Genomic DNA, 72,089 nt, shown 5'->3' on the forward strand with positions numbered 1-72,089 from the left:
AGTCACTTAAATGGGAGAAAAGTTTTTCAATCTACCCATCTGACAAAAGTCTAATGTCCAGAATCTACAAGGAACTTAAACAAATATACAAGAAAAAGACAAATAATCCCATTAAAAAGTGGGCAAAGGATATGAACAGACATTTCTCAAAAGAAGACATTTATGTGGCCAACAAACATATGAAAAAATCTCAACATCACTGACCATTAGAGAAATGCAAATCAATACCACAATGAGATAGCATCTCACTCCAGTAAGAATGGTGATTATTAAAAAGTCAAGAAACAATTGATGCTGGCAAGACTGTGGAGAAACAGGTACACTTTTACATTATTGGTGGGAATATAAAAAAATCTACAACAACCAGAGATAACATTTGACCCAGTAATCCCATTACTGGGCATATACCCAAAGAACTATAAATCATTATACTGTAAAGACACATGCACACGTATGTTTACTGCAGCACTCTTTACCAACCCAAATGCCCATCAACCCAAATGCCTATCAATAATAGACTGGATAAAGAAAATGTGGTACATATACACCATGGAACACTATACAGCCATAAAAAGGAATGAGATCATGTCCTTTGCAGGGACATGGATGAAACTGGAAGTAATCATCCCCAGCAAACTAACACAGGAACAGAAAACCAAACACCACATGTTCTCACTTATAAGTGGGAGCTGAACAACGAGAAGACATGGACACAGTATGGGGAAAACACATACCAGGGTCTGTCAGGGGTTGGGAGACAAGGGGAGGGAGAGCATTAGGACAAATACCTAATGTATGCATGGCTTTAACCTTAGATGACAGGTTGATAGGTGCAGCAAACCACCATGGCACGTGTATATCTATGCAACAAATCTGCATATTCTGCACATGTATCCTGGAACTGAAAATAAAATAAAAATAAAAATAATAAAATAAAATAAAGTAAAATTCATCTGATATGGTTTGGCTGTGTCCCCATTGAAACCTCAACTTGAATTGTATCTCCCAGAATTCTCCCATGTTGTGGGAGGGAGCCAGGGGTAATTGAATCATGGGAGCTGGACTTTCCCATGCTATTCTCATAATAGTGAATAAGTCTCATGAGATCTGATGGGTTCATTAGGAGTTTCCACTTTTGCTTCTTCCTCATTTTCTCTTGCTGTTTCAATGTAAGAAATGCCTTTTGCCTTCTGCCATGATTCCGAGGCCTCCCTAGCCATATGGAACTGTAAGTCCAATTAAAACTCTTTTTCTTCCCAGTCTCACATACATCTTTATCAGCAGCATGAAAATGGACTAATGAGGTAAATTGGTACCAGGAGTAAGGTGTTGCTGAAAAGATACCTGAAAATGTGGAAGTGACTTTGGAACAGGGTAACAGGCAGAAGTTGGAACAGTTGGAGGGCTCAGAGGAAGACAGGAAAATGTGGGAAACTTTGGAACTTCCTAGAGATTTGTTGAATGGCTTTACAAAAATGCTGATAATAATATGAACAATAAGGTCCAGGCTGAGGTGTTCTCAGATGGAGACGAGGAACTTGTTGGGAACTAGAACAAAGGTGACTTTTTTTTTTTTGAGATGGAGTCTCACCCTTGTTATGTTTTAGCAAAGAGACTAGTGGCATTTTTGCCCTTGCCCCAGAGATTTGTGGAACTTTGAACATGAGAAAGATGCTTTAGTGTATCTAGTGGAAGAAATTTCCAAGCAGAAAAGCATTCAAGTGGTGTCTTGGCTACTGTTAAAAATATACTGTTTTAAAAGGGAAACAGAGCATAAAATTTCAGAAAATTTGCAGCCTGATGATGCAGTGGAAAAGAAAAACCCATTTTTTTTGAGGAGAAATTCAAGCCAGTGGCAGAAATTTGCATAAGTAGCAAGGAGCTTAATGTTACTCCCCAAAACCATGGTGAAAATATCTGCAGGCAATGTCAGAGACCTTCATGGCAGTGCCTCCCATCACAAGCCCAAAGGCCCAGGAGGAAATAGTGGTTTCTTGGGCTAGGCCCAGGGTCCCTGTGCTGTGTGCAACCTAGGGACTTGGTGCCCTACATCTCAGCTGCTCCAGCAGCGGCTGAAATGAGCCAATACAGAGCTCAGGCCATGGCTTCAGAGGGTGCAAACCTCAAGCCTTGGCAGCTTCCATGTGGTGTTGGGCCTGTAGGTACACAGAAATCAAGAACTGAGGTTTGGGAACCTCTGCCTAGATTTCAGAAGATGTACAGAAATACCTGGATGCCCAAGCAAAAGTTTGTTGCAGGGGCAAGGCCCTCATGGAGAACATCTGCTAGGGCAGTGTGGAAGGGAAATGTGGGATGGGAGCCCCCACACAGAGTCCCTACTAGGGCACTGCCTAGTGGAGATGTGAGAAGAGGGCCACTGTCCTCCAGACTCTAGGATGGTAGATCCACTGATGGCTTGCACCCTGCACCTGGAAAAGTCACAGACACTCAACACCAGCTGGTGAAAGCAGCTGAGAGGGAGCCTGTACCCTGTGAAGCCACAGGGGCGGAGCTGCCCAAGACCATGGGAACACACTTCTTGCATCAGCGTTACCTGGATCTGAGACCTGGAGTCAAAGGAGATCATTTTAGAGTTTAAAATTTGACAGCCCTCTGGATTTCGGACTTGCATACACCCTGTAACCCCTTTATTTTGGCCATCTTTTCCCATTTATAATGACTGTATTTATGCAATGCCTGTACCTCCATTGTATCTGGAAAGTAACTGACTCGCTTTTGATTTTACAGGCTCATAGGCGGAAGGGATTTGCCTTGTCTCAGATGAGACTTTGGACTGTGGACTTTTGAGTTAATGCTGAAACAAATTAAAACTTTGGGGGATTGTTGGGAAGGCATGATTGGTTTTGAAATGTGAGGACATGAGATTTGGAGGGGCCAGGGGTGGAATGATATGGTTTGGCCGTGTCCCCATTCAAATCTCAACTTGAATTGTATCTCTCAGAATTCCCATATGTTGTGGGAGGGACCTAGGAGGAGGTAACTGAATCATGAGGTCAGGTCTTTCCCGTGCTGTTCTCATGACAGTGAATAAGTCTCGTGAGATCTGATGGGCTTATCAGGGGTTTCTGCTTTTGCTTCTTCCTCATTTTCTCTTGCTGCCATGATATAAGAAGTTCTTTTCACCCCCTGCCGTGATTCTGAAGCCTCCCCAGCCATGTGGAAACATAAGTCCAATTAAACCTCTTTTTCCTCCCAGTCTCGGGTATGTCTTTATCAGTAGTGTGAAAACGGACTGATACAATTCTCCTATATCATTCAAAAAATTTATAGAGATTTTTCCCATATAAATTCTACATGTTTTTTGTGAAGGTTAAGTTTTACATGCATATTTATAAGAGTAATTAATAAATATATTAACAGTCAGATTTTAGTATCAGTGTTATATAATAAACCTAGTAATTACTTGATTGGCAGCTGATATTTTTGTAAATGGAATTACCTGCTTCTTGAGAGTTTAATGCAATTTATAGTTAAAACAATCTGGCTCTGAAGCCTCTTAAACAGGAAGTATTTTGATTTTTTTAAAGATATGTAGTAACTATTTGTCTTTTAATTTTGCCTGTTTCTAAATATTTTTACAGAAGTAGCCAATTTTTAATTACCAAATTTATTAACACAGAAATATAGTGTGTACTATATAAAACCTATATTTACTTTTCCCCCCTTAGTCTAATTTTGCTTATTTGTGTTTTTTCTCTCATTTTTCTTGATTCAATTTGTATTGATTTGCTAGCGGTGCCATAACATAGATACCACAAACTAGGTGGTTTAAGCAACATAAATATATTGTCTCACAGTTTTGTAGGGAAATAATCTGAAGGGAAAGTGCTGACTCCTTCTGAGGGCTGTGAAGGAAGGATTTGTTCCATACCTCTCTCCTTGGTTTGGAGATGGCCATATTCATGTTCCTATAGAGTTTTTCTATATATGTATCTGTATCCAAATTTTCACTTTGTATAAGCACACCAGCCAAATTGAATTAGAGCCCACCCTACTCCAGTGTGACTTCAACTTAACTAATTACATCTGCCACAACCCTATTTTCAAATAAGGTCACATTCTGAGGTCCTGGGAAATAGGACATCAATATAAAAAATCTGCAGGGGGGAAGCAGACACAATTTAAGCCATAACACAATTTATCATTTCATTTTTTTTTTAATTCAGAAAAGTATGCCTGGGTTTTATCATTTTTAGAGATTTCCCACTTTATAATTTCATCATTTTCTTTCTTCCATATTCTTCCATATTTTTTTCTAACTTCATTTTGTTTGCTTTTGAAATGTTTATTTTCTCTTATTTAATAATAAGGAAATACATTGCCTTCAAGTGGTCTTTTCTCTATGTACACCTCTTGCTGTATCATATATTTTGATCTGTTTTTGTTAAATAATTTATTATTGCATGTTTGCTTTTGACTTTGAAAAATCATTACTAAAGAAAAATATTTTTAAATTTCCAAGTGTAGAATTTTTTAAAAAACGAGACAGAAAATCAGTATCAGGAGACAGTTTAGCAAGCTGATTTCCAGTTATCTAAGTGAGTGATAATCATTACATTGACCACTTACCATGGTGCATGTTTTGGTTATCAACCTCACAGAGAGAAAATACATTTTAAGTTTTATACTCAATTGTGCATTCATGTCTAAGACGTGAATCCACATTAAACTCATTAGGATATTTTGTTAACAAAACCAGACATCCAAGATGTGAATTAATAAGGAACATACCTGTTGTGGGAAAACTTCCATATTAGTGACCAGTTCATTCTTTTCAAAGGTACACCTATAAGAGGTATTAATCAACTTCAGAAGTTAGCTCTTTGAACAAATAGAGTGAGTTAAATAGATTACAAATCTTGGGCACAAGGATAATATCAGTGCAAAACTATAACAGAAGGAGGTTGTTTCTAGTAAAAAGGGATGTTCTGGTGATCTCTGGTTAAGTTTCCTACTCCTCTTGAAGGGCACTACCAGCTGCTTTAGCTCAGTGCTTGGGCAATCAGCACTGAGGAATGTACTGTTATTGACTTGTGATATCCTTAGCTACACTAACGTTTTCATTTAGGTTATAAGGAGAACTTGCTGATTTAGGCAGACTGGACCTCTTTAAGGTGAGTTTTCCTACATATGCAGACGCTCTTAAAAACGAGGCTAGTCCAAAAAAACACCCAACTATTCTATCAAAAAGACATGTGCACTCTCAAGTTCATCACAGTACTGTTCATAACAGCAAAGATATAGAATCAACCTAAGTGCCCATCAGTGGTGGATTGGATAAAGAAAATGTGGTACATATACGCCATGGAATACTATGCAGCCATAAAAAGGAATGAAAACTATTGTTGGGTACTATGCTCAGTACATGGGTGATGGGATCATTTGTGCCCCAAACCTCAGTGTCAAGCAATATACCCAGGTAAGAAACCTGCACATGTATCCCCTGAATCTAAAATTAAAGTTGAAAAAAAATGAGCATAGCAACATTCTTTTCACTTATTCAAGAAATAATGATTGAATGCTAATGTAAGCTTGCCTCTGTGCTCTGTCCTGAAAATATAGTTGTAAACCTAGCAATAGGGTCTCTACCCACCTGAGGCTTTCAAAGTAGAAGAGGAGATAGCATATGATCATATAAACAAATTTATAAATAAAGAAATGTTTGATTTACCATTGTAATATCTGCTAGAATGGAGAAATATATAAGTAACTTGTGAACTAACAAAGTTCACTCTTCGGAAGTGATATATAAGATGACTGTCTTAGAATAAGAATTTCAATAATGAAAGATAGATGGGTTGAGCATTCCAGAGAAAGGAAATTGCAATGGAGAAGAACAGAAGTCTGGACCTCCAAGCTGGCGCATGGAGAAAATAAAGTAAAATAGGAAACAAATAAACAAAAACAGAATGACTACAACACAAAAAGCAAAGGGAAGAATTGCAGAAAAGGAGATTCCTAGAGACTCTGCAGAATCTTGTAGATCATGTGAAGGATTTATCCTTTTCTTAAGATAGGGTGGCCATTGAAGTGTCAAGAAGAGAAATATTTTAAGATTAATTTGACTGCTGTGCTGAGAGTGATGGGAGCTAAGAGAAGATGTGGGAAGCTCCGTTACTATAGTGATTTAGGCCAAAAGTTGGAAGGCTTGATGTAGGGTGGCAGCAATGACAATGTTGAGAAGTAAGTGGATTGGAGATATGTTTAGTATTATTGGTAGAATTCACAGGACTTGGTACTTGTTTAGATATTCAGTGTAAATGAGAGCGCTATTAAAGATAACTCACAGATGTTTGACTTGAGAAATCTAATGGATGGCCTTGCCATCTCCTGACACTTAGTAGAAGCTCAATAAATCTTATCTATTTTTAGCTACTTGTGTAATAGTCACAAGAAAAATATGGACACGTGACAAGTTTACCCCATCCCCAATGTATCACACCATACACACATGCATATAGAAAAGCCACTTGAAAGAAGAAACTTAAACCAAACATACAAGCAAACAAAAAGTAGGCATACACCAAACTAAGCTACAAATTGCCTTTTAGTCTAAATCATTAAATAATTCATAGTTTGAAGGCTATTTAGTTGAAGACCTGGGTTACAGTCTCACACTGCCTCTGACTCTGGGGTGAATTTAGACAAGGTGAAGTGGCTTTGGTTCACTGAACTTTAGTTTTCTCAACTGTAAGAAAAAAAGGCAAGGACCGTTGGCTATTTATTATTACAAAACCTATAATCCTCTAGTAGAGAGTCAGATCCATAGAACACTATGCAAATATCTGCAGTGGTCATAACTGTGGTTATGTAGTAGTCACTATCTTTGCTTCATTATTCACACATTTATAATATGTTTTATTGCCTAGAAGGAGATAAGAGTAGGATGGTGGTAGAAAAGCAAGCCTAATTTTGGAACATGTTTGAACTATTCTTTTCAGATAGCCTTTTACATTTTCTATGGAAAACACAATGCTAAGTTGTTTCTTTTTAGTATAACTTTCTATATTTTTACTGTAGCATCCCATTTGCTTTTGGCCCTCAGTTAAATGTCCATTTGTTTACTGGTATTAATTTGCAACAGCTATTTATTAAGCAGAGAAATAATTATAGCTAGTAGGTCGTCAACTTTAATATTTTTTCTTCAAAATTCATCAATGGTTTCCAGTCCCTTTAGAATAAAATATCAACTTGCTACTAGGGCTTAATGGAAAATACTATGAGCTGGCCTTGACTGACATCTCTATTATCATCTGATATCCTCCTTTCCTTTGCTTACCATTTGTGAAAATACCTTTGCTCCAGCTTTGTATGCCTTTTTTTTTTTTTTTTTTTTTTTTTTTCAGTTCTTAAAACATTGCAAGCTGTCTCCTGGCTCAAGACTGTATATAAGCCAGTCTCCCATTCTGGTAAAGCTCTACCCCTAGTCTTTTCTTGCCTGCTTCATCCATGATATCTCAGCCTGAATGACATGTCCTCCAGGAAGCTCTTTGATTTTTCCGCCTGTCTTGTTCTCTCTTGTTAACTTCTTTTACATAATCCTGTTTGTTTATTGCATTCATCTTTTCTAATTGTTTAGGAATGTTTGCTTTTTCAATTTTTTCTTCCAGGAATCATAGCTGTCTATTAATTATTATGCTCCTAGTGCCTACCATGTTGCCTGACACAATATTTGGTGTCTTTTAGACACTCAAAAATATTTGTTGAATGAATTAACAAATAATAGAGTTACAATATCTGGAATATAAACTACAGAATCTGAGTTCTGAACTTTTTCTACCTATACAGAATATGGTATTTGAATTCCATCAGCTTACCTTCAACTGATCTCTTGAGTCTCACAATGAGATAATTCAAAAGCATTTTTTAAAACTGAGAAATAGTACAATGAAGATAGTGTCCCTGAGGCAAAGTTAAGAATAAACACAAACCTCTTCTTCAAGTAACTCCTCCCTTTTTAAACATTTTCTCATTTTTTCAAGTGATGAAGAAAATATCACCATGTTATTCACACATATGCCTGAAGCATGTTTAAGCTACATTTTTTCAAAGTGTAAATTTAATTTAAAAGTCAGAAATAGCCAACAGAGTCATTGTTTTTATAGATTTAATCTGAACAAAGAATGTAAAAGTTTGATTTATTTTCCACATTAATTTAAGTTCAAATTGAAGGTAGTTTTTAAGTCCAAAGCCTGTCTCATATCACAAAGTAGTGTGCAGTTATCATCATTTCATTAGTTGGAATCTACTCAGAATTTCAAAGAAAAAAGAGAGTGCAATGGGTGCATAGATTGAGGATTAGAAATCATTGTAAGTGATGTATCCATGCTTTAATTATACAATAAAAGTCATGTAATAATATATCTTGGACAGGAAGGATTAAATGATGTGGTATTTCTCAGTTGGGGGAGTTCACAATAGTCTTTCAGATAACTCACTTGACAATCTTTGGTAGGGTGAGAGAAACTATATTTTGAGCCTAAGGGAAATTTGTATGGCTTCGCATATAATTCTTTTCATGATGTCCACTATTCTATAATTTTCCTTTTGCCATACTGGTACAGTAACAGAGGAAAATTTTTCTTATTATTTTTTTCATTCTATATCCATTTAATCAAGTGTTTCCTAAGCAATTGGCTAAAAATATCCATTTCTCCTTCCTTTCTGTTTTCTCTAACAATGGACTTAGTTTGAGAAAATTTTGTATACTTTGTAGGTATTAATCATTATGTAGTACAAATAAAAAGTCCTAGGATTTTTTATACAATGATTCTAAATGTACATTATTTTCTCAATCCGATTTTGGGAATTGAACCCCTGCATTTCCATTTAGAGGGGAGAAAGATGCAATGCATTGTATTCACCATAGACAACATCAAGCATACAATTTATGCTCTGCCAACTTATTCTCAGGTTATACAGAATGGCTTGCATATTTTTCACATTTTTATAATTTATTCTAAAGTACCTATGAAAACAGTACTATAACCTTTGAAGTAGGAAATTTATCTCTAGGTAATATTCCCATCCTGTCAGAGCCATCCAGCTAAGTGATATTGATGGGACTTTAATGATATAAATTCATTACAGGGTTGAGTTGTTTCTCACCATTGTGTGCCACCATGTTGTCACACTGCTTTCAGCTTCAGTGCTCCCTGCTACTTGTCTCTAAAGAAAGTTTTGCGTGTAACTGAAGCATGAGCATGTTTATCTCAGTTTGAACATATGTGTGAGTGTGGGAGAGGATTTCATTTTGCTGATCCAACTTGTGATGACTGTTTAGTTCTTCAAATCATTTTTATTTTTCTTTGTCTATTTATTCCTTCCAGGACATCTTTCATTAAAAAGGACATTAAAATCTCCAAAAACAGCCACTCTAGAGCTGTTGCTGGCCATTCGTTAAACACAATAAAGATGACATCAAATATGTTAACTTTTAAAATATTATATTTAGAGTATAATACATGCAAGTTAATCTACATTCAAGTAAAAAATATTACAATTAATCTGTGATCAGAAAAGAAATATTAGTATAACATGGTGATCATATAAAATCACAGAATTTTGAAGTTTTTATGAGCAGGGATGGGTGGGGGTGGGGGTTAAGAATGAAAAAGAAAAAAATAAGGAAATAGAATATGTATCAAGAGCTTATGGAAATGTTTTAAGCTAATAGACAAAGTATGGAAATGCTTTTTATGCTAGGTGATGCTTTTTAAATTCTAAAACCAGATAAGGTTTAATAAAATCAATGGAGAAGAAGAGTTAGGAAGAATCTTAGAAGACACCTAAAAAAGAAAGAAAAAAGAAAGGGAAAAGAAGGGAAAGGGAAGAATCAGGGAAGGGAAAGGGAAGGGAAAAGAAAGTGGCTTTGACTAGGAACCATGACTATGAAATGTAAGAAGTACATTTTACCTTGTGACCCAATATGTACATGTAAACATACACATATAGTACTGAACATTTCAAGAAGAGATAATTATAGTTACTATATGCTATGTAGTCTTACCTATTTTGTAATTAGTAAAGTTTAATTTTATAACAGTTTTAGGTTCCAGAAAAATTGAACAGAAAGAATAGAGAGTTTCTACATACTCCCTCCCTTCACACAGGCATGACCTCTCCCACTATCAACATTCTGCACATTTCTTACAACTGATGAGTGGCACATTTCTTACAACTGATGAACTCACATTGACATATCATTATCACACAAAGTCCACAGTTTCCATTAGCATTCGCTCTTGGTGTTGTACATTCTATAGGTTTTAGTAAACATATAAATGACATGAATCCACCATTGTAGTATTGCACAGAATAGTTTCATTAGCCTAAAAATCCTCAGTGCTCTGCCTATGCATCCCTCTTTCACCACTAACTCCTGACAAGCACTAGTATATTTACTTCAGTTTTTGCCTTTGCTGGAATGTTATATAGTAGAAATCACACAGAATGCAATATTTTTTGATTGACTTCTTTTTCTTAGTAAAATGCATTTAAGTTTCCTCCATGTCTTCTTGTGACTTGATGGCTCGTTTCTTTTTAGCATTAAATAATATTCCATTTTCTAGAAGTACTAGTTTATCCACTCACCTACAAAGGACATCTTGGTTGCCTCTAGGAACTGGCAATTATGAAGAAAGATGCTACAAATATCTATGTGCAGGGTTTCGTGTGGACATAAGTTTTCAGTTTATTCGGGTAAATACTAAGGAGCACAATTGCTCGATCATAAGGAAAAAATATCTTTAGTTTTGTAAGAAACTGTCGAAGTATCTTCCAAAGTAGCGACACCATTTTGTATTCCTGTGATGAATGAATCAGAGTTCCTGTTGCTCTATATCCTTACCAGAATTTGGTGGTGTCAACATTTAGAATTTTTGTCATTCTAATAGATGTCTAGTAGTATCTTATTGCTGTTGTAACATGGAATTTCCTAATAACATATGATACTGAACATATTTTCATATACTTATTTGCAATCTGTGTATCTTCTTTGGTGAGGTGTCTGCTCAGGTCTTTTTTCCATTTTTAAATTGAATTGTTCACTTTGCTGTTTTTGAATTTCAAGAGTTCTTTGTATATTTGGGACAACAGTCCTTTATCAGATATTTCTGTTGCAAACATTCTCCCCCAGTCTGTGGCCTGTCTTCTCATTCACTTGACATTATCTTTCATAGAGCAGAAGTTTTTAATTTTAACAAAGTCCAGCTTATCAATTCTGTCTTTCACCAACTCTGCCTTTGGTATTATATCTCAAAGGTCTTTACCATATGTATTGGTACATTCTTGGAGTGCTATAAAGAACTACCTGAGACTGAATAATTTATAAAGAAAAGGGGTTTAATTGGCTCATGGTTCTGCAGGACATACAGAAAGCAAGACTGAAGAGGAAAGCAGACACATTCTACATGGTTGAAGCAGGACAAAGAGAGAGTGAAGGGGGAAGTGCTATACACTTTTATAAACAACCAAATCTCATGAGAATTCATTCACTATTATGAGAACAGCAAGGGGGAAGTCCACCTCCGTGATCCAATCACTTCCTACAATGCCCCTCCTCCAACAATGGGATTGAGTTGAATATATAGATCAAATTGGAGGAGTTGACATCTTGACAATATTGAATCTTCCTATTTGTCTCTCCATTTGTTTAGTATTTCTTTGATATCTTTTATCAGTTTTATAGTTTTTCTTATATAGATCTTATACATATTTTGTTAGATTATATCTAAATATTTCATTTTCAAAAGTAAATGGTAATGTGTTCTTAATTATACACTGCTGATATATCAAAAGGTGATTGTTTTTTGTATTTAACCTTCTATCCCACAACCTTACTCTAATCACTTAATAGTTTCAGGAATCTTTTTGTTTATTCTTTTAAATTTTCAACATAGATAATCATGTCATCTTTGAAAAAAGACAGTTTCATTTCTTCCTTCCCAATCTGTATATCTTTTATTTCATTTTCTTGTTTTATTGCATTAGCTAGAACTTCCTAAATAATGGTGAAAATGAACAGTGAGAAGAAACATCCTTGCCTTGCTCTTGATCGTAGCAGAAAAGTTCTTATTTTCTTATCACTAAGTATGATGTTAATTGTAGGGTTTTATGGTAGGCATTTTTAAACAAATTAAGGAAGTTCCCCTCTATTTCTAGTTTGCTGACAGTTCTTAGTATTAATAAGTGTGGGATTTTGTCAAATGCTTTTTCTGCATCTATTGGTAGAATCATGTGATTTTTTTCTTTAGCCTGTTGGTGTGATGAATTACATTAACTGGTTTCCTAAGGTTGAACCAGCCTTGCATATCCCATCTGGTCATGGTATAAAATTTTCTTTATATATTGTCAGATTTGATTTGCTACTATTTTGTCGAGAATTTTTGCATCTATGTCTAACAGAGGTATATGTCTGTAGCTATTTTGTTTGTGTGTTTTGTAATGTCTTTGGTTTGGGCTTTACGGTAATGCTAGCCTCATATAACTAATTAGGAAGAAGTCACTGTTTCTGTCTTCTGAAAGAGACTAGAGAATTTGTATAATTTATTTCTTTAATGCTTGGTAGAATTCACCAGTGAAGCCAGCTGGGCCTGTTGCATTCTGTTTTTGAAGGTTATTCAATATTGATTCAACGAGGTTTATTCAAACTGTCTATTTCTTCCTGTGTGACTTTTCATATAGGTTATCAAATTTGTGGGCATAGAGATGTTCTTAATCCTTTACTATCTTTTAATGTCCATGAGATCTGAGGAGCTATTCCTTCTTTCACTTTTAATGTTAGTAATTGGTGTCTTCTCACTTTTTTTTTTAGTTAGCCTGACCAAAGACTTATTAATTCTATTGATGTTCACAAAAGGTCAGCTTTTGGTTTTGTTTTCTCTGTTGGTTTCCTGTTTTCAATTCTCTTAGTTTTCCTTCTAATTTTTACTTTTTCTCTTTTTTCCGCTTACTTTGTATTTAACAGGCTTTTCCTTTTGTGGTATCCTAAGGTCGAAACTTAGAACACTGGTTATTTTATCTTTCTTCTTTTCTAATATATGCTTTTAACACTATAACTTTCCATTTGACATTTAAGATTATTGAAATGAGTGGATGAATATCCACAATATTTGTTATCATTTTCTATTTATTCCTCTTGTTCTTTATTCCTATTTTTGTCTTCTACACTTTTTCTATCTTTTATGGCTTTAATTTAGCATATATATATACACACACACACATATATACATATATATACACATATACATATATATTTTTTGCTTTATTAGTGGTTGCCCTAGGGTTTGCAAAATATAGTTATGACTAATCCCAGTCCATTTTAAAACAACATTATACTACCTAATGGGTCATGCAAGGTATCTTACAATAACAATATATTTCTAATTCCTTCCTTCTGTCCCATGTATCATTGCTGTTATTCGTTTCACTGATACATAATTATACATAATTATATAGTCACATCTATATATATAAGCACACATAAACAAATACACTTTTACTATTATTTTTGACAAAATGTCTTCAAGATCAATTAAGAATGAGAAAAAGAACAATTTTTATTTTATCTTTGTTTATTAATTCTCTGATGCTATTCCTTTATGTACTTACAAGTTTCTGACCGATACCATTTTACTTCCCTCTGAACTTGTTTTAAAACTTTAAAGGCAGGTCTACTGGCAATAAATTCCCTCTGTTTTTCCTTTATCTGAGAAGTATTTATTTCTCCTTTACTTTTGAATAAAATTTTGCAGGATACAGAATCCCAGTTCAGTGGGATTTTTTTTTTCTCAAATCTTTACATATTTCACTCGTCTCTTTTCTTGCTTGCATGGTTTCTGAGAATTATGATGTAATTCTTATCTTTGCTCCTCTATAGATAAGGCTCCCCTTCTTCACGCCCAGCTTCTTTCCATTTTTTCTTTATCATTAATTTTATGAAGTTTGAATATGATATACTTAAGTGTAGGATTATTTTTGTTTGTTTGTTTCTTGGTATTTATCCAACTTGCTGTTCTCCAAGCTTCCTGGATCTGTGGTTTCATGTTTGATGTTAATTTGAATAAATTCTCATTCATTTGTGCTTTAAATATTGCTTCTGTTTCCTTTTCTCTTTATCCTTATTCTGGTGTCTATTTCATGTATGTCACACCATTTATAGTTGTTCGGCAGTTCTTGGATACTCTGTGTTTTTTTTTTTGGAAGTATTTTTTCTCTTTGCTTTTCAGTTTTGGAAGTTTCTATTGTCATATCCTCAAGCTCAGAGATTCTTTTCTCTGCTTTGTTCAATCTACTGAGAGCATCAAAAGCATTCTTCATCTATGTTACAGTGTCTTTTTTTTTCTTAGAATATTCTAAGAATTTTTAAGAATATTCTTTTTTATTAAGCATTTCTTTTTTATTCTTTCTTAGAATATTCACCTGTCTACTCTCTGCTTCCATTACCTATTTGCTCTTGCAGAGACTACATTCTCTGTTAAAGTCTGTAGCATATCAATCATAGTTATTACAAATTCCTTGTCTGATAATTCCAATATTCCTGCTGTATCTGACCCTGATTAGATGTTTATTTAATCTCTTCAAACTGTACTTTTTTGCCTTTTAATATACCTTATAATTTGTTGTTGAGTAGGCATGATATACTGGGTAAAACAAAGGGCAGTAAACAGGCCCTTAATGTAATAGTTAAATTTCAGTGGGAAGAGGAAGCATCCTATAGTCCTATAATTAGGTCTTTTGGTGAGTCTTTGCCCGTGGACTTTGAATTTCCCCAGTGCTTCTCAATTTGTCCCTTTTTAGATGGTTGGAGGGGGCTGGAGTTGTTTATATCCTTTCCTTCAAGTGGAAGGATAGAAGGGGCTGGAGCTAGGTTTTCCCTTTCTCCGGGAGGAAGGTTACAGCTGCTTAGAAGTCGGACATTTCTTTACCCTGATAGTGAAGCTGATAAAATAGTTTCTTCTGCAGACAGGCCATGTTAAGAAGAATAGTATGCTTTGATGTATTTCAAAACGGATTATTTCCCCCTCACATTGCTGGAAGCATGAGGGGACTTTCCTCAAATATTTACTGTGAAGACCTGGTAGAGGCCCTGGAGACAAAACTTACAAAAGTGTGAGGGTCTCCCTATGACTGGGTTTTCCTGGAGTTTTTATCCCTCAAACTTGTGCACATTGAGCCTCTAGTTCAAGTTTTTCTGCCTTAGCATTGATTCCTACAGTGGTTTATGCTTAGGAGTTTCTGCCCCAATAAGTTGTGAATCTCTGTATCTATCTGTCACTCCAATTTCTGGGGCAGTAATTTGCCCTGTGATCTTCCTTCTCTGATAGATCTTAGAGGAGGACTTGGTTTCCAGTCTGTTCAGCTCTTTAGTTGTAGCCATGGAGTGGTGACATCTAAGTTCCTTGTGTATTGGACTGGTCTATTTTTTTTTTCTAATTTATTCTGCTTCACCTAATAGTTTAAAAAATACAAACTAACACTCATCTTCTTTTTTTCCAAATGAGGACACTTTCCCAGACAGGTTGTGTGATTTTCCCAAGGACAAGCAGGCTGCTACTTGCAGATCTCTGAGCTCCCATGACAGAATATTTTCTATTATGATTCAAGGAAAAGAACCCAGGGTTAAATTTTTAACTACCAGGTTCAGGGCTGGCTCTTCTACATTCAGTTTGGAAAGATATTTTACATTTTTACTGCAAATAAGCAAGTACTCAGATTTTTATAAAGATAATTCTGTACAGCCTTGAACAAATTATTTAACCTGCTTCCTACTTTACAGGTTTCCACACGCCCACTTTTCAGTGCTTCAACCACCGATGACTACTTTATTTAGTGGTTCTAAGTTTTATGATGCCATAGTTTATGCTTTTGCTAACATAAAGTGCTATGAATTCAAGGCATCTGCCACACTAATATCTTTGGTTGCTATAATTCATTTTTTCTATCAATAGATTAATGCCCCATCATTAAATTTGATAGGAAGAACTACTATTGTTACCAAATAGACTATTTTATATGTGTGAGAAAACTTTTCAAGGTCATTATCTCATTGATTCAACAAGTCATGTAAACTGTGCAGGTTAGTTCTTATTGCTCTTTGTTTACTGGTTACCTTTGAAATGTTTTGTCATTGTCCAAATTCTCATATCTAATAAACAACAGAGCTAGGATGGAACCAGGACTTCTACGTTCTAAAATAGTGCTCTTTTCATAATATAGATAAAACATAGCAGAATAGCAGAGTCAGAAGCTTGGAGCTTAGTTCCATACTACAGTGAATCTCTCCTGACTGGTGCTATAGTATAGCTGATTCTTCCCTTACAGCGTTATGGTACCTTCTCAATGAATAAAACTATTCACCCATCTGTGATGTAAACTGAAAAACAAGCAAATAGCTTTGCTGTGGCCTTCAAATATCAAGTATCAAATTATTCTTTGCAGAACAGCATATCATTTCTTATAAATTAGAATGTATTTTCAATAAAATTTGCTTATTTATTATAGGATGACACATAAATATGTGTTGATTTTCAGAGGCTCATTACCTTATGGTTTAGGTTGCATTGTCAATTTGAGTGAATTATCCCAAGTAAGCATCCAAGGTAGGTAGTCAAAATTCCCAATTTCCAGGGGAGCTGGGGCTGTACTTACTGCCCACGTCCCCACCATCAGAGCCAGCATTTCCACTACCTTGACAGCTGCTGTGCAAAGCTCTGCAGCTTTAAAAAAAAACAGAAGTAGAAGGAGGAGATGAGCTGGGACAACTTAAGAGACCTGAGCCCAGGGACACATTCCCAGGCTGGAAACTTTGCCCATATGTTGAGGTAATTTTACAGTGAACAACTGTCTCAGTTTGCCTGGGACTGAGAAGTTTTCCCATATGTGGGACTTTTGGGGCTAAAATGAAGACATTCTTAGGCAAACTGTGATAAGCTGGTTATGCTAGGTTCTGTCCCCAAAGGTAGATTGCTAAAAGTGTCCAGAAAATTTCATTTGACTGTGTTACACTCCTAATATTTCAAAAATTCAAGGTTAGTTTGAATTAAGAAAAATAAATAGGCTAACAGAGCCTGAAGTTAAGGGGTTAAAATAAATTTGCTTAAAATTATGGCTTGATTCCTAAAAGTTATCTACTATAAGCTCAAAAGGAATGGTAGTTTGGGATAAGATGTCGGGAAGGATCAAAATAGAAGTAATTGGGATCATGGGGAACTTTGTATTCTAAAAGAGAGGAAAGAGAGGAGACTTTCCTTATTTACCTTTCTAAAGTAGAAGTATGGGGATTCTACAGAGGAATGGGGTGGGGAAAATCACTCGGAGTGTAGGGGGAGAACAAGCAAGGGCTTAGAAAAACATAGAAGAATTAAAGTAAAAAATAAACCTAGACTATTTTGATCAAATTTCCTTTGATCAATAATCCTCCCCGAATCAGTAAGCAAACCTTCTATGGAGAGCACATGTACATACCTATTGTGTTTCTAGCCTACTTTCCTGCTCTCTTATTCATTCCATGAATTCTAGCTGCTAGGATGCTGATCCAAGGTTAGTAGCTCATATACTAGTCCGTTTAAGCCTCTGGGGATTTAAATGTGGACAAAACAGACACAAAGTCCTTCCCACATGGAGATTATAATGTGGAGTGAGAGAGAGACAGGCAATCCGTAAAGCAAACTGGCAGTTTACAGTACATTAGACAGTTGTAAATGCTTTAGAGGAAGATAAAGTCAGGGGAGAGGGTAGGAAATAAGAGTATTGCATGTTCATAAAGATCTCACCAACAAGGTAAAATTTAGAAGCAAACACATAAAATAAAATGCTTTAGAAATCAGAAATTCCAGCTGGCTATTATTCTGGAGATTTACTTTTCGTAGAGCCAGTAGACATGTGCAAAGGAAAGCTTTGCCTCTTAATAAATAAATAATAAAGGCAGAACACTGAACACAGTTGGAAAAAGTTAAAGAGGCTGACAGAAGAATCAAGCTTCTCTATGCGTATAAGACAATACTACTGCCATTTTATTTCATTTTCATTTGTTTGCCTGGAATTGACCAGAGAAATACTAGAATCTGCACCTTACCTGCAGCCTCAGGCACTGTATGCTACAAAGAAACCTCTAAAAGTGAACCGGAGCACAGCACATAAACCAGGGTTTCTCTTGACACAATTTGTCTCATACTTTTGTTTCAACAGAAACTAGACATTCTTCAAGCCAAGTTATAGGAGCTTACAGCCTGAGGCATTGAATTGCATTGAACATAAAAGCCCTTATTCAAAAATAACTTATTTAAACATTCTGTTATAGCTGCATGGTATTTATCTATCAGAGTGGTGAGTAAGTCTTACATCAGTAACTCTTGGTTTTTCTACACACTCCATAAATCACTGACAAATACATTATTTTGAAAGCAAAAGCTAGCATCTTTTGTTTTTCAGCAATGTGATACTATAATAATACCATTCTTACAGATTATAAAAGTGCTCTTTTTGAGTACGAAAGACACTCCAAATACTTCTTGGCACTTAAGCTAGATGTTTATCTCATTAAATTTAATAGATATTGATATTTGCACAGTTACTATAAAATAGAACAATTGCTTTTCTTGAATTATTTTGACTATTGATCCCCTTGAGTGGATGACAAAGGTAAGAAAACAAATCTGGTCTTGCATCACAGATATTCATGTGCTATAAATGACCAGAAAAATTTAAATTATCTTGTTATATTTGATAACATCAATAATTAATTATTTTGTAATCACCAATTGAAGTACACAGACTATGGAATTTTCTAATTTCTATAAACCAACTGTGGTCTCTCAAGGAACAGATAATTATGCCTTCTCCTTCATGGGTATGAATCCAGAGGTTCTGTCTATTGGAGTCGCTACATCAGAGTTTACTATAAATTTGAAAGCTAAAAAGTACTTTGGGGCAAAAGTCTGCAGGTTGACTGTTTTGCATTAATTTATTTGGCAGTTCTATTGTCATTCAGGGGTGACTGAATTGTGGCAGTTGAAGGGACTCCTCTGGGGTTGCCTAGTTTATGTTTTCATTGCCAAACTCAGCTAGTTGATGTAACTATTATATTGGCATGATGATTAATTCTCTTTATAAAGTGTTGACCTGGTGGGCTTGCCTTGCCCAGTTTTCAATCTCAACCGTCAGTCAATAAGATAACAAAAAGAAAAAGTCTAAGCTCTACGAAGCTAAATAACTGAAATTAAGTTAATTTATACTAGATAGTTTCATTTAGTGAACACTTGATTTCTTAATGCCTTTTTTTTTCATTCAAAAACAGGGAAGGGGCACTTAGTTAAAATTCATGAATACTGATTGTTTTCAACTACTGGTAGCACTTTACCATTTATTATTAAAACAAAAAATAAATTTACCATGTTTATTTCAAAGTGGATACATATCCCTAAAAATAGTGCCATGAACTCATATGGCAAAGGGTATATTTAACTTTATATGTCAATGTAGATCATGTAGTTGTGTACTTTTTTTTTCCGGAGTGAAAATGGGGTTTCTGTGAACTACTAGCTTTTCACTTACCCGGAATAATTTTAAAAACTAAGAAGAGAAACAACAAAAAACAGAAATAGGAAAAAAAAAAAATAGAACATCTTTGACTGGAAGGCAGGAACTCTTCAACAGGAAGTTGTAATTAAACACACAAGCCAAGCCAAAGTTTTAAATATGATATCTGCTTCACTGTGAGATCTTGGTTTGAGGTCAGTAAGAGAAGAAACAGTTCAATGTTCATCACCCATTCATCCTTCAAATACTTATTGATTGCCTAGCATGTGCCTACAAATTGTATAAAACTCAGACTTTTTCTTAAAGAGTTCATAATCAAGTGAGAAACTATTATAAAAATGTCTGTATGTGTATGTGTATAGATGTACATGTATATACACACATACAAATATACATTGTATATAGGTAAATATATAATTATATACTATGCAGCCATAAGAAAGAATGAGATCATGTCTTTTACAGGAACATGGATAGAGCTGGAGGTGATTATCTTTAGCAAACTGATGCAGAAACAGAAAACCAAATATCACATGTTCTCACTTATAAGTGGGAGTCAAATGATAAGAACTTATGAACACAAAGAAGGAAACAACATACACTGGGGTCTACTTGACGGGGGAGGGTGGGAGGAGGGAGAGGAGCAGAAAAGATAACTATTGGGTACTGGGCTTAATACCTGGGTGATAAAATAATATGTATAATAAACCCCTGTGACATGACATGTGTTTACCTATGTAACAAACCTCCACTTGTACCCTCAAACCTAAAACTTAAAAAAAGAAAAATTAAAATTAAAAGGAAGAAAAAAAACAACCAAACAAAAAATATATTAAATGTTACAATAGAAAATAATAGACACCACATATAAATACCACAAAGGCAATTATATTCGATATGATTTGTGACACAAATTACACAAATTCAGAATATGAATACAATTAGAGTACAGTGTATGCTACAACAGATATATCTATATAATAAGATATTTGTAATTTCTCAGTATATGGGTTGTAGGAAAGGTTTGAAAAGAAGGGTTTCTTCAAAAAGGTTTCTGAAAGCTTTTCAAGAGAAATTCAAGAAAAGGGGAGCAATTAGAGAGATAAAAGATTAAAAATCAAAACAGGGGGAGAAGACAAAAGTGGAGTTGAGAAGTGACGGTAGCCCACAGGGCAGCATCCGCATGGTGAGAGCCTTTTGCATTAACAATGGACGCTAAAATTTGGCTTTGGGTGAGAAAGCACATGGATAGTTGGGAGAGCTCATGATAAAGAGATAATAAGTGGGACCCCCCACCCGTCGACCAGAACTCTTGGTATATAGAAACCTTTACCTAAGTCTCCTTAGAAAGCACAGGTATTTGATTATTTCTGTGTTTGTACATGCGTGTGTGTGTGTGTGTGTGTGTGTGTGTGTGAGATTTGTTATGTCCCCATTTACGGATGGAATAAAAGTAAAGAGTAAAGATGTTAAAGAGCATACCATTCGTTATAAATTAGCTTTTAAAGTGTGGCTTTTTTGTTGTTGTTGTTGTTGTTGATTTTTGTTTTTGTTTTTGTTTTTTTGTTTTTTTTTTTAATGGAGTCTCACTCTGTTGCCCAGGCTGGAATGCAGTGGCATGATCTCAGCTCACTGCCACCTTCACCTCCTGGGTTCAAGCAATTCTCCTGCCTCAGCCTCCCAAGTAGCTGGGACTCCAGGCATGTGCCATGACACCTGACTAATTTTTATATTTTTAGTAGAAATGGTGTTCCACCATATTGGCCAGGATGGTCTAGAACTCCTGACTTCGAGGAATCCACCCACCTCAGCCTCCCAAACTGCTGGGATTACAGGCATGAGCCGCTAGGTCCAGCATAAAGTTTTAATGTTTAAAGTAATCTTTGCTTCTGTAGAGAACCTTCTTGCCAGAGTACACAACCCTCCTGGTGGTAATGCTAGCTGATATTCGATGAAATTATGTCAACATTTCTTTTCATGGTGGCTAGTGTGATTAAACATCTTTCATCTCACAGCTTTATATGATATATGCATTAAATTGCTCTGCTTCTTTTTGCTATTCATAACTTTTACTTGGTGAAATAAATTGTAGACATACTGTTGCAGCTTTTTAACTCCTGTTGTTGGTACATGGGCAGGGGTGTTACAGCTTTTTTACTACTGCTGCCTGCAGCTCAGAGAGCATTACAGCTTTTTCACTCCCACTGTTTGGTGAGTTCTGGGTTCTTGTCCCATGACCAAGCAAAACAATGTACATGGACTCCTGAGAGAGGGTAAGTCAGAGTAGAATTTATTTTTTATTATTTTTTATTTTTTGAGACGGAATCTCGCCCTGTTGCCCAGGCTGGAGTACAGTGGTGCAATCTCGGCCCACTGCAACCACCACCTTCCAGGTTCAAGCGATTCTCTCGCCTCAGCCTCCCAGGTAGCTGGGATTATAGGCACTTGCCACCACACCCGGCTAATTTTTGTATTTTTAGTAGAGACGAGGTTTTGTCATGTTGGCCAGGCTGGTCTCAATCTCCTGACCTCAGGTGATCCGCCCGCCTTGGCCTCCCAAAGTGCTGGGATTACAGGCATGAGCCACCGTGCCTGGCCAGCAGAGTAGAATTTATTGAGTGAAAGTAAAGCTCTCGACAGTGAGCAGGGACCAGAAAATGGGTAGCCATCTGTGAGACTGAGTCTGGGGTGTTTATGGACTTAGAATGGGGGAATACATGTTGATTGGTTTATGGGTGGGCTTGGAAAAGGCACTCTGAAATTAGTCAAAAGGCACCATTCAGAAAGGACCAATTGAGACAGAGTGGGTAAGACAGGGATGGAAGTTGTCTCTCTGGTCCATGGATCCTATCTGGAAATGGTAGCTCAGTTTTCAGGCTTTAGACTGACTGTGGCTTGAAGGTCAAGTATCACTGGGGATCCATCCCTGTCTTCCTGGGAATTTGTCTATCTTCTGTTACTAGCAATACATTTTGTGAATTGCTGTTATCCCAATTGATTGATCTGTATTTTTGTTAAACTTGTATGCTATAAAAACAGGTATCAAAATCAAAGTCAGTCTCTACAGGTAAAATTGATGAACTCTAGTAATGGTTTTAAAATGTGAAGGAATAACCATTGTTAAAATAGAAAACCTAATTGGCACCTGGCTTACTTTCCTTTTTTCCATGTTATTTATTTATCCACACAAATCTCTGCTTTATTTTTACTAACCTCCTCGGTTTTTAGAAATTTCAGCAATACTTATACTTTTACAAGGCCTTATTTATTATACATTAAAAGGTTTTCTTCTTATTTCTTTAGTTTGTATAACATCTTTGTGAGATAGTCAGGCATTTGTCTTAACTGTTCTACAGAATGAAACGTTATGTGATGCATTTGTCTAGAGTTCAAGTTCAAGATAAATCATAGTAGAGCTAAGTTTTAATCAAATGCTTTTCTAAACTAGTTCTCTTCTCTCTTTTTCTTGGTTTCTCTCTCTCTCTGTTTCTGGCTCTCTTTTCTTCTTTTTATTTATCAAATACTGGTGTTCTATATTACATCAAAATCACTTTTCATAATTTTTATTTGCACATGACAATTTTTTGTTTAAGTCTTCAACATGGTTGGCAATTGGTTGTACATGCGATTCTTTTAAAAGTGGGTAAGGGATCAGCTCACCCACTGATCAACCCAGTGGGTGATCAGCTTACCCACTGGGTATGGGAAGTGGTGAGGAAAGGATTTTGGTTATGGACTATTCGTATACAAGGAATATTTACAAATGGTTAGCAGAAACTTCATGACTCCCATTGCAGTTACAAGAATAAATATTTTTCTTTTGTGTAGCCTGACAGCTCAATATTCTGAGATAAATTTTTGAGAGTCTTCTTTCAGCACTTCCACTCAAATTGTCCATATACCTGTTCTTTTCTCTCATTGTACATTTTCCCTTTTGCTAAACACTCAAGTAAAATGACATTAATAATTCTGATCTAGTTTTGGAATTTTCTTACAAAGGCAGACTACTGAAGTAGCAATAAAATATATAAATTGGACATTATTTGTTTCATAAAAATAGTAACTAGATGTGAGTTCTTGGCCAAATTGATATCTTTGTCCCACTAGCTATGTATTATTACTATCTCAAATTTTTGGAGGATGAATTTATAATTATAACTTTTTACAAATCACAAGTGAATATTTATACAAAAGTAATTACCATCTATAACTATTAAATCCTACTTAAACCAAATTCAAAACCTGTCATTGACTAGTAGAGATAACTTGAGTAAGTCAGTTAATCAGTTTTTGTTTCTCCAACTACTGAATGAAGGTGTTAATGAAAAGGTTGAGTACAATTCTAACATTATAAAACCCTATTTGGAACTTCTAGAAAAAATGCTTTAAGCATGAATGTATTGTATTCATGCAGTGTATTGTTCAATGTTAGATTGGAATGCCATATTTTTTTCATGTAAGCCCTGACTTATCCCCACAGTTCAGCTGAACTGTATTTAGTAAAAAATAAATAATGATGTGTGTGGTATTTTTAGTTAGAGGATGTTATAGGAGTGGTTACAGTCTCTAATTCTGTGAGCTATGAACAACGAAATTTCTAAAGAATAAGGTAGAGGTAAACCAGAGATGGAAGAAACGCATCAAAAATGGGTTGAAAGAGACAACAAAAAAGGAAGTCCAATGTGTGATATAAAATAAATAAGGAACACAAACAGGGGCTCATGGATGGAGGGCAAACAAGTTTAGTAATAGGTTTGGGATATGACATATTGTGACATTTGGCTCCCCATAAGCAATATAATAACATCTGACAGCTATAATCTCTAGAAAATTCATATCAATGATGTTCTTTCCAATAATGAAAAATAAATGAAAAGCTGACTTATTTCTTTCTTTCTTTATGTCTATTTGAGCTCCTGAAATATAGTTTTTAAATCTAAGGAAAGGAAAACATCCTGAGAAAATATACAGTAAAAAATATTTGATGAATTTTTTTTCCTGTAAGTTATTGGGGTACAGGTGGTATTTGGTTACATGAGTAAGTTCCTTCCTTATTTATTTTTCTCCTTGTGCAGTTTTACCCCCTGCTTCTCTCCCGTTGGATCCCTGTGGTGGAACCAGCAAGCTCTCAGGGCCTTTCTGCTGCTTTCTCTACTCCTGTATTTCACTCAACTCTCCAAATTGACTCAGCTCCAGGTAAAGCCGGAAACTTCTCTGGCAAACAGACCCTCAGCGCTTTGCCATTGGGGGTGTGTGTTCTGGAGAGAAGGTTCTCCCTTTCCCCCTTCCCCAGTTGGGGCACTCACAGTTTTCGGGGGGTCTCCTGGGTCCTGCAGGAGCAGTCTGCTTCCTTTAGAGGGTCCTCTCGGGATTGCTGGTTTGTTGTCGCAGTAAACCTTGAGCTAAAATTCACAGTGTGAGCCGCTGCCCGCTGCTCTGTCTGGAGCTGCGGTCTAGTCCTGCCTCCCATCCGCCATCTTTCTGGTCTCTCAAGTTTTTAATGATTTAATTGATAATATAATAATAGTTAAGCATATTAAAATTCAGGTATTAATATTCAGGTAATTGTTTAAATGTACTCTAGGATAATATTATGTTGGCTAATAGAACTTAAATGTCACTGAGCAGAACCTTTGAAATATTATGAAGAAAGACAATATTTATCTATCTTGAACTAGACTGCAGCCAAATAGGATGTCCAGAGTCATTTGATTATATGACACCCATATGAGAGTACCTGATGAAGGATAAAATAATTTTTAGATGACAAAATTGAATAACGTATCTTTTTTTGGGAGACATATTCACACTAACTATTATCTAGGACTTCTGGCATTTTAAAATTTAAATTTGAGAAGTAGGTAAAGAAGAAATAGTTTAGAAATAGAATGTACCTTTACATTTAGTCTATTCTTTGAATCAAACAATTTTTGGCTTAGCGTACACAAGGGAAATAAAATTATACAAAGCATGCTAACATGACAGAAATGAATTACCGAGATAGATATTAAGACTAACTAGAAAATAAATCTTAAAATCTTAAATAAATGGGTGGATGGCAGCCGTAGAGAAAAGTGCCTTATTCATTCTATTGTCAAAGGTCACAATTGCATACAACTGTTTATTGAGAACCTGTTATGTGCTCAACATTGTGCTACACTGTTTATTAAATAAACAGTAAGCATAAACCATAAATTGTTTATCAGTAAATAGTATTAGGCCAATACTACCTACTAATAGTAAATTAGTCTAACAGAGTTTGGGGTTGATGAATCAACTTCAACATGAAGGTTGTAATTAGAGAACAGTACAGGACTTTATATAATAAAATAATGAAATGATAAAGAGGAGGGAACACTTGACCTAGGAGATCAGAAATTTCTGTTTAATTCTCCAGTGCACATTCCATCACTTAACATTTGTCAGTCTCTAAGGAAAGGAAATAAGCACAGAAACTTCATGTCTCTTTTTGCTGATAAGATTTATAGTAATAATAAAAGCTAATTTTATAGTGTTTACTTCATGTCTGATATTATTTGATGTGCTTTGTAATATTTGAGTTAATCCTCACTAAAGAGTTAAGTGCTGTAGATTTAAGAGATGAGAAACCAGAAATTTTGGGGGTCACACAGTTGGTAAATGGTGGCTTTGAGATTAAACCATGTGGTTAATTATGAAGCCTGTAATTTTAGTTATGACTCCTTCATCCAAAAACTCTTCTGACTTTATAAATCTTTAAAATGTATCCTGCAAATGTAACAGACATGTAATGGGGCATGAAAGAATTAGAAAGCAATTGAATGGATGCTCAATGTTATTACATGGGAAACATCACGATACAAGCCAAATGGAGACCTGTTTTAAATTCTTACCGAATGAATTAAGAATCCTCACCCAAAGACATTTTTCTCACTGGATTCCTCTTCCACCTCCATTAACACCCACTATTATCCTTAATGCTAACAGAGCACACACATACCATATAGATGTTTTCTTAGTCTGTTTTTTGTGCTGCTGTAACAGAATAGTTTAGACTGGGTAATTTATAATAAAGAGAAATTTACTTGGTTCTGGAGACTGCAAAGTCCAAGAGCATGGGGTCGATAGGTGAAGAGGGCTTTCTTGCTATGTCATCCCATGGTGGAAAGTGGAAATGTAAAAGAGCAATTGTGGGAGAGAGCATCAGATTAAAATTGCAGCCTTCAGCCTTTTTGTAAGGGCAGAGCCCTTACAACTAAACAACTTACATTAGGCCCTACCTCCCAACACTGTTGCACTGGGGGTTATTTCCAATGCATGCTTTCTGGGGGACAGATGCAAACCATAGCAATGCATATCAAGATAATTTGGCGTAACACTGAGTTGGCCATCTCTAGAGTACACAAAAAGAGAACAGCAGTATTGTGTGATCAGCCATAAGGATTCTGAAGCAAAAGTGACTACATGAACTACTGACTTGGGACACCAAGAGAAGTATTGCAACTGGATAAGGATATAGCCTCAGTCACCCTTGTTAATATGCTTTCACTGGTCCTAAATCATGCTGCTGAAGAATTTTATTTGGCATATATAACTATTAATATATCTAAAATAAGGCTATTTTGCTTTGGCACTTATGCCAACCTTGAAAAACTCAAAGATGCACAAAGTCAGATCCATGAGGAATAACATTAAGTTCTAACATTCAATCAGAAAAATGCAGAACTAGAGAGTCATTTGTGACTTAGTAAAATACAGTGACTATCTTTCAACCACTTCTTTAACTTCTATAATTACATTTGTACACAAGGATATCCCCTCATTTTATGTAATTTTATACATTTGTTAGATGCAACAGAAACTCAGAGGTTGTCATCTTATATTGGAGCATTTTAAATTCACGATAGACTTTTAATAATTTTTATTCTTTAACTAAAAGCTAAAAACAACTAATGAGAAGCCAATACAGTAAAATATATTTATTTGTATCTTAGGCTGAAATTTTATCATCAATTCTTAATCATATGCCACTAAATGGTGGGAAGGGGTGAGAATTTATTTGCTTATGCTTTATCAGTATATACCAGGATACATTAGTTATCCATATCTGAAAGCACACTTCTCATGGTAAGTAATTTCTGAATGGAATTTCATGAAGTTTTATAGCTTTACTATGACTAAAATATGTAATTTGAATAAAATCTTTGCAAAACACAAATGAACAGTATTCACGCATCCAAAGTGAGAGGGGGATGTGGCTTAATGTGGGGTGTGGCCTGTGAATCAAGTGGAAGGCTAATCATTCACACTTTGTGCTTTTAAACAAAATAGAAATATAACTTGGGACTCCTGGAAATGATTGAAATCACAAACAAAAAAAAATGATGTGTCCTTCACTTTTCATGTAAGTCATACTTGACATAAAATATATGTATTAAAAAATGAATAATTACCTAGAGTATTTTTTTACTAACCAATATCTCAACATGTAGCAGTCAGTGATAAGTAATTTTATGCATTTATAGTAAGAATTATCCTCACTATTAAAAATACTTCAGGGTCCAACTTAGTTATAGAAACATATTTAGTTGAGACTCTTAAACAAATGCATCTTTGATTTATTTCCCTGTCACACTGTTCTTCTCTATGTATCCTAAACTAAAAAAGTCATATTATCCGAACTTTTAAAAGATTGTAGGGTAGCAGTTTTTTAAAGGTTATTCATAATCAGCATTTGAAAATAGCACTTCATCTCTCATATTCGCTTAACATGCCAGTTTTAGTTGTTATTTATTATCTATTAAATCTGATTGAAACAAAGCAGAGAGAGTAATATACTATAGCACAATTTGTTGCTCACCTGTGCTGTTGCTGGATTTTATTTGTCTAATATTATATTATCTCATCGTATTGCAATTATTTATTTATCTATCTTCTTCACTGGTCTATAAGATCCTCAAGAGCAGAAGAACTGAGTGGGGTTGTAAAAATGCTGTGTCTTTGGTATCCACAAATATGTGTGGCTGGGGAAGACAGGGACTATTGTTATGTGGCCAGATCAAAAGATTTGTCTAAATTGAGCCTCAATGTATTTTTTAAAAATCCAAGTGGCAAGTCCAAAAGTAGCTCTTTTATTTTTACGATACTTTAAATGAGATATATAGGCCCTTAAATGGATATGTTATTCATTCGTTCATTTGTTTTCTTGAAAGTACTATGATGTATTTCCACGAGTTATTCAATGATTCAAGCAAACTTTCCTAAATTATTTCAGACTTGTGAGGTTTTACTACATAATTTTCTATTAGAGTGAATTTATACAAGAATTTCCCTCACATCATGTTTTTTTCTTCCTTATAGATTACAAATAATTCATGTTACCTAGGTGTTTGTAGGTCTCATCAATACCTGTTTACAGTTAATAATTTTTCAACTGTTACTCAATTATGTCATCATCAGATGACTTTTTAAAGGTGATAGCAGTGATACATGATTATTTAAATATTACAAAGGATCATTTCAAAATGATAAATATCTATATGTGGGGTTATCCTAGAATTGGTAAAACCAATCTGAATTTATAGAATAGAAGCTCATGGTCCTTTTAGTGAAGAATCAAAGGTAAAAATCACGGGAAGGGGGAAATAGACATGTAAGTAAAGTCACCCTAACTGCAGTATTAGAAAGGCTGTACTTTTATATGGCGTTTGTGAGTAAACTAAAGTGTCATAAGAAGTATTTAATGAATACATTGCCTTGTAACACTCCACAGGGTACATTTTAGGTGCTCTCTAGTATTGCTTTTCTCTGTATGGGTATTTCGGTTTGCTAATGGTTAAGGAAACAGAACTGCTTCTGATTATGTATGTTTGTTAGAAACAGTTGGTCATGTAAAACACCAGTGACTTTGATGATTCAAACTTTTCTGGCTATTTCAGGTAATTAAACACAGATGAGAATTTACGACTGCTGGGGTTTTCAGAACTTTTCCTAATGCTCTTGATGGTGATATATAGATGTGAGGGAACAAGGTACTTACAGCCTATACACACACATAGAAAAAGTACTTTTTGTTTCCAAACACTTCTGCAACTCAATTATCATATGGTAATTTATGTTAATTAGTTTTCTTTCACTCTGAGGATTCGTCAACTACCTAATGGCTCAATTTTAGCTCAGACTGGTTGTGTGATATGGTTACAGAGTTTTTGCTTCAGGTTTGTCACAATCTTATGTTATTGTATAAGCATTATGGCCTTAATTTTATTCTCTCAAGCCATTAGTATAATGACAGTTGAACTTTTCATGAAGTAAGCCCAAAAGTTAAGAAGAGACTATAGTCCATAATACTTGTGGTATCATGACTCTGAGAGTGAGAGATGAGAGATGCTGACCATGGGTGTGTGATTTCTGAAGAAATAACAAGAAATTTTTAGAATTCTCCAAGTGCTACTTAATTTGCCATAATTGAGACACTTTACTAGAATCAGGATAATTCATCTTAAACTATGCATATAACATTTTAGCCTGGGATTAATGAAGTTAAGTGTTTTCATCAAAAGATTATCTTATTGTTTTGAGAATTTATTTCCCTTTTCTAAAAATTTTGCAAATATAATTCTAAATCTGTAGAACCTCTTTGATTAGAATTCTGATTTAAATATACTCTTGTATTAACCCCTAAGATGGCCTTTAACAATACTAATATCTTGGTATTCATGCCCTTGTGTGATCCCCTCCCCTAGAGTTGACTGAATTTAATGATATATTTTTAGTGAATTGAATGAGGCAGAGGTGATGGAGATTCAGAACTTTTCCTAATGCTCTTGATAGTGAAACATAGATGTGAGGGAACGTGGTACTCTCACAAGTGTCTGAGATTGTGTTTTAGAAGATTGTGGCTTCTGTCTTGGATGTTCTCTCTCCTTCTCCTGCGTGCTTGATCTGAGGGAAGACAGCTTCCATGAGCTACCTTGTGGAGAAGTCCACATGGCAAGAAACTGAGAGAAGCTTCTGGCCAACAGCCAGTAAGGAACTGTGGCCTACAGTCTGACAATGTGTGAGCAAATGAATCCTGCCAAAAACCACATGAGGGAGCTTGGAATAGGATCCTCCCAGTTGAATCTTCAGATAAGACTGTACACCTAATTGGTGGCTTAACTGCAACCTTACGGGATGTCTTGAAATAGAGATAGTCAGATAAACTTCAACAGAATGCCCGATCCTCAGAAACCATGAGATAATGATGCTTGTGTGTGTGTGTGTTTTAAGTGGGTAAGTTTTAGAGTAACTTATTATACAGAAATAAGTAACTAATACAACTGTGTATAAACTAACCTTTTGAAAATTAAAAAGAAAAGTCAAACTGGTTTCTGAGCGTCAAGTAGACTTTTAATGAAGCAACTGTTAAAATTTAATTATTTAGTTTATATGTTAGTTTGCCATGGTTGCCATAACAAAGTACCATAGACTAGGTGTTTTAAACAACAGAGTTATCTTTCCTCACAATTTTGAAGGCCCAATGTTTAAGATCAAGGTTTTGGCATTTTTGTTTCTTCTGGGGCCCTCTCTCCTTGGCTTGCAGATGGCCATCTTCTTCCTGTGTCTTCATATGATTTTCTCTCTTTATTTCTGTAAAGACCCTATCTCAAAATAGTCTGATATCCTGAGGTACGGGGATTAGGACTTCAACATAATAGTTTCTAATAATAATGGTTAATATTTAGTTGGCATTAATGTATTATCTCATTTATCACAATAACTCCATATGATACATGCAATTATTCAGTGATAAAAAGAAGAAAATTAAGGCTTAAAGAGGCTAATTAATATGCTTGAAGTTATACATCTAATGTAGTCAGTTTTCATGCTGCTGATAAAGACATACCTGAGACTGAGTAACTTACACAGGAAAAAAGGTTTAATGGATTTACAGTTCCATGTGGCTGGGGAGGCCTCACAATCATGGCAGAAGGCAAGGAGGAAAAAGTCACATCTTACGTGGATGGCAGCAGGCAAAGAGAGAGTCAGTGCAAAGAAACTCCCCATTATAGAACCATCTGATACCATGAAATGTATTCACTATCACAAGAAATGTGAAAGACCTCCCCCATGATTCAATTACTTCCCCCGGGTGCCTCCCACAACATGTGGGAATTCAAGATGAAATTTGGGTGGGGCCACAGCCAAACCATATCATTCCAACCCTGGCCCCTCCGAAATCTCATGTTCTCACATTTCAAAACCAGTCATGCCTTCCCAACAGTCCCTGAGAGTCTTTTTTTTTTTTTTTTTTGAGACGGAGTCTGGCTCTGTCGCCCGGGCTAGAGTGCAGTGGCCGGATCTCAGCTCACTGCAAGCTCCGCCCCCCGGGTTTATGCCATTCTCCTGCCTCAGCCTCCCGAGTAGCTAGGACTACAGGCGCCCACCGCCTCACCCGGCTAGTTTTTTGTATTTTTTAGTAGAGACGGGGTTTCACCGTGTTCGCCAGGATGGTCTCGATCTCCTGACCTCGTGATCCGCCCGTCTCGGCCTCCCAAAGTGCTGGGATTACAGGCTTGAGCCACCGCGCCCAGCCCCTGAGAGTCTTAACTCATTTCAGCATTAACTCAAAAGTCCACAGTCCCAAGTCTTATCTGAGACAAGGTAAGTCCCTTCTGCTTATGAGTCTGTAAAATCAAAAGCAAGTTACTTGCATCCTAGATACAATGAGGGTACAGGCATTGGGTAAATATAAAAAAGGGATAAATTGGACAGAACAAAGAAGCTACAGGCCCCATGCAAGTCCGAAATCTAGCAGGGCAGTCAAATCTTAAAGCTCCAAAATGATCTCCTTTGACTCCATATCTTATATTGAAGTTATGTTGATATAAGAGGTGGGTTCCCATGGTCTTGGGAAGCTCCACCCCTGTGGCTTCACAGGGTACAGCCTCTCTCCCAGCTGCTTTCACAGGCTGGCATTGAGTGTCTGTGTCTCTTCTAGGTGCAAAGTGCAAGCTGCCAGTGGATTGCTACCATTCTGAGATCTGGAGGATGGCGGCCCTCTTCTCACAGCTTCACTAGGTGTTGCCCTAGTAGGGACTCTGTGTGGGGGCTCCAACCCTGCATTTCCCTTCTGCACTGCCCTAGCAGAGGTTCTCCATGAGGGCCCACTCCTGCAGCAAACTTATGCCTAGGCATCCAGACATTTCCATACATCTTCTGAAATCTAGGCAGAGGTTCCCAAACTCCAATTCTTGGCTTCTGTGCACCTGCAGGCTCAACACCACAAGGAAGCTGCCAATGCTTGAGGCTTGCATCCTCAGATGCCATGGCCCAAGCTCTACACTGGCTCCTTTCAGCCACTGCTGGATCAGCTGAGATGGAGGGCACCAAGTCCCTAGGCTGCACTCAGCAGAGGGACCCTGGGCTTGTCCAAGTAAACCATTTTTTCCTCCTGGGCCTCTGAGCCTGTAATGGGAGGGGCTGCCATGAAGATCTCTGACATGCCCTGGAGATATTTTCCCCATTGTTTTGGGGACTAACATTCGACTCCTCATTACTTATGCAAATTTCTGCAGCCAGCTTGGATTTCTCCTCAGAAAATGGGATTTTCTTTTTTATTACATTGTCAGGCTGCAAATTTTCTGAACTTTTATGCTCTGCTTCCCTTATAAAACTGAGTACCTTTAACAGCACCCAAGCCACATCTTGTACGCTTTGCTGCTTAGAAATTTATTCTGCCAGTTACCCTAAATCATCTCTCCCAAAGTTCCACAAATCTCTAGGGCAGGGGGAAAATGCTGCCAGTCTCATTGCTAAAACATAACAAGAGTCACATTTGCTCCAATTCCCAACAAATTTCTCATTTCTATCTGAGACCACCTTGGCCTAGACTTTATTGTCCATATTGTTATCTGCATTTTGGGCAAAGCCATTAACAAGTCTCTACGAAGTTCCGAAGTTTCCCACATTTTCCTGTCTTCTTCTCAGCCCTCCAAATAGCTTTTGGATTATTTATAACCCAAAGAATAAGTGCTTGAGGTGATAGATACCCCATTCTTCGTGACGTGATTAATTCGCAATGCATGCCTGTATGAAAACATCTTGTGCTCCATAAATATATGCATCTATGTACCCACAAGAATTAAAAAAAAAAAAAAAACCTAGAAAAAAATATAGAGTAGCATTGACATGAGCCCTTGCACAATCTGGTTCTAGGAGAAAAAGTTGGGTTTCCCTGCAGCCTTCTTTTCCACAGTACTACTGTTCTTTTGATCTATCTCAAACTATTTTATTCTCTTTTCCTACAAAAACTCCAGTTCAGGCTGAAATCTTGTTACAGTATGGTGAACTGCTTTTTTATTTAAAGAAATAACTCCTGGTTTTAGTGATTTACATCTGTTCAGAAATAGTGAAAGACTGTAGATACCTACTTTTTACCAATTGCTCAAGTGATTTTCTATTTAATGCTTTTAATGCTGTTAATTTTTTGACATAAATTTCATTTTTTACTTAACTTCATTTATATAGCCTTTAGTCTCACATTCTTAGCTGGGTCATTCTTCCTTTTCTTCATAATTTTGTTTTCAGCCTATCAATCAGAAATTGTTTGTTTATAGCCTATTAGAAATTACTCTGAAGATTTACAATTTCTTATTAAACGTCACAAAGCAGGGAAAAAGAGTAAGAACAAGAAAAGCCATTCTACTGTATAACATCAAGCTTATATAACCTTTATAATTGGGTTTTAAAAAGTGAAATATTTCAGCCTGTGAATAGGAACTTTATGGTTTATCTTTATTCCCTTTTAAAAATAAGAACAGTAAAAACATACACTTCCATATTTCATTAATAAGTTTGTTTTGGAATTAAATCGTGAGTGCTATGGGCTGAATGTTTATGAGACCCCAATATTCATGTGGAAACCCAAGGCCCCTTGTGATGTTATTAGGAGGTAAGGCCTGTAGGAGGTAATTAGGTCATGAGGTTGGAGTCATCATGACTAAAATCAGTGCCATTATAAAAAGACACGATTTATGTCAAAAAATCAACAGCATTAAAATCATTAAGTAAAAAATCACTTGAGCAATTAATAAAATGTGTTCTGTCTCTGTGCTCTATGCCATGTATAGATACAGTGAGATGGCTGTCTGCAGTCTAGATAGTGGGCCCTTAACAGAGAGTGGGTCTCTTAACACCTTGATCTTGGACTTTCTAGCTTCTAGAACTGTGAGAAATAAATTTCTGTTTTTTAAGTCATCCAGTCTATGGTGATTTTTGTAGAAGCCTGAACTAACTAAGACAGCAATTTGTATAGAGGTACCCCTTTATCTGTGGGGGACATGTTCTAAGACACCCAGTGATGCCTAAAACTGTGGAGAGTTCCGAACCATATATATATATGTTTAATTTATAAATTAAGCATAGTAAAAAATTAACAACTAACAATGAAATCGAATAATTACAACATTATGTCTGCATCACTACTTTTGTACTTTGGGGCCATTATTAAGCTAAATAAGAGTCACCTGAACACAAGCACTGTGATACCATTACAGTTGATCTGAGAACTGAGATTACTAAGTGACTAAGGGTTGGAAGCACCTACAGCATAAATATGCTAGACAAATGGATGATTTATGTCCCAACCAGGACAAGTTGGGTTGTTACAAAATGTTATCACGCTACTCAAATAATGTGCAATTTAAAATTTATGGATTGTTTATTTCTGGAATTTTCCATTTAACAATTTTTGACCATGATTGACTATGGGTGCCTGAAACAATGGAAAGCAAAACCATGGATAATAGCAGCAGACAGGGGCTACCATGCTAAGAAGTAAAGGTGCTTCTGTAACAAATACATAAAAATATATGACTTTGGAACTGGCTAATGGGTATAGGTTGGAAGAATTTTGAGGGACATGTTAGAAAAATGCTGATACTGGCATGAAGGGACTTTTAGAGGTCATTTTCTTAGAGAGAACATAATTAATCGGGAATAGTATGTTGCTCGAAATATGGACAGTAAAAAACTTGGTCTGTTTCTGCTGCTATAACAACATACCTTAAATTAGATAACTTATAAATAACGTGCATTTATTCCTCACAGTTCTGGTAGCTGGAAAGCCCAATATTAAGAAACCAGAAGATTTTGTTTGTGGTCAGAGGTCTCTGCTTCATGGATGTTGCCTTGTTGATGCATTCTGACATGGCAGAATGGGGACACAGGCTTTTTCAAGCCACTTTTATAAGAACACACATTTCATTCATAAGGGTTAAGCCCTCATGAGTTAATCTTCTCCCAAAAGTCCTACCTCAATGTCATCAAAATGGGAATTAGGCTTACATAAATTTGGTGGGACACAAACATTCATACCATAACAATGCCATTCTGATGAGATGTCAGATAGAAATGAAGAACATGCTATTGAAAATTGGAGGAAAGGAAAATTTTGTTACATTTTATCAAAGAGGTTAGCTGAATTATCTTCATATTCTAGTGTTTTGTGGAAATTAGAAATTGTGGAACAATCAAATTGAATATTTAACTGAGCAGATTTCTAAGCAAAGTGTTGAAGGAGTAGCTTCATTCCTCCTGATTGCTTAGGGTAAAATGTGAAAGAAGAGAAATGAATTGAAGATGGAATTGTTAAGCAAAACGGAGTCAGAACTTAAAGATTTAGAAAATTCTCATCAGGCTTTTTATATTTTAAAATACAAGAAACAGTGTTAGGAAGATAATGCGAATGATATGGTAGATGGAGCATTTGGTAAGAAGATGAGTGTGGCTGTGAACCACAGACTTAAACGACCATCACAACAGAAGCCAGGAATAGATATAGGATTATGGTAGCAGAAACACTGCTATCTGGGACATAATTAAGCAGAGGAAATGAGCCCAAATGAAGAAACACTGTTGAACTTCTTAGACTTTTAGGAACAGACCATAGAACTATTTATCTGTGAACATGCTTTTGTTTAAGACAAGGAAAGAAGGACCTAGAAGGTGATGCAGAGGATATCAAGCCTGCCACTCCCACCACAGACCCAGAGTGAATAGGTGTAGGGATAGGGCTGTTGCTATCTCAATTTCAAAGGATGGGACCAACACTCAGTGGAGTCATGAGAGTGACATGGACCAACACTCAATGGAGCCATGAGGGTGACACTGCACAGAACCATTGGCTTCAGACCTCTACCAGGCAGAACTGCAGAGAAAAGGCTGCAATCCCAGTGGGTCCTGTAGGCAGGACCACTGCCTCAGTAGATCTGGAAGGCAGAAAATCAAGCCAGAGAGGATTATTATTAAGCCTTAAAATGCAACACAATTTTCCTTGCTAAGTTTCAGATTAGCTTGGGACCCGGCACTCTGCTTCTTTCCCATTTCTCCCTTTTGGAATGAAAATATCCTGTGAGTGTTCCACTCTTATATTTTGGGAGCATATAACTTGTTTTATTTCAAAGGTTCACAGGTGGGGAGGAATTCTGCCCCAGGATGAATGGTACCTCGAGTCTCACTCATATATGATTCACATGACATTTAGATGAGGCTTTGTACTTTAGGCTTTCAAGTTGATGCTAGAATGAGTTAAGAGTTTTGGGGCTGTTGGGATGGAATAAATGTATTTAGTTTGTGAGTAGGATATGAAGTTTGGAAGGCCAGATTCAGAATGCTATAAACTGAATGCTTTTGTCACTGCCCCCAAATATATATGGTGAAATCCTAAACCTGAATGTAATGGTTTTAGGAGGTGAGACCTTTGGGGTGTAATTAGATCATGAGGGTGAATCTTTCATGAATGATATTAGTGCTCTTATAAAAAGATAAGATACAGTTTTTTTCCTCTCTCTGTCATACACCATGTGAGGATACTAGGAGAAAATGTCATCTGTACCCCAGAAAGGTGCCCTTACCAGACACTAGATCTGTTGGCATCTTGATCATAGAATTCTCAGCCTCCAGAACTATGAAAGAAAAAATTCTGTTGTTTAGCCACCCAGTCTAACTGACTAATCCAATGGGTCAAAAGATAAATATATAATGATCAAGATGACCAAGCCACAAAAATATCCGAGGTAGTTAATTTAGCTCCTGAGATAAAACAAAGCAGGACTCTTTGCCTATCAATGTGCCTAAAAATAAAGAAGTCAGTGAGAGACTACTGGTCTCCATTTCTGCTGCTCAACTCTAAATAACTTTGGAAGAAATGCAATCAGGAAAAAAGAGTTTTATTCTGATTGTCAGGTCTAAAGGATAGGTGTACAAGGTGGAGAAACTGACAGTATAAAAATTCTAAGCTTTTTCCCAGGGCTTGATAGAGTGAATGCTGTATCTAGACCATTATTATCGTTGCCCCAGATTCAAAGCACTCAGTTTATCCAAGACTGGTAGGGTTGGGGGCCTGTAGAGCTCAGCTGTGGCCCAGTAGAAGCCATCATCTGGAATTTATCACAAGCTATTTTCATCCATGAGGAAATGTACTCAGACTCAAAAGAGGCTTTTAGACTGATTCCAACTGGGAGGATGAGTATATACATATACATATATATACACACACATATATATGTGTGTGTGTATAATATATGAAATTAATGTGTGAAAAAATACATATGTACACCTCTTCTCTGCTATTCTTGTTCTGTACTTTTCAACTTCTAATTCAGTTACCTCCTTTTATTGTTTTTTTCAATAAGAATGATTGACTGTTTTTTCTAACTCCAGAATCAAAATTCTCTTAAATTATTATAGGATAAATGAAACATTTATTTGCTTATAATTTTCTGGCAAGAGGAGATGGCGTTCAAGATTTCTGTATGTTCCTTTTACAGACCATGGAATATCTAAATCAAGGAATATATCTTTTTAATGTTGATTTTGAATAACTGGAACAATGCTAAAAATTCCCAAAATATATGAGTGGGTAGTATATTTAATTCGATTTAGCGAACTTGAAGTTTTAAACTAGAGTTATAATATGAAATCTCAGGGCAGCGTGCTAGAAATCAGGAGGACTGGGTGGGGGCATTCCTTGATCTTTCCATCTCCTAGAGTCCATCTCTACCTTGCAGTCATGTTCTGTGATGAACTACTGGTCTCGTAGTAGGGGCTCACTGAGTATTTGACCAAGTGGAAAGGAAAGTCAGGTTTACTGGGAACCCTGAGGAGCTCTCCAGAGTGTCATCCAGAGTGTGGCCAGCTCTCTGTCCTTTTTCTGCTTTGACTTCCAATGCAGAGTGATTCTCTAGCAGAAGACAATATGGAAAAAGGTAATACAGAACCACGCAGGAAAAAGAGTAACTGATTATGCTTACTTTAACCTTCATAGAAGCAAGGCCCTAGTATCCTCTTCTACAATTTAACATCTAAAAATCCAGTGATAGATCTCAATTCTCTCCTTTCTCATCTAGATATCTGAGGGTCTCCTTGATATTATTTCACTCTCAGTGAGAAAATGAAGCCTTGATCAACATTCTCAGTGCTTTCCCTACTTAGAAGTTCATTCAACAGTTTGCTAAGTTATAACTTTCTTGACAGCAATAGTTAATTCTGATTTTATTCCGCCTCCTGCATGTGTGCCCAGCACCAAATAGGTGCCAAATACAGTTGAGAATAAATAAACTATTTATTCAATCACTCATGAGTTTGAGGACTATTTTCTTCGTGTTGAAAATTTCCTTTAACTTTTTCCAGTTTAGTTTTTATTGTTTTTTGCAAAGCTTATTTACTCTTTTAAATTTTCCTCCCAATTTTTCAATAGTAAAGAAGTACAAGACTGGGCATCATGCTCTATAAGAGCACAAACATTCAGTATTAAACGGAAAGATTACTTTATAATTTCAAACTGCGAGAAACCTTTTAGAGTTTTAAATACTATGTTTCCTTAAAGAAAATAATGTTTTACTGCTGACTCAGGATCAGCCTAATATCCATTCTAAAGCCCTCCCCTTCCCTGCTAAGGTCTGTTTCTCCTGTATTAGCACTGAGGCAGTCATCCATTATAATAAAATCCCAAGACAGAAAGACAATTATCTTTCTAAATGAGCTTGTTCCCAGTTAGTGAAAAAAAATAAAATGCCTAATCCACAAATGTGTATTTTCTTTGCATTTCAATATACATGAATACTATTGTTTAAGCTTTCAACCAGGATTATGAGTATGATTCCCCTTTCTCCTTTAGGACAGGGATCTATATATAGGCAGTAAAGACACTTTAAAGAGTGAAAACCAAGAGGAGGCCTGTTGAGATGAGCTGATAATAGAAATGGGTGTCAGACTGGAGGGCAACAGTAGACTGGTGAGTCTAATGAAGAACACATGCAAGCATTGAGGTCAGGGTAAGGCAGGAAAGAAAGCCAAATAGACAGATCAGAGGCTGATAAATGCAGAATCAGGAGGTCAGATAGGTGGCTGGAACTAAAAATTAAGCTAAAAGCTATTAGCCAGGAGGTTTTCAACTTTAGGGAAAGAAGGGCAAGAGCAAAAAAAGAAATGACTGATAAAAGACTTCCTGTTGGCTCAACTCTTTCTATTTCTCTATTTCCCTGAAGGAGAGTGGCCAGAGAGTGCAGAAGGCCACTGAGCAAAGTCAGCTGCAGAAAAAAATGAAGAATCAAGGTGTAATCACTGTCTGAAGAGAAAGCTCTTACAAGATCTATTGTTCCTAGACTGGAAAAGCAAAACTTGGCTTAGATAGGGCCTTGATTATTATAATAATACTTCAATCAATCTCAGTTATATTGGATTGTTTATTAATGAAGACATACATTACCATTAAGAAGGACCTTAATATTGGCCTTTAGTTCTTATATCTTTTCTAGGAAAAGTAGGCAAAGTGAGAAATTGTATGCATTGCTGCAACCCTGTGGATCTCTGCTTATATTTATTGGACTTAGAGTCAAACTGCATTCTCTGTGCTCTAAAGTATGGGTGATCTTGTGACAGACAAAAATATTTTGTCTTAAAAACTAATTTGTTAGCAGGAGCCAATGATCCACAATAATTTGATCGGAATTGAGACATAGAAAGAACATGGGAGTTGGCATTAGAAGACAAAGGTTCTCTTCCAGGAATGGTACAAACCTGCGTATTACATTTGGCAATGACATTTATTTCCCTCTTTGTCTCACTTCTCTCAACTATAAAATCTGGGAGAAATCGATGAGATCCTTTCCAGTTCTGCAATTGCCATCCCTTTCATGACGGTGTCTGAAGACAAAAGGTAGTATTTGTTATTGTTTATTTTTTTCTTTTCAAATATGAAGCACTACAAAAATAAAATGTTAGATTAGTCCCAAATAAATGTATATTTTAAAATTTCCTTAAAATGATTTAGTGATTTAGAATATAGCTGGATAGAAAATGACATGAAATTATAATCTTCTACCTCAATATCAAATGTCTCTTCCCTACTCTCGAGTTGTTTGTAAGTATAGGATTTTTGTAAATGATAAGAAGGGAGCAGCCATTATATGCTGGCACATTATAGAGTTTTCAGGCACAATTAGTTTTGCAAGAGAAGATAAGTAAATATGTATTAATTCTTTTTACTATTTAGATACACTTTTATATCCTTTGCAGGTTCTTATCTCTTTGGGAAAAAGAAAGGGCGTGACCATGGGTCTGGCAGATGGTAACAATTCTATCAGCCCAGTTCCCACATATGAGCCACCATAGTTTGTGATAAGTCATTTTCAGTTGATTGCTAATTTACCTCTAAATTATTTAGTAGTTTTGATTTTGATTGTGCAACACCTAGAGGCAGTGATCTGCTAGAAACTAACAGCCCGTACAAATTTGACTTTAATAACAGTCATTTGCTCTTAGAAGTTAAGTAATAAAAATGCTATCAATATAAATGTCAGGAAGGAGGGAAAATGCTCAAAACACTTAGGACATCTGAGTATAGAATTTGCTAAAAGTAAATTGATTGTAGAAGAGATTTGTTTGTGTATTTTAATTGCAAATTTCCCTACCAATTAAGAAAAATAATATTAAAAAATAAAAACCTAGGAGAGTTATTTTGTATTTAGAAAATGGCATAAACACAATTTAAATAAAAATAAATGCTAAATTAAAAATTAATTAATTAATTAATTGCCTTCTATTAAGCTTAGTACAAATTTCTGTCAGTGACCTCCACACACAGATAGATATTGGGTTGCAGATAAAAATGATAAGAATTCAAATTAGTAATATCATGGATGCAAAATAATTATAGGGCTAATAATAGGTGTTTATTATGTGCCAGAATCTGTTCTTACTACTTTGTAAGTAAATTTATTTAATTCTAACACAAACTGATGAGGTAGGTACTATTATAATTTTTGTTTAATAGTAGAGGCAATTGAGGCATAAAGTCACCTTTTGCCAAAGCTCACAAGCCCACCCATGGTCTATTTTCTCTAGGTATAGATACACATATGTACCCATTAAGAAAATAATGTTAAAGGTTAATTATATATAAATGCTGCTAGTCAAAACATTTAATATCAAGTAAGAGTAGTAAGTTATTAGAATAAAAATATGTATAATGTTACGTTTAAAACACGCACTGCAAAATTAGAGCTCTATAGTCACCTACAATGTTTACTTTTATCTTCTTTTGTTTCCCATGAATATTTTAATTCACTACTTGGTTTTGAGCTTCAAAAAAGGAAATGCACATGAAATCATTCCTCCTCCCTGTTTCTTGGTATGCATACTACTGTCTTACACACATAGCAATTTTTATAATATTGTTATGTCTTTTCATATCCTTAACCCTTAACATGTTCCTAATGTTATGAGTGCATTATTTTCTGTTTGGAGATATTCCTTTAATCAGTGTTTATATTGTTTCATTGATTCACTAGATAAATATTTATTGAGAGCTACTGTCATTTGTCAGATGCTGCCAAGTAGTGGGGTAAAATGATGGATGAAGTACAGTGACTATCTTTAGGAAGACTGGTCATATAACTAGGAGACTATTTTATGATATGTTAAGCCTAACATTAAGTAGTATTTATCTGGGGGAAAGGAAATTAATATTGTAAACAGAGAAATAAGATACACCTTAGGATGACACTCCTTTCACAATGTAAAGAATGAACTGCAATGGAGGCAATCATGGAGATCCTAAAGCCAGTTAAGAGACTGTTAGTAATACAGGAGGGAAGTCTTGGTGACTAGCACAAAAGCAGTGGCAAAGAGGATATACAAATTTTTAGAATTTCATGAGGTCTATTCATTAGAATTTAAAGATTAATTGAATATAGTTGAATAAATAATACTTTCCAATTTTATGGGGTGAATGATAGATGACCAGGATTTTCTTAGTATAATCTTTGGCATGTGGTTCAAACTAGCATAGTAATGATCAAATGTAGCCATTTTCTTCTATGACCAGTATTTTCAAAATAAATATTTACACATGAAATACTAAATGGATATTTCTTAAAAGTAGATAATGGATAATACTTAAAAGTATTTATTGACTTAAATAAATAAATCACTGGAACATATGCTTTGAGAAAATTAGGAAGAATCTCAGGATAAGTAAGTCAGTGAGAAATATAATCCATTGTGTGTGAGAATAATCCAAGAGATGTCTGAGAGTAACCTACATGCAACCAAATTCTTAGAGAATGCAAACATACTGAGACACACAAAGGGTGTTCTTAAGAATGCCTTTGTAGTCACCTTGTTCTTCTTCTGAAGAAGGAATGTGTTAATGTGTTCAAAGATGGATTAATCTTAGCCAGGCATCCATAAGAGTTCCAAGAGAATGTATGTATATAGATTCTACTAATTTACTAGGTTTCAGCACAGGAGTTGTTCTGTCCCACAAACATGCAGAGGTCTGTTTCTTAGAGACTTTGGCTACTTGTTAGATAAGTTGACCTTCTGGATTTTATATATGGATCTTTCTGAGTTTGGTTAATGTAAATCTGCCCTCCTAAGACATAAGGTTGCTCATGGCATGTTGACAAAAATTATTGCCATGAGGGACAGATATGGGACTAGGATGTATATTCAAGATAAAGCCTTCCTAAAAAGGGCCACATCTTGATGGCCAGCAAGCCAGCTTTCCTCTGCTGTCCATGGCTTTGATATGGACTTTTCTCTCTAAAACTATACAACTATCTCAAAGAGTAAATTTTATCTTTTATTGGAAAATTATTTTACTAAATATTTTAAGAATCAGCATTTTATTGCATAATTTGAATAGCACAGACTTTTCATTTTACTGTTTGGGGAAAATACGTACTATTTATTTCATTAAAATAATACAAAATATTTTTCAGCTGAAAGTAGGCTTGGTCTGTTCTAACTATTTTAAGACCCACCTTTTATCTTTCTGGAACCGTAGCTTGCTCTCTCTCTCTCTCTCTAATCTATCTCCCTCCTGACTTTCCCCCCTTTCTCCCTCCCTCCTTCCCTACATCTCTATTATCTGTCTCTTTTATTTGTTTCTTCACAGCCACTAACAGCTAACCCTGACAATTTACCTTGAGTGTTTGAACCACCCTTTGCAAGAGGGATTCAGAAAGGGGCTATGGTGTGGAATGAAGAAGGACAAACCCATCTCTTTTAGTTGAAACATAATTCATATATCCTGAGCCCTACTAAAGGTAGGGGTAGGTGAGATGACTTTTGAAAGAAGACCTACGTGCCTCACAGTAGCAACAGTCATTACTGCAGGATAGAATTACTGATAAAGGTTCTTGTCATCTCTTCAGTTCAATTTTATAACCCGAATTTGCAGAAAGTTTTAATGTAAGGTAGCATTGAAGCATAACCTGTAAGATTAAAATCAGGCTCCAAACACCATCCATTTAAACATTTTCTATTTTCCCTAATGAAAAACTTAGTCTCAAACCACACTGAAATATCACTGGAGAACCTAAGATATTTAAGCTTGCCAGGGTACCTGGATCTTGGGAAATTATCTTGGAGTCATTTTGGAATGAGAAAGCAGCAGCATTAGGCTAGCATTCAAGTCAAGTGAATCTGCTAGAATTTTGTTTTATTTTGTGTTTAAATCATTTGTCTTTTCTGTCAATCAAAGTTATTCCACAAGCCTCTTTGAGGTCTTCATTTGGGTTTATAGCTTTCAGATGATACCCTGCAGGAAAAGTTAATCAAACATATGGGCAAAGTTTATTTCTTTACAGAAAGAAGTAAAAGCATGTCCTCATCCCTACTCTTGATGTTTTAAACTTTCAATCTAATGAAATATTAGAATTTACATGGATAGGCTCTGCAGCATAAGTGGGTATTTCAAATTCCAAGTCCTGTTATTACATAAAATGTTTGAATATTATATTCCTTATTTTCTTGTTCGCTAACTTTAAAAATATTTTGGGAATGAATGGAGAGATTTATTGAGATGGATTATGTAAACTGAAGTTTAGATGATCTTGAGTTTTAAATTTACTTTTTCTAAATGGAGGTGGTAGTATGATTTTAAAAGTAAAAGACCTGTGAATCTAAAGTAATATTAAAGATATTTATATTACATGTATGCAACCACAAAATAACTCCATAATATACCAAATTAAAGAGGTAATTAGAAAAAGGCATCCTGTAATAAAAATATAGTACCCTGTCACAGCATCATACTTTCCCCTTGATTATATTATGTATATGCTATGATATTCACAAATTACCTAATAATCAAAATTCTTTGAATTGTTTTGAATACATCTATATGTTTCTCAACAGCACTCTCAGCAAAGCACCATTATTACTTTGTTAAATACTACTTTTGCCTACTTGAGCTTAACAAACAAATCTAATGGTATGAAAGAATTTAATTTCAGAGCTGAATGATAATTTATTAGACACTGTTGATTCACACAATTCAAAGTTAATTATGTTTGGAAAAATTAGGAGTATGGAAATTTTGTTTTGTTGAGCTATAGCTTTTATGAAATTTTATATTCCGATTAAACAAAACTGATAGACAAGATATATAACAAATTATAATATTTACAGGAGATGTTTTGTGTGTACATGTGTATGCCTAATCATATCATATTTTAGACTCTAATTAAGTCACACTTGGTAGATTTTGTATACTTCATGAAGAACTTGTGTTTCATTTTTTCAGTTTTTCTTCCTTGTTACAATTGAAGGTGAAATTCTCAATTATCATTTCCTATTTTTTCCTATTGTTTCTTTTCTCATATTATAAAAATTTAGTGACTTTTTTTGGCTTAAATTCACCAGACCAGCAAAAATGTGTAACAAATCACACTTCTAAAGAACGTTAAAATCAGCTTCCCAAGATGTGAATGTGTGTTACATCTCTTCCATACTGTTGTCTCTCCTAGTCAAGCTTTAAATAACAGTGGAAACTCTTACTTTTGTTATGTCATAAATAGAGTCATAATGAAACCATTTCAGCTTTCAGAAAACACAGGAGACAGCATATTATATCCATAACTTTTTCAAAGGACCCATGGCAAGAGTTTGAATATTTGTTGACACATTCCTGTATTTTAAATGAGCAAAACCACCCTGGGATGTAAGTATAAAAAACAAGAGAAACAAAAAGAATACATTCTGGAGAGTATGCTTATCACGGGTCCACAACCTTGCATACGACTTCCTTGAGTCTTTAGCGGAATTCCATGGTAATTCTTCAGATCTCTTTGTTCACCCTGAACATCATTTATCCCTATGATCAGAACTGCCAATTTTTGAAGCAGTTGGATCCCTTCATTAATATTCTTTCAATTATTAAAGCTTCTCTACATACCTATCTACTCCATTTCAGAGCTGCCATAATTAACGGCAGCTTTTTATAATGGTACTTTTAGCCGAATAATGAAAACAGTCATTTTTACTTAAAGTAGCCTCATCAATAAAATAGAATAAAATTCATAATGTTATGTACTTTCTTTGAAAACTGTAAGCTAATATTATTTACAATTTAATGTGTTTATTGAAATTTGTTTAATTGCCTTTGTCTTCTTTATTTATGTGCTTTTTTTTCTGTTTGTCTTAACAAGAAAGAGACCAAACCCATTTCATCAAAGAAACTTAACTTTTTGATGAAATGCATATTTATTTTGGTTTATTATTTAAAGACTTGTCTGCTTTCCATTAGATCTTCTGGTTATTTATGTCTGAGATTTTAATTTGCATGCTTTTCACTTCAGTGAAATTGTTTTGAAGGTTAGAGAAAGATGATGAAATAAATCTCTGGCAATTGGAAAATCTCTACAGAAGAACATGATCATTTTTGATTCCTAAGTTCTATAGCCATGGGTCTGGAGCTTGGCCAGACATCCTCTAGTACTTACAATGCTTACTGTCTTCCCTTGCTTGTCTTAGTGGTAACCCATCATGCTTCAGTGCTACACAGAGCATCCAGCAGACACAAATGTTCAGGCCACAAAGCTGAGTTCTTGTACCTGGTTTCACTAATGGGACTTATATTTTGCTGTAAGCATGCTGGGAGGGTCTAATCTTTTATTCAAAAGGATAAACTTCTTCAGTTTAAAATTAAATGTTATTGGTCATAAAATACCACACATCTCCTCATTGTCTTTTAAAATAGAAATGAAGATTCTGTTAAACATTTAAAAGATACCCAAGAATGGCTGCTGATAAAAAAAAGGAGATTGAAGCAATAAGGGTAATAAAAATTCAAATATAAATTAGTAGAATAAGGTTATTTCAGATAAAAGAATGATTGTCTGAATTATAGGATGTGGCACGTGGGATGGATCTTTTTAATACCACATACTCTTTTAGAGATGTGGTAACCAAGATATCCTTGGCTGTTGAACTTCAAAACTCCTAGCTAGGTAGAGCAGTGTCTTGCATTTTGAGGATTCTCAATTCATAAACTTGCCTTACATTAGTGTTGAGGTCCTTTGTTTCTTTCCATGAAACTCTGTCCCTCAATGCAACAGTACTACCTTCAACATACAAACAGCATCATGGGTTCTAGGCCTCCAAGGCCAGTATCTTAAATCTAGCTCAGCTTTATAAAAATCAAAAGGCAATCTGAAGGACTGGGTCCATCTCAGTCATCAGTCTGGTGATTATGACCAGGTTCCCTGGTCATTATATGACCTGGTTCTCTGTGTACACATCAGATAATAATTAGAAAACGATCACCAAATTTTTCTAGGAGCCTTACTTATAAAAAACAACAACAACAAAAACGTATTTTTCAATGGTTTCCTTGGAGTTAAGCATCTTGGGGTGAAGGGTAAAAATTACTTAATTAAAAAATAGCTTTAAAAACAACAACAACAAACTAAAGCATCATCTGGGCATTTAGGAAAAGAAAAGGAGATGCGGCCCGGCGCGGTGGCTCAAGCCTGTAATCCCAGTGCTTTGGGAGGCCGAGACGGGAGGATCACGAGGTCAGGAGATTGAGACCATCCTGGCTAACATGGTGAAACCCCGTCTCTACTAAAAAAAAAAAAAAAAAAAAAAAAAAAAAAAACTAGTCGGGCGAGGTGGCGGGCTCCTGTAGTCCCAGCTGCTCGGGAGGCTGAGGCAGGAGAATGGCGTGAACCCGGGAGGCGGAGCTTGCAGTAAGCGTGAGATACGGCCACTGCACTCCAGCCTGGGCAACAGAGCAAGACTACCTCTCAAAAAATAAAAAAAAAAAAAGAAAAAAGAAAAAGAAAGAAAGAAAAGGAGATGCATGAATCCCAAAAATGTAGCTTCCATAAAGTAATAGATTACTGTTATCTATTCCCAATATTGCTATAATTATATCAGAAAGTTTTAAACTGTATTATAGTGTCATGCATATGATATAGACATTATATGGACACACATTTTTCCCCTTTAAATAAGATTATATGAATTAACTCAAGTACGATTTGGAAAGTGCTACTAAAATTAACACATCCTTTGAAAATGGCTACTGGAAGGTAAACTATTAAATCTTATTCACTTAATTTGTTGCCTTATTTAGATCTTGTTTTGGATCCTCATTAAGCAAGGCTAACCTGATCAACCAGCTGGTGATAATTAAGTTCTACTTCACCACTGGCATTGCAGATGGCAGCTGTTATCCTAGTCATCCATCCAAACAAAAAGGATGGCAAAAAGCCCTCCCAGATCAATTATAAAATAAATTCATTTTCCTCTCTTTTTCTTCCGGGAAAAAGAATTTCAGCCTAAAAGGCCAACAACTTTTATTTTTAAAATTAATTATTTAGAGCAAATTCACCCCAGAAATGCAGAAAAGAGAAAGATTATTGGCATGTCCCTGAAATTAGAATTTATCTTGTCTATCAAGAGAGCAAGATAAACTGAAAAATTTCCTTTTAATCATACTTTCTTGATTAAAGATAAGTTCTAACTTTAGGAATATGTGTGTGTGTATATACAGATAGATGAGTATTTCTTTGAAGATTTTACATACCATGTAATGGACTTTGCTATAAGTATTTATCTCTACTGCTCAACTATTATTATTTATTTAATATTGTTAAATTTTCTAACCGTAATGTATGGTGTCCCACCAGTGGCCTGTTAAGATTTCACTTGTCAGGGACTTCAACTATAGAGATTGTATAAAAGGCCACAGGCATCCAGAAATCTAAGAATAAAACACTAGATAAGAGTGTTTTCTTTTCAGGTAGCATTAGTTACCCCTGGGATCATGCAGAGGGAAGATTGCTTGTTTATTCCGGTGCTACAAGTGCAATACATTTATGGGTGCTACGCAGTCATGGGCCAATTAGGCAGCAGCTGGAATCAATGCAGGTTTTTCAGACAGAAGCTAAAGCGTCCATTGAAGCCATGCTGTTCCACGAACTCTAGAAAGGCTGCTTCCTCAGAGAAAATCCTTCTCTCCTTATCCGCCCTGTTTTTTAAAACTGAAGTGCAGTTTCTGTGGAATTTCCCCCTGCAGTACAATTATGGAGTCTCATTCTGAAAGCATTTGACTCTATAATAACAGCAACAGCAGCCTCAGCAGTTAGATAATGGCCTGAAATTTGAGATCGGGAAATGTTTTTCTAGCAATGGCTGATAATGGATAATAAACAGTGGCTTTAGATTATATGAGACTGCTAGGGATCAATATACTGAAATGCTTCTTAGCATTGATGCTGTTTTTACTGACAGAATGAGCACTGCTGTTCATGTTAGTAGCAGCATGAACAGCAGACTGCAGATGTGGAAAATTAAGGAAATTTGAGGGTCTCAAATCCCCCCAAAATTCATGTTTCAACATGTAGTAGAAATGAGTAAAAGCCCCAGAAGGCATACATTTTATTAAAATACCTTAAATGGCTAATTCTATAGTCAATGACAAATTAGAACCAGTAAATTAACTTGTGCTAGACTGCAGTAGATTATTTTACTGAACTTTGATCTCTGCTTTTTTGTTTTGCTACTATACCTAGCATATATGTGTTTCAGTTGTGCCTAAATTTCAGCAACCTATGATTTGTGTGTGCTTTCTTTTAATATTTATAAAATTGTTGCAGTAGGTAGCTAGGCACACATATGTAGAACAGGAGAGTGCCCCCCACCAAGAATGTCAGGCAACAATCAGTTAGTTGATGGTCAGGCGGTTGTTAAACTGTCTCTGTAAAATAATAATTGGTCACAGCCAGTGTCAAGGAAGAATAGTCTCACAATAGATAGAAAACACCTGAAGCTGGTGATTAGCAGCTTCCTGATACAATCTCAGGAGTTGGATGAGCAGTCCCACGCATGCGCACTAAGAGGCAAACTGGCAGAGTTTACCTGGCCTATGACCTTCCTCTAGAACACTCGACTGGTAAGGGAAAAACGCCTCAAGTGAACATGTGCACAACTTCAGTAAACACACTGGACATGTGGCCCCTCCTAGGTTCTGGCAGGCCACTGCACATGCAAATAGCCCACTCCAAGAGAAGAATCAAGGGAGAAAAAATGCAAACCCCAGGACCAGGCCAATGTACAAAAATCCAAGTCAAGAACTGAATGGCACACTTGGATGTCTCAAGTTGCCAGCTTGGCCTCTTCCAAGTGTACTTTACATCCTTTCATTCCTGCTCTAAAACTTTTTAATAAACTTACTCCTGATCTAAAACTTGCCTTGGTTTCTTCCTCTGCCTTAAACCTCCTCTTGCTCCTCAGCCAGATTATTTCCTCTGATGAGGCAAGGATCAAATTTGCTGCAGACCCATTGGATTTGCTGCTGATAACAAAGTCACACTAGAAGTCGTATAATATTGATAAATGACAAAGCTTCAAGTGTAAAAGAGTGCTGATGGATCAAATGCTTAAAAATTTGATATGGTTACTGTATTATCTTACATAATACAGTTGAATGCAACATAGTTCTTAAAGTATTTCCCCCCCTCCCCACCCCAGTATTAAATCACTTATTATGAGATCACTAGATTGACCGTTGTATGCCTTGTATTAGGCAGCTTCTTTTTTTAGTAATGTGGCACATATTATTTTAAATTATTTATTTAGACAGACATTGAGAAATAGGAGCATATAATCTTCTGCAAAAATAATGAATTTGATAAGCAGAATTACATAAAATAATACTGGAAAATATTGGAAATCAAGTCTTAGACTATTGACTGTTACAATTTCTTTTCACTTTTTTTTAAAACTTTTGTCTCTTCTTTACCTTCTATCTTCTATTGGTTAATTCACCTTGCCTTCATCCCCTGATTCTTTCTTCAGGTACTTGCATGTGTGGGTGTATGTGTGTTTTAATTCTTCTGAAATAAAGTGTGTAGTAAAGACGATTTAAAGGGTCAGATTCCAGTTGCATAAAACCTCTTCAAGAGAATTACTGGGTATCAGAACCCGGAAGGGTGCTGTGGTGATCCTAGAGACCCCACCTTCATAAGGCTCTTGGGGCAGAGCCCTGCCAGGCAGTTGCTAAGTAATAGCCAAATGGCCCTTACCTGGCTTCAGTCAGACCAAATAGTGCGGCACCATCCAATGCTTTGCAGAAACCTGAGAGAGCTGTTTCAACATTGGACTTGCTTATTGTTTGTTTTTCTTCTGTGTAGAACTCTAACCAGTGAAGAGAAGAGAATTAATAAAACAGCCAAGTGCGTTTCAGCACACCAGATAGGCTGGAGAGACCATAGTCAACCTCTTACCTGGAGATGTGTCCTGCATGTAGCCACTTACCGTAGAGTACTGTACCTTAGAGATTGATTTAAAGATCGACCCTTTTATTTACTATAAAATAGAAAATAACCCCTTGTTAAATGTAGAAACGAGGTTTCAAAGAAACTGTATGCTTAATGCTCCATAGAAACATGAAACTTTGGAAACTATTGAATAGATGGCCTGTTTCTATTTTATGTATAATTTCAAGACTTAAAAAAATTCCAACCAGATTAGTTGTGAACCACGGCATTTTCCAAATATTAATTTATTCTCTGCCTCAGAGTTTACTAGCATCCACCTCGTAAGGCTTTTGAGGATTTAATAAATTAGTACATTTATAATTGCTCAGAACATTGTCTGTCACAGAGTATTCAAAAGTATGACCTGTTGCTATTTGTTATGACCTATGTGCTCATAATGTTAACTACAGAGGAACTTACATAATTGATATATTTATTAAATAACTTTTAATATAAATAACATGTATAAAATACAATAAAATCAGCTAACAAGAGAATGGGAGTAAATTATTCTTTCTTGGGTTGGAGGCAAGTGCTGGAAAGCCTTCATGTGAGGTAATATTTGAGTAGGGTTTCCAAGGATAGATAGAAGCTTGCTAAGTAGACAAAGACAAGATTAACTTTCACTGCAGGTCAAATAACATTACTCTGTGTTTAGAGACAGCCAGTGTTTCCCTCATATTTGCTTGATAAATGTTTCTATTTTAATGTGTACACACATCACCTGAAGACCTTGTTAAAGTTGCAGATTCTGATTTAGTAGATCTGAGTCAGGACCTAATATTTTGTACTTCTCAGGCTCTGAGTATGAAGACACTAGATTATTATAAAATCATCCGTTGGTACAATATACTTCCCCAATTATATGGGGACCTCCGCAAATACCAAAATCTGAGCATACTTAAGTCCCACAGTCAGTCATGTGAAACCTAGAAATGCAAAAACTTGACCCACCATCTAATTGGGTTTTGCATTGAATAAAGTATTCAATACTTTATTTTCAATGTGTGTTTGGTCAAAAAAAGTCAATGTATAAGTGGACCCACACAGTTCAAACCTGTGTTGTCCAAGAGTCAAATGTAATCTCATCTTAACATTGTTTTTAGATACTGTTAACTTATTTTATAAAAAATGTGTATCCTTAAAGCACAAAATAGAAAATAATGCAGAACTGTCATTACTCACTCAAATCTTGATGTGAACTGATTAACAATCTCTGGTGGATCTTATTTTAGCAGTTGTTAACCTGGGGTGCATGAATGAGTTTTAGGTGTCTGTGAGTCCCTCAAATTGTAGACACACTTTTGTGTGTCTGTAAGCTTAATGGTTTTTCATGGAAGAGGGTTCATATTTTTCAACTGTTTTTCATGATGTTCCTCCTCTACCTGACTCATATGAGTGGAGCTTCTGGTATTCTATTCTTAGTCATTTGAATACACATCTCTTGGAGCTGTGTTGAGCTGTGGTCAACTACCTTTACTGACTTATCTATGGTTTTCTAAATAGAGATCTAGAAGTCACTTTGCTAAAGTTGCTTTGGACAGATTCAGTGGGATATACAAACAACAAATCTAAGAGTTTAGTCAGTAATTTGTTCTAATAAGATCCACTATATCTAGCCCCACTGGGCTATGAAGGCTACTGAGACTTAGCCCTATCACATCAATGAGACAGTAGGGGTGTATTCAGGAACCTGGGAGCTAGACTAAATAAAAGTGGGCTTCTTTTAGGCCTCAGAAGTGAGAGAGATGGGCTTATAACTTGGGAAGACAAGGATTTAAGAAAGGTTTTAAATGAAGGGTTTCTTAATAGTAGTTTTCTTCCACTGGGACCCAAAATGCCTACTTGGAATTGGAAGAAAGTGCTCATAATACCAGTGGTGTTTGAGGAGGCACATTTATAATCCAAGGCCCTCACAGCATACCAGAAACTGATGGAAACTTTTTTTGAGAGACACTATAATCAGAGGACAGGTGGGACAAGAGCCAGGGCCCTCTCCTGGTTCCAGGTCTTGTTTCTGAGGACTGAAAGCTTACAATCCAAACCACAAATCTGAAGGTCTCTGGCATCCTTGGCCTGACTGAGCCAATGCCTGCCATGAGCTCTGCTCAGGTGAAGGGTGAGCAGCAACAGGCAGTGCCAGGATTGTCAAGTGGCAGTGGCATTGTGGGTTATGTTCAGAGCCTGCAGCTATAGGGAGAAGTATGGTCTTACTCCTGCAGATGAGTTCTGGAAAGAACTGGATGGCTTGTCAGGGTTCTAGTCAAGTCAAATGACCCAAGGTTTAGTGAAATGCTTTAGTTTCAACTGAGAAAACTCGAGGATAAATCAAGAATAAAGATGAATATCTCGTTATATATATTTTATACACAGGAAGTCAGAAAGAAAGGCTACGGCTTAGCGAGCATGCAAATTAATATTGGCTTTTCCTAGATCTACTGAATGCGATCATGAAGGCAGCAGTGGGTAATTCTGAACCTCAAGCACTGAGGAACTAGAGCTGCTGATATATGGCCAGACTTAATTAATATTGAGCTGAAGCCGAGACAGGGCTGGATACGCTGGCTGAAGAGCTTCAATGCATGCGTTTAGTCAGACCAAGGACAGGGCGCCTGCTGGTGTGTGATAGGAACATGAATGCTACCTAAGCACATTTTCTATTTGAGTTGTATCCTGGTAACAATTACAGAATCTATAATGCATAAAATTGACTTCTGATTCTGTAATCATGTGTTCACTTGAGAAGAGGCAGTGAGATTTTACAGCCAGTGCGTAGGACAGGTGCTAGAATCAAGGAAGTGAGAATCATTTGTAATGTCTGGGTTCATGTTAGACTAGGTTCATATTGAGACTCTCAGTAAGAATGAGGATTATTTGCTAGTTGTGATGAGGGCGGCACAGAGCATGGCATGAAAACATTTAGCCTATCAGTTATAGTCCTTTTTTCATTTAATTAACATTTATTCAGTGCTTCAGTATATGGTCACAACACTATCTTAGATTTTGATAGTAAAATAGCTAACTAAACAGTCAGACAAAGGGACAGGCAGTCCATGAAGACAAGACAAAATCCACATTTCAGGACAAACAAATATCATGACTCTAAGTGTTATAAGTGTTATAAGGAAAACACATACACACACGCACTCACACACAGTATTAGTTCATTCTCATAAGGCTATGAAGAAATACCTGAGACTGGGTAATTTATAAAGAAACAGAGGTTTAATGGACTCACAGTTCCACATGGCTGGGGAGGCCTCACAATTATGGCGGAAGGCAAGAGAGGAGCAAAGGCATGTCTTACATGGCAGCAGGCAAGAGAGCATGTACAGGGGAACTGCTCTTTATAAACCATCAGATCTCATGAGACGTATTCACCATAATGAGAAAAGCATGGGAAAAACCCACCCCCATGATTCAATTACCTCCTACCAGGTCCCTCCCATGATAAGTGGAGATTATGGGAGCTACAATTCAAGATGAGATTTGGGTGGGGACACATCTGAACCATATCACATACACACACACAGACACACACACAGACACAATTCTGGGCTAGTAAATCAGTACTAAAGGGGCTCTTCTAGGGTGGTCAAGGGAGGCTTGTAAGGAGGTGACAGAAGCCAAATTATATTTCCTCCCTTTGGTTTTCACTGTTCTTTCATGGCAGAGTCCTTGCTGGTAGACAGATCTGGGGTACAAGACAATCAGGAGGGCGGAGTGTCAGTCCTACAAAGAAGCTGTAGTGCTGAGAGGGCAATAAGATGGATACTGAGGTTGGACACCTGGGCAATAGGCCAGACTTTTGGATGGGCCCTATCTATGGCTGGGGATAGGGAGAATTTCCCTTTGGGAATTGAGGGGCCAGGGACTTAGTCCCTCAGTCAGTGGAGACAGTGTGGGAGGGTGAGTAGCAGGTGAGAGCCTAACTGGCAACTATGGAGGGATAAAAGTATCCAGATCAAGGGAGCGTCTCTAGCATGCATTCAGCTTCCCTTCTTGGATGATACCCCTGAAAAATCTGAGAAGCTGTAGGATAGTCAAATGTGACCTTCCAAAAGTTGCTGGTATCACTCAAATTGATACCAAACACTAATCTAATCTAAAAAGTAATCTAAAACTCATAAATGTGTGTCGCTGAATTCATTAAAAGGTCCTGGATAGTTATTTAAAACCATTCTCTGATTAATAGACTTAAACCTTACCAATGAGAGAGAGAGAGCAAGAGGGAGAAAGAGATCGAGAGAGAGAGTGAGAGAGAAAGAGAGACTGTGTGTGTGTGAGAGAGAAAACTGTGCAAAATTTGTCTTTGATGACTAAAGTTAGCAGAATAAACTCATAGGATAAGTCAAGTCATCTTCTCGAACTATGGTTTTATTTTATTTTACAAATGAAAAAAAAAAGTCTTTAAAAACTTCTCCTTGTGCAAGAAAAACTTCAAAATCTGAGAGAAATGACAGGTATTTTAAGACTAAAGTTTGATTAGAAATGTGATAAGATAGAGGTAGTTCTCAGGAACAATGGAGGAAATTTGAAAATACTCCCTCTGAACTCCAGAAATAGAAATGCAAATCTGAAACTGTCGCTGAATGATTTAAAGAAGTTGAACAAACTTAAGGTAATCATATTGCAGATCAGGCAATTCTGAGGTGAAATTAAGGATGGGAATCATATGAAAGAGGAAAAGGTCAGAGAAGAGAAGCAAGAGTAGAGAAATAAAAGGCAAAAGAAAATCATAGCTTGAAAGAGGTAGAACAAAGGCCATCTTCCCTTTGCACTTAAGTTAAGTATGTCCTCCTGTTGTCTTCTAGGGTAGGGGCAAGAAGCTGATCTAGAAGCCAGATGATTTGATGTTTCTGTTTATCCATTTTACCCAAAATGTTGATTTCCCATCTCTTCATCCAGTTTTCTTCCGCTTCTAGTTTTTTTTTTTCTGGTTATCCTGATCAATTTTGATTTTCCTTTTCCTGGAGTGTTCATAGAGAAGATACAGCTTAGACTGCCAGATAACTGGGTCGTCAGAATAAAATCTAGAATAGTTTCATATGTATATACTGTATTTTAAAGTAAACTTGGAAGTTGATTCAATTTCACACTTTCAATCAAATGGCACTATTGTAATAGAGAACCATTATGAAGAAGCTACAGAACTTCAAGCTCGGATGTCCTCAGCTTCGATAAATTGAGGTTTGCAATACACCAACCTTAAGTCTCTTTCACTAAAACACCTTTTCTCATTCTGACCAGAGTGAGCATACTTATCCTCAACTGTGAAGAAGCTAGATTAAATGGTCTAGGGTTTGCTGTGTCTTGGGGAAGCTCTATGTGTGCATCTCACATGCCACCCTCCTTGACACTGTGTTAGTCAAGTCCTTTTGCCTGTACTTCTGTTTTGGTTTCTGATGAGAACTTTACTTTTCTGTGACAAGGTTGATACATTTTTGAGAAGTTCAGTAAACTTACAGAGGCTCTGACTTTCAGCCTATGTCTCATCTTTTGTGGGTCCTTCCTCTCAGGAGAATACACAAGACATTATTCCCTGACGTGCCTTTTGAGGCTCTGTAAGAAATGAACACTTTACCAAAAACCCCTTTGTTGCCTGCTGCTTGAAAGTGAGAATTACCACTGTGGGGGAAATTACAGCTCAATGGTTCTCCACTCTGACTTCACATTAAAAATACCTGAGGCACTTAAAAAACAATGCAGCTACCTCAGCTCCCAGTCCAGGAAAGTTAATCAGAATCACCTGGATATAGGTAGTTTCGAAAGCCCCAGGTGATCCTCATGATTTGCCACAGCTGAGAATCATTGCCTCTGTTAGTTGCTCTGTCTGTCTAATTGAAGTAGATTCTCTCAGGTATTGCTGAATAAGGACCAAGTTTACTCTAGCTCACTATTTCTGTAGAAATTGAGATTCTATGATGATTGCTAGAGGTAACTTTTAACAAGTTAAAAAATTTCTAGTTTGATAAGTTTTTTTGTTTGTTTGTTGGTTGGTTGGTTTTTTTTTGCAAACATGGTGTGGTGATTTTTAATGTAATCTACTCCAGTTAAAGACTATGACAATCTACTATTTATTATCACTATTCAAACTCATGAATAATGAATAGTATGTAACAAATCAATGTTATATGCTTTACTTTAGCACCCAGGAAGCTCAAAACCAATCTATCTGGATATAACAACTCTGAACAGCATAGCCTGATCATCTATATGACTTTGACACCATTCCTTTCCCCAACATACCACCTATTCTAATTTATATTATCCTAAATGTTTTTCTCTTATTTTTCTATTTTATTGATGGATTTCCTATCAACTGTCATAAATTTTTAATGGAATGAAATAAAGTACGAATAAATCTTTAAAAAAAAAAAAAGAAAAAAAGAAATTGAGATTCTAGTAACCACTATCAGGAGATCTATATTAGGTCAGTTCACTCAACCCTGGTTTTCCTATTTCAGCTTCCCTTGCAACTCCGTCAGTGGAAGCCAAGTTGGGGTAGACATGGCACAAGGACAGCATGGAAGAAAGAAAAAAATGCATCCCCTTTTTTGTTGTTATTTTCTCAACAGTCTCTGGAAGAAAAGAAAAAGAAGGTAAGTGTGAATAAAACCTTTGCAGCTTTATCCAAAGTGTTAGAATCTATACTCTATATTTCTTGTTGGATATAAACTAGGGCAAATAACACCCTCAGAGAAGTGTTTCTTTTCTTATTGCCAAAAATGTAAAACCAGGATAAAAGGTATAAAGTTTTCTACGTGAGGTTTGGAGACAACTCACCTGTTAATTTCCTGCTCCTGTTGGCTTACTTGCCTAGCCTTCTGACTTCTGCTGCCTATAAAAAAGTCATATATGGGCATTTGCAGTTTTGATGAGGTAAAATTTTAGAATACTCTGGACAAGATACCGTCACAAAGTAAAATGTTGGGGTTCATCAGTTTCCGTTCGGATAAGCTGAAGGGAAATATTTGAAGGTAATTTAATTTCCAGAAATAAGAGTTCAAGTGTGATCATTAGGTCAGTGTAGAAATTAAACTTATTCTTTATAACTTATTAAGTACCATGAGAAATGTCTAGGAGTGGATGCAGATAATTTTACAGTGACTTTTAGCAAAAAGGTATTCCAAGTACCACTCTTTAGGGTCTTTAGGAATGAAAACGTAGGTATGAGGTATTCTCACCTGGATTGTAATGGTTCTGATAAAATGGCATGGAGGTGTAGAGATTTGAAAAGGAGCAAATACCACCCAGTTGCTTTTTATTAGGGTTATTGAACTGTACCTGGTAAAAGGAATAACCAAGAACCCTTTATGAAGCTCTGGGAAGTCACTTGAGTGAAGCCAAGAAAACTACCTCATTTAAAAAAAGCACACATCCTGAAAGAAAATCAGATGAAAGATTATGTTCTCTCTCAAATGGTATCTGGTTAGCAGGGCCTGAGGCAGAAACTCAACATTGAAAACTAACACAGACAGATACCCTACCACCCTTATCCTGGAGGAATTTCTAATTTCAAGAACAGCAGACCCGGACTGAAATCAGCTTCTGTATCTCCTCAGTGAGCAGCAGTTACTCTTATCCAACAAATGTTTGTAGAATACATGAATTATATATAAGAATATATATAATTATATAAGAGAATGAATAATGAGATAAAAAACCAAGAAGGCACTTTAACCCTGCCACATTGGTAATATCAATCAAATGTCTTCAATTATTTCCTACCCTTTGATCTAGCAATTATACCTTAGGAATCTGTTCTAAGGATATAAAAAACACAAATTTATGTGAAGTATCTTCTTAACAGCATTATTCATAATATTAAAACTTTACAATATTGGATTAAATCTAGTTGTTCAATAATGTGAAAATAATTAGGTGATTGCATATTATGTTTCTGAAAGCTGTATAATATAAAAACCCTCATTTTCTACTAAGTGGAAAAAATAAATGTATATACACATTTTTCTTATAATTAAAGAAATAAGTGACTTTTCTATCTGTCTACAAAAGACGAAAAATAAATATGTCACCATGTTGACAGTAGATATCTGAGTATTTGGATAATAGAGATTGTTATTGTCTACATTTGAACAAAAAGTTTTATGCTACTTTTTTATTTGGAAAAAACTGGAGATGTTAATTTTAAGAAGCTCTTTTTATATCTTGAGATTGTAGATAAAGATATTGTACAAAGATTCCTCTGATACAGTTCTATCAGAGTATTTACCATGTGGTAAGCACTGTGTGAGGTTGTAGATGGTACTGAAGTTTCTTCAGAGGGTGTCTGGGGGCAGAGAGCTAGCTATAAGCACGAAAGTCCATTTAATGTATGCTAAATTGAAAGGCCTGATCAAAGTACTGGGGAGGGACAGAGTAGATTGAGGTATATGAGCTGCTGTAGGCAGAATGACCTCAAGAATGTTGAAGCTGATGGAATTTCAAAGAACAAGGTGTTATAAAGAACAAGGTGTTATAAAAAACAAGGTGTTACAGGCAGGGCCGGTGGTAGAAGTAGAAACAAACACTGAGTGAGCTATGAAAAAAAGAGAAGGCAAATCTGAATGGAGATTGCATGTTGGGGAATAGTGGAAAATAAACTTAGATAATTTGGGGGAAGTTGGATTTTGAGCAGGGTTATGAATTGGCAAGAGAACTGATAGTGCTGTGTGTGTTCAATGTAAGAATGAAATAAGTAAGGCAACTAAGTCAGTTGTTGCAAATTCTCAAGGACTAGGGGAAATGAAAGAGCCAGACTGAGTGGGATCTACTCAATTGATGATACACAAGCTATAAATAGTCACCATCAAATGGTTGTTGGGAGAAAACACAATCTGCAAGACGAAAATTGGAGAGGGTAAGGCCAGGCTCTTGCCTGCAATCTCAGCACTTTGTAAGGCCAAGGTAGGAAGAGAACTTGAGGCCAGGAGTTCAAAACCACCCTGGGCAACATAATGAGACCCTGTCTTTACAAGAAAATAATATAAATTTGGCAGAATAAAAAGAATAAGCCTTTTAGGTTGTGAGTTAGAGGAAAAAGAGGTAAAGAACACAAATGAACAAGGCAAACACATGAGGAAGTGTGCTCTTGGCTAAGGAGTACAAAAATTCAAAATAGCAGAGTGATTCAACTCATTCATCTGAGTGCCTCCCAGAAACCATATTGCTGCTTTAAACGTGGAAACTGTAACTGACTGAATGAAACGTTGTGTTGTTTGCATTCTGTTGCCATCTGCTGTGAAAGCAAGGCCCTGAAGGTTTTACCTACAAAGAAAAACTTAAATTCATAAGATGTTTTGGAAATTTTTCTCAAAAATAAACTACAAAATTTTCTCAAGAGCTCCAAAGAATGTATAATGACAAGTAAACAAGGCAGAATTAAAAAGAAAGAAAAATCTTGGGAAGAGTTACAGGGATATGTTAGTGGCATCATTGAGAAGGAAGAAGGCAGATTTGTAATGATGAGTGAATTAAATGGAAACATAATTTATCTTTATTCATAGTATCTCAGATAAAACAGAATTTTTAATTAAACATACAATTATTACAGAAAAGGCAAGAAACTCTGTGCCTTGAGATGAGAGAGAAAGTAAATGGGATGACACAGGGTCAGGGATCTGCTGTGGGCAGCCCCTGATGCTTTTGTGACTGTTGGTCCAGCTTTTGCACTAGATAGTTCCAGGGGTCTTGAAAAATAGAAATCTGGATCAATGTTGCCATCTGTCCAGGCTTAGTTTTGGCAAGCTGTTAACTTATTGCCTCAGGTCATACATTGATTCCTAGATTAAAGGATTAAAGCACTAATGTAAATACACTAATCCAGCTACCAGAACCACAAAATGGAGGAATAGGCCTCCAACTTTTAATTTAGTTATGCTGTCTATTCAGGATATTTAACAAGGGGGCTATTATGTCATGCGTAGTAAGCATTTCTAAAGGCTCTGACAAAGGAAGTCAAGTCTTGTGAAGGGATCTGCCTTATAAAGAAGGTTAAAGTCTACTGAATGGTTTTAATTTTTTAAAAATCTTGTTGAGACCAACTGAAATTAAGTTAATAAAGGGTTAGAAAGATAATTCTGGAAGAGAAATGAACAACAAAAAATTCTGAGTAAAAACTAATTGAACAAATGACGTAAGATATTTTAAAATGCAACCAGCAAAATTAAATGCAAAGATTAAGGCACCCCACTTTTAAATACTCTTAACAAAAATAAATAAAGCATAGAAATTATGTAAAGAGCTACTTTATTTCTCTTGTTTTTTTTTTTTTGAAAGATACATGATATCTGGATATCCTAAAAAAGCATGTGAGTCTGTTGTGATCACCAATAATAGTAATTAATGAGACTTCTGATGGCCATTGATGTCAGGATTAACTGTGTGATATCTGCAAAGCTAGGGAGTATGCCTGAAGAAATATTGTTATTGAACTCCTGGGAATCACTCGTTAATGAGTGTGTGGGTTAAACTACAAGTTTATTACCTGGTACATTTTTAAGGAGAACATTTCTACTAAAAGCACTTGTCCAAAATGATCTGAAGAACATCAATAAAGAACTGTAACACCTCTGCAAAATGATGCATTTATAAACTTTGACCATACATGACCTTATTAGCTATGGCAGTACGATGTTACTGAGAGTGACAGGCACTAATCACAGTCCTTGTAGAACTGGAAGGAGCTTTAGAAAAGGATCTTTGCCAATTCTTTCATTTTATAAATAAGGGAGCTAAGGCCAGATAGGTTGTCACTTGCCCAAGGTCATATCATTAACTGGTAGTAGAGCTAGGACTGGAATCCCAATATCCAGAGAAATCTTGGATTGACAGTTCTGACATTGATCATCTTTCCTGGATATCCCCTTGCCCTACCCTACCCTGAATCAAGAATAATGTGGACTCTTACCAAAGAAACAACAACAAAAGAGGCTATTGATGAGGGAAAAACAGGTGCAAGAGAATGATAATTTCAAAAGTTATTAAAGGGTAGTGTGTATATATATATGTGTGTATATATATATGTACATATATATACATATATGTGTATGTGTGTGTATATATACATATATATGTTTTCCTACCAAATTTAACAATTTAAAATTAAAGAGAGGTGTGTTTATAACACATTTATTTCTCTTTTCTTTTTTCTTTTCTTTTCTTTTCCTTCTCTCTCTCTCTCTCTCTCTCTCTTTCTTTCTTTTTGAGATGGAGTCTCGCTCTGTCGCCTAGGCTGGAGTGTGGTGGCGCGATCTCGGCTCTCTGCAACCCCCACCTCCTGGGTTCAAGCAATTCTCCTGCCTCAGCCTCCCTAGTAGCTGGGATTACAGGTGCCTGCCACCATGCCCAGCTAATTTTTATATTTTTAATAGAGATGGGGTTTCACCATGTTGGCCAGGCTGGTCCTGAACTCCTGCCCTCGTGATCTGTTGGCCTTGGCCTCCCAAAGTGCTGGGATTACAGGTGTGAGCACTTGCACCCGGCCTTATAACACATTTCTTCAAGATACACAGATTCCTTTAAGATATACAGAATATGGAGGTGACTTAAATACTTGTTATTATCAGCAGTTTCACCATCGTCATGCCATTATCATTTTTTGAGAACTCATAATGTGCCTGGCACTGTTAGATATTTTACAAACATTATATCCTTTGTTCTTAAAACAAGAAGTATGCATTATTTTGTATGTCACAAAAACTGGTCTTAAAAAGCATAAGAAACTTGCTTAAGTAGTATACAGTTACTAAATAATGGAGCTAAGATACAAATCCAGGCATCTTTGGTCTCCAAACTTGTGTTCTAATGACTATTCACATCAGCCCACAACTCACCACTGTTAAAATACAAATATTAAGAGAGTGACATAATTTGTCTTTTATAACATCATGGAAAGATTTCAGTATCAGGTAGCATTCCAGAATATCTCGTATTTTACCAACTCCCCTTGCAATACTTCATGCGAAATGTGTACCATGTGGCAAGAAGATGCAAAGTGGTGAGTGGCAGAAGAGAACCTGGAGGTAATTATAGGTAGGGTGAGCAGAGGAGAAGGATCCCAGTATGGAAAATGACCCTTCAGCTGGCCTCCTACGAAATCTGCTCCCCTGTCTCTAGACCCGGATAGTTTCTGAGTAAACGGTTGCTGATTATTAGAAGGTAAGTTTTCTGAAAAAATATTTTAGAACAGTTGTAAGAACTGTTGCTCAAATGTTTTAGTTTGTAGAAAGTTATCAAGATGTTATAGATGCCCCACAGATTCCCATTTAAAAATCTACTACATTCCTAAATTTCAACTATACGGTTTTCAAGTATTTTAATGAGCTGATATGGACAGCTAACCTTATATGAACTCTCCAATCGAGGCTGTGAGCTGCTTCTCTCAGTTGTGGCTTGGCACCTTAGAGATTGCCTTTTTTTTTCAGTCAGGTCAGATGTTTTTCAAATATTTGTCATGTTTTATGATATAGAAGTCTGCAAAAGGCATGGTCTATGATCACAGATTTTTTTTAGTCTAGTGGCAAAGACAGACATTGAGCAAATAAATACATGAACAAAGACACAATTGCAAATTGTGCTAAGTGTTATAAAGGAAACACTAAAACAGTGAGTGGTAAAGAAGCATCAGAAGGCTAAGTTCCAGATGAGGTGGGCAGAAGAGAAGGGTCCCTTGGCTTATATTAGGCCTGTTAACATTCAAGTTAAGAGACCTGTATTTCATGAAGGAGGGTGGTGAGAATGCACATACGCTACAGAGAGAATTTGAACTATGACAAAAATAGGTTGGGTTCAGTCTGAAAGAAGGAATATTCTTGGAAGCCAGACATAATTACACACACTTTACATAGTGGCTAGCTATATACAATGGTGAAAAACTGAGGAAATAAAGCAAGTATGATATGAAAGCAAAAGGAAATTCCAAGACCTTGTAACTAGTGATGATAAAGGAAAGCTGCATTATCATGGTGCATCATAGCGAGTACTCTAATGATCCATCTTTCATTAATAAAGAGTCCAGTTACATTGCCATTAGCAGAAGACAGCTTTTAAAAGGAAGAGTCTGGAGAAAGCATTCATATTTTTTTAATTCATGCTTTTTCTAAACTATGTGCCTGCCCTTTCAACTAATAGCAAAAAAGTCTCTGTGGTCTTCTGATGTCTGAGGAAAGGTGAATGTTGGTAGGTGGGAAAAAAACTCTGTCATTGAAACAAAGGCTACTGTATTTCTGGGCCATCTACCAATGACACACTCATTTATTATTCTTGAGACCCAGGCCTGTTAGTACTATTCCAACTAGCAATCCATGAAAAAAATGGAGGATGGATTTAAATTAGAAGGATGCCATCTTCCCTTCAACAATATCTGGGCCCTCTAGAGGCCAATAACTTTTTAATTTTCCATCTGCATTGGTAAAGGGTTAGCACTTCCGAATGTGATAACATTTTTTGAAAAATTAGGGGAGCTGCATCTATACAAAGAACGAGGACTCTAGACCCAGAATTACTTACCTGCAGACCATTCATTCATTCATTCATTCATTCATTCATTCAGATATATCTCATATATTCAATCAACATTTATACCTCGTATGTTTAAGCACTTTTGTTAAGCCTTGGGGATTCAATACAGAACTAAAATCTAGTACAGTAAAATTTAGCATAGCCTTTAAGAACTTCAGAAAGCAGAGAGGAAGGCTGCTAAATAAGTAGAAACATTTTAAGGGTAGAAACGAAAAATTGCACCTGATAGAGTTTGACAAATAAGACTTTATTTAAGGCTGTTGCAATAGGGAAGAGATATTGAACTTAATTCTACTGAAACAGGCAGGAGAGTTTCTAAGCTCTGGGACAAACCAATGGAAAAGTACTGGAGGATATTAGTGGCAAAGTTGGTCAACGTAATTAGGTGATGGGTGTTTGGAATTGGTGCTCAGGGAAATTAGGCTCCTCCCCTCCCACAGAGATAGTGATGGGGTGCTATCTTTCTTGATGAGTACATTCAAAGGGTGGTCCCCAAGTCCTTAAAAATACATTGCTGGCTTGTAAACTGGCAAGAGGCTGGGAGAAAATTTTTGTCTCCAGGGGGCGGAGAAAGAATTACAATTTCAAGTATTCTGAAACAAATGTTCTAAGAAAAGGGAAGTCAGGGGCCAATAGGAAGAAACCTGTTCAAAACGTATTCAAGCTGATGGGAAGGAACATGAAGGCTGTCTTGATTAGTACAGAGTAATCAATGCAGTGATGGAATATTTATCTCAAGGAACATACAGGAAGATAATAGTTAACTTATATAGGCAGTATAAGTTAAGATGACTCACAGTGCCATTTAAAAGTTAAAATAAGAGGCAAGGTGGTGTGGTCAAAAGATTTTAAGGTTTTAAGCCTAACTGTTGCTTGTTATAACAGTGTGTAATATTGGATCAGTAACAGTATGTTTGAGCTACTGCTTTTATCTTTGATGGAGAAATGACTGTCTGCTCTACCTAATTCATAGGTTGTGAATATCAAATTCAATAATATTTTCCTATTCACCTGGACCCCATTTAAGTAGTACCGCAGCAAATGGATGCAATAAAGAATTGTTAAATTGTCAAAAGATTCTAAACCTAGCCAGTTTAACAAACATAATGTTTTTAGTTTTCAAATAACTAGAAATTCTCTTTTTATATAAACCATCTCCCCTCAAAATTTTCATTCGGAAATGTATTGCTTTATTTCATTAAACCATCATAATTAGCATACCAAAACTTTTAAAAATAGTATAAAAGAGAAAGCATTTTCATGTTTCAGGTTTTTCTATCAAGAGATTACTACAACATGCCCAAGTGGGGTTTATTTTAGAAAGCAAATGGGTTTATGTTAGGGAACTTACTAATATAATTAATAAATCAGAGAAAAATACTATTTTCAAAAGGCTCAGAAAGGTAATTTTATGATATATAACCACCAGTTCTTATTTTTAAATTATGAAAAAATAGGAATGGACAGTTACCTTTGTAATGAAAGGCTATCTATTGAAGTCAACAGAACTTCATACTTAACCTTGAAGCATCAGAGGCATTTCCATTAAAATCAGAAACAAGACTTAGAGGCACTAACACTACTATTAGCGTTGTTCTGGGAGTAGGAACCAATCAATTGAAACAATCAGCAGTTATAAGAGATAGTATCATTAAAAAAAAAAAGAGGGAAATTATGACTCACAACATTCTTAGACAAATAAGTGTAAATTAAGAGATTCTGCAGAAGATAAATTAGAAATATTAAAAGTTTATTAAATAAACTTATTATAAATGTATAAACAATATAGTTTTATATTGTAGCCAAAAAAAATTGCAAAAATAATTTTAAAATGCCACATTCCAAATGACCTAACAATTGAATTATAAAAAGAAACGCAGAGAGACTTTGTGAAAACAATTACAAATCGATAATGAGGATGAAATTAAATGGCTAAACAAAGAGACATAATGTGTTCCTAAATGAGAAGCTAAATATTAGAAAAAATAAATACATTAATTATTTTCATATTAAGTCATTGAGATAATGTTATTCTAAACAGAATGAAGAGAATATTGAACTTGACAAAGTATTTTGCGAAGTAATAAAGTAGTTATAACATCATAAAAGACATCTACATTATTAAAAATATAACCATACATAACTGAATGAAGAAAACTTTTAAAATTTTTCTCCTTTCTTTCTCCTTCCTAGCCCCACGTATTTTCCCAAAGTGTCCAAACAAACAGAGTAGCTTGAGGTATCTGAAGAAGGGCCACCCCATTGCATGTTACAATGTGCTATCAGTAGACAGTTCTTAAAGTAATATGTTACTGGCATAAGAGGTACTACAACACGATTTAAAAAGATTGACTATGACCAATGTGGTAAAAGGAAGATGATTGAATTTGTTAGGCTTAGGGGAGTGCCTGGCTCTCTGTAAGCAGATTGCTGATTGAATCAGAGTGGATTCGTTGTATGGTGCTGGAACAATGGATCCAGAACAAAAATAAACCTAGAGTCTTTTCATACACCATGCCCCCAACTTATTTCACCAGCTTATTTCACTAACAACCACATGGAAATATAGGTAAACACAATTTCAGAATGGAGCTCTTTCTAAGCATAAACTTGGCAGAAGAAATGGTATGGAAAAGTGATTTATTTGACTGAATAAGACTACCAATACTTTAAAGACTTAAAGACTTAAAGACTACTTAAAGACTACCAATACTTTAAAAGTCAAAGAATTAGAAATAATAAACTAAGGGATATATTCAGAACATATATATTAAATGTAGAAGTATTATTTTTCTATGTAAAGATATGTATTGCTAAAATCAGTTCGAAAAATATCACACCAGTATAAAATTCAGAAAATAAAGAGTAAACTAAAAAATTATCTATAAAAGCAAACATGTAAAAATAGGCTTCTTAATAGTTTATAAGGAAAGTAATAAAATTAAAACAAAATACTCTTTCATCTTCTACATTATGACAAGTAACCAACATAACATCTAGTGCTAGACAGTAGCAAAATGGGAGTTTCTCTTGTACACCAGTAGCTTGGATATAAGAACCTACAGGCTTTCTGGAAGCTTAGTTGACAAATTGTATTAGGAGTTTTAAATAACCTTTAGACTAGAAATTTCATAAATAGGAATTTTTTCAAAATGTGTACATTTAGATTAGATATAATCTAAATATTCATAGATATGAGAAAGGCTATATAAATCACAGTACACCCTTAGAATAGAATATAAAAATATGTAGTCATGTTTTTAGAGAGTTTTAATGAATGGAGGAATGTTTATAAAAGGGAGCTGAACAAACAAAACAATTAGAATGAAATTAGATATGGTAGAAATACAATTTCATATGTTACATATGTAAATGCATAAGCAAAGACATGCCTGAAATCCACTGAAATAGTAATCTTCATTGTGGGTAAACTTTCATTCTTTTTCCTCTAAAGTGTTCTAATTTTTAAAAGTTACCATTACTTCTGTAGTCAGAAAAGAGTCCTAGCAAAACATAAATGTATTGAGGACTGCTAGTGGTTTGTTTATAAAATGGTTGTTGTCATGTTATTCCAACAACAATTGCAAACATCCTGAAAACATTGGGTAGATATTATATAGATTATGAATAATTTTTCTCTATACTCAGACCAACTATAACCCTAATACTAGCCATTCTGCTTCATAAATAACAAAGCAAGCCACACTTTTTCAAAATTAAAAAAAAATTCCCATTGTTCCAGAGATTATGAAAAATTATGTGTAATATAATCTTAATGCATCCGATAATAAGACAGATAATGCAAATTTATTCTGGGCACTGTAAAACAATGGAAATTTTGCACTTTATATCAAGTATCTTTTTCTAATTAATTTATTTTTTTATTTAATATCAAGCATTAAGTAAAACTTACATTCTGAAAAAGATTACATTGTCAGGAGTCATAAAAATTAAAATATTAGAAAAATAATCAAGATGATAGTTTTTCTGGGACTACCTAAATTCTAAACTCCAGAACTTTATTGATAAAAGGAACAAATCTTATTTATTCACTGCAATATTTTCAGTGAAACTTCCTATCCCCATTAGTTTTATGTATTTATTTCCCCTCATTTTTGTATTAGTGCCTGGCCTCATCATCATTTCCTTTGTGCATTAGTCTTTCAGTCAACTTGATAGTTCCCTACAGGATCCACTAACCTGTTCTAAACATAGTGACCACTCATTAAATAAATGGATTTAATTCTATGTTTCATGCACATGCAAAATTATTGCTGAATTTGCATGTTCAATTTTATATTATTTTTCTCTACTAATGGATAATGCCTTTACAGGTATTGTCCATTTAATACCCTGCATGCCTAAGACTCAGTAACTTTCCCTAAATATCTAGCTATGAAATTAAACTATTGAATATTTCATAATGTTTAAATATTAATGTTCTTGGAGGGCAGGAATATATAAAAATGGGATTCATATTTTATTCCCTTAGATAATGGTAGTGAAACAATAATCATTGCATCTCCTGAGCATATAGTTTGCTATAGTGCACAAAACTAAGTAAATGTCCATCATATAGAGCTAGCTAGAGGCCTGAATTATTGGGTGTGAGATGTCAATACCATTTGTATATTAATAGTTCTTTGCTGGATTTCCTAAATTAGGTAACTTACCTTCATTTACTTAATGAAGTAATTAGAGACTGTTATAAGAAAGTTAAAATTATAAATTATTTTTTCTTGTTAATGAAAGAGTTGTGGAATTTAAGAAGGTCTTAATGAAGTGTCAAGAAATATGTGGACTAAGAAAAAGTAGAGATATATAATTTTGCTTAATTGTGTTAAAAATAAATAAGGATTACCAGGATGGAAGAAATCTTGCATGTTCCGCTAAAATAGGAGAAAACAGAAGCAGCAGGAATTATGGCTGAAAAACTCTTTGTATAAATCAGTGGTTTCTGAACTGGTGCAACTGCAACATCAGAAACAAATGGATAGTCCACTGAAGTATGGGAAGAAAATAGCAGCACTAGCATTTACAAATTTCCTGGAAAAAAAAATTAAAGTTAAGCTTTGCCTATATTTTAAATATGAATTGGTACTGGAATCTTCACTGGTTCATCATGTCATATTTCTTATTTTGTGAAGAATCCTGAGGGAAGAGTAGAGGTTGCACAACCTGAAGAAAATGTTTGCTCTCAGCATTTTGCAATGCATTATAATGTGCATGCATCCCATTAGGTGGTTTTATGGATTATATTATCTAGTTTTGACTACAGTAAACTTCTGCAAATGGACACATGATCAAAATAAATTCTGTGAATAACTCTGGATTGAAGATAATATTTGTAAGTACAAGTAAGAAAACAATTCTCCTCCCTACTCCGTTAAAAAAAAAAAAGAGCTGAAATTTCGGCTTCATGTATAGGTTTTTTATTAGGTACATTCCAAAGCAAGATTAATGAAGATCCAATCAGGTCAGGTAAAAAGGTCAACTGAATTCTTTGAAATTATGAAATTATTAAGAAACTTGGCTGGGTGCAGTGACTCATGCCTGTAATCCCAGCACTTTGGGAGGCCCAGTGGGGTAGATCAGTTGAGGTCAGGAGTTTGAGACCAGCCTGACCAACATGATGAAACCGTCTCTACTAAATATACAAAAATTAGCTAGACTTGGTTATGTGTGCTGGTAATCCCAGCTCCTCCAGAGGCTGAGGCAGGAGAATTGCTTGAACCCGGGAGGGGGGAGGTTGCAGCGAGCTGAGATCGAGCCACTGAACTCCAGCCTTGGTGACAGAGTGAGACTCCATCTCAGAAAAAAAAAAAAAAAGATTTGAACAATATGAACGATACACTTCAATACTCTATTTTTAATAACAAACATTCTACACATATTGTAAATGATATATCATACCTTGAAATATTGGCTAATAATAGTATATTTACACATCTGTATACTTTTTAAAGAAATCAAGTAAATATATAGATTATGGTCATGCATAACTGTTTATTTCATTATTTATATTTATTTTCAAATTAATTAATTGATAATTGCTGATATGGGTACTTCTCAAAGAAGTTTGAAGACCACTGTTAGAGATTGTGAATTTAGCATTATTCTGGATAAGGTGGACCAGGACTGGGTTAGGCAAAATGGTAGGAGTTAATATAAAGTGAATATTTATCAATATATACCTCAAAAAAGTAAATCTAAGCATTAGATGAGAGTTAGGAAAAGCCTGACAGTGATCTTCAATTATTGACTAATCAATACTCCAGTACTGACCAAAATTTCCATAATATTACTGAATCCCGTTTGAAAGCATAGGAGTGGTGCTATACACTGTTCCAAGGCAAGATTCCCCAGGGCACTTTCGATTAGTAACCTATCTGACAGCTGAGTTCCATGCTCAATTTCTAAATGTAAGTTTTTCCTGCTGAAGTGGATCATCCAAGACTATAATCAGGAGCATGTGTAGACTACCCTTCTAACTGTAAATTAATACTGTCTCCCTTCCTTTAGCCCTGACTGGTGCTATGCTGGATGTTGCAAAGTATTTCAGAATGGCTACTATAGGAGTCTGTATTCCAAGCTTTATTTTAGATCAGAGTAAAGCAAAAAAGACGCATTTGCTCTGTCCTATAGGTTGTACTCTCAGAATAAAATACCCTATTTAGCAAGAGGAGCAGAACCTCTGGGGCAGCAAATAGGCTGTTTTATTCCAAAATGTTAGGCAAAGCTAATGTCTGGGACTATCTCTGGAATCCCTACCACAGTAATGATGAACCCTAGAAATCTGGAGTTTCAGAAAGCCATCATAAGAGGGAAAAACTGGGTCCTTCTTGTGGGAGACTGTAGACTTTCTCCAAAGACAGGAAATTGCTGCTCTACGAATGATGTCACTACTTAATGGAGGTACTCCCTAGC

The sequence above is a fragment of the Macaca mulatta genome, chromosome 4 (genome assembly GCF_049350105.2).
Source record: "Macaca mulatta isolate MMU2019108-1 chromosome 4, T2T-MMU8v2.0, whole genome shotgun sequence".
NCBI lineage: Eukaryota > Metazoa > Chordata > Mammalia > Primates > Cercopithecidae > Macaca > Macaca mulatta.